Source organism: Strongylocentrotus purpuratus, unplaced genomic scaffold, assembly GCF_000002235.5.
Source record: "Strongylocentrotus purpuratus isolate Spur 01 unplaced genomic scaffold, Spur_5.0 spur5_scaffold_2, whole genome shotgun sequence".
Lineage (NCBI taxonomy): Eukaryota > Metazoa > Echinodermata > Echinoidea > Camarodonta > Strongylocentrotidae > Strongylocentrotus > Strongylocentrotus purpuratus.
In genome coordinates, this window is record NW_022145605.1 from 28654086 (window position 1) to 28726174 (window position 72089).

General features: G+C 36.1%; 3 protein-coding genes across 6 annotated transcripts in view; 1 reads left to right on the forward strand and 2 right to left on the reverse strand.

The window, feature by feature from the left end:
• Nucleotides 1-29754: 29754 nt before the first annotated feature.
• On the reverse strand, nucleotides 29755-36038 carry LOC100893346. Its single transcript, XM_003727932.3, has one exon. The coding sequence runs from the start codon at nucleotides 35814-35816 to the stop codon at nucleotides 34290-34292; it is 1527 nt and encodes a 508-aa protein (XP_003727980.2). The 5' UTR covers nucleotides 35817-36038; the 3' UTR covers nucleotides 29755-34289.
• Nucleotides 36039-42367: 6329 nt separating this feature from the next.
• On the forward strand, nucleotides 42368-52646 carry LOC592474 (SEC14-like protein 2). The gene is made up of 11 exons (XM_791994.4): nucleotides 42368-42567; nucleotides 43072-43153; nucleotides 43647-43690; nucleotides 44180-44242; nucleotides 44973-45161; nucleotides 46638-46794; nucleotides 47522-47605; nucleotides 49344-49447; nucleotides 50026-50168; nucleotides 50788-50951; nucleotides 51723-52646. Exons 1-11 carry the CDS (start codon nucleotides 42514-42516, stop codon nucleotides 51815-51817), a joined length of 1179 nt encoding a protein of 392 aa, XP_797087.2. The 5' UTR covers nucleotides 42368-42513; the 3' UTR covers nucleotides 51818-52646.
• A 6680-nt stretch (nucleotides 52647-59326) lies between these two features.
• Nucleotides 59327-72089, reverse strand: part of LOC100888436 (proline-rich protein 36) — a 26173-nt gene continuing 13410 nt past the window's right edge. The window contains exons 3-11 of one of the 4 annotated variants that reach the window (XM_030992163.1): nucleotides 71643-71834; nucleotides 70629-70697; nucleotides 68935-69261; nucleotides 67359-67545; nucleotides 66651-66995; nucleotides 66220-66283; nucleotides 65403-65490; nucleotides 63421-63523; nucleotides 59327-61172 (exon numbers count right to left, since the gene is read on the reverse strand). In XM_030992163.1, coding sequence (XP_030848023.1) covers nucleotides 63428-63523; nucleotides 65403-65490; nucleotides 66220-66283; nucleotides 66651-66995; nucleotides 67359-67545; nucleotides 68935-69261; nucleotides 70629-70697; nucleotides 71643-71834 — 1368 coding nt within the window. In that variant the 3' untranslated portion in view covers nucleotides 59327-61172; nucleotides 63421-63427. Of the gene's footprint in view, nucleotides 61173-63420; nucleotides 63524-64726; nucleotides 64791-65402; nucleotides 65491-66219; nucleotides 66284-66650; nucleotides 66996-67358; nucleotides 67552-68934; nucleotides 69262-70628; nucleotides 70698-71642; nucleotides 71835-72089 lie in introns of all 4 variants that reach the window. The other 3 variants (XM_030992162.1, XM_030992165.1, XM_030992164.1) reach the window with 3 other exon arrangements.

A 72089-nucleotide genomic window follows, 5' to 3' on the forward strand; every position in this document is an offset into this window, starting at 1 on the left:
AAATTTGTAGTTTTTTTAGTTAATTATTTGAAACTGTTGTTTTAGGAAAGGGGTACAGAATAAAGCAAATTTTTCTTTGGAAGAAATCGAAAGTGAGGTCTAGAAAAAGTGAAAATACTATTGAAAAAACAAAGAATAGATATTTCAAAATTATACTGCTCTTTCGTAACGACATTAGTCTAACTTCACAGTGGTGTAGCCTGGGTCAAGACCCTGGTAGAGGCACTGACATCGATGGTGTGGGGGGGGGGGGGGATGTAGGGACGATCTTACTAGGAGGATAAAATGCGAATTTACAAGGCCATCAATTAGAGGTTTGTATGCCAAAGGATCTTTTTCATGTTTACATTCCCTTTCCCCCTCTTCTTTAAAAATATCATATCCTCCCCTACCGCCATTCAATTTAAAGTCGGGGGCATACCCCGTGCCCATGGTAGCTACGCCACTGTGACTGGGCACGTCGTCATTTTCGATGAGGCCTATCCTGTTTTGATGGCAGGGAAAAGGGAGAGCTCGGAGAAGAGGGAGGATAGATGTCTCGAGACAGCCAGGAGGAAATGAAAAGAAGCGAACAAGATGCTAGATTGGAGGGCAGTATTTGATTAGGGACACGATCTGCCTGCTTTTCTTTCATGGTCTTAATGGGATAAATTATGGAGATCTTGGATGGGGTCGGACAGTAGCGAAGAGACGAACCCCCTAAAATTGGTGAGCGGTGGGTTTCATAAACGAGAAGAAACATATAGTATCAAGAGGGAGGAAGGGAGAGACGAAGAAAAATTTAATTGACATCGAGTGAGATGTGATGAGAGAAACAAAGAGCAGACTGGTACACTCCGGTTTTATACTACATGACATGCAACACGAAAATCGAGTTTCTTTTTTTGAGAAAAACAAATGTGACGTCAAATAAAGTGACAGACAAATTTAAACTGCAACATTTTAGTAAAGGCAGAAAATGGAAATGTGGAATGATAGATATGCTATAAAGGGAAAAGAAACAATATGAGAAAGGAAGAGAGGAAGAGAGAGAGAGAGAGAGACTGGGAGGGGAAACACCAGAGAGAACCAGGTAATGAGAGAGATAGAGAAGGAGAGAGAGGGAGAAAGAGGGAGAGAGAGGGAGAGAGAGAGAGAGAGAGACAAAAATAAAGAACACATATATAGACAGATATAGACAGAGAGAGGGAGGAATAAAGAAAAGGAAGAGGGGAAGAGAGAGTGTTTGTGTGTGTGTTTGAGTGTGTGGGAGAGATACAGAGAGAGAGAGAGAGAGAGATAAAGAGAAAGAGAGAGAGAGAGAGATAAAGAGAAAGAGAGAGAGGGGGGGGGTAAAGAAAGAGAGAGAGAGAGAGAGAGAGAGAGAGAGAGAGAGCGACAGAGAAAGAGAGGAAAGGAGGGGGAAGCAGAGATTGGGTTGTTATATACATTTTAAAAAACTAATCATGGTTTGGGCGTTTGGGATGTGATGGCGCTGTTGACAATGTTTATCTGGGTGGATTGGAAAATGCGTTGAAAATCAAAGCCATTTGACTTCAAACCTTGTCTAATCAAGTACTTTAAAATGACATTTAAAAGGACTCACATCGCAAATCGTCCTTTCGTCAAGTTTAATCGAGCGACGTTGTTGAACTAATTTCTGGAGGTTTTAAAAAAGACATTCGTAGAAGACTGTTGTTCCAATTTCGTTTGCGTGACAAAACGCGTCTGTCAGATGTTAGACCATATTCATAGAAAATAGAAACACTGATATGCATAAAGTTGGCGCCACCATAGATATTATAAACGTAAAGTGAATTATCGCTCAATATGTTCCAAATATTTCCCTATATCACAGTATTAAATAAAGGTCTATTATCCATAACCTTGATCCTGTCCTAATTCTGATAATCGTGGTTCATATCCCATTCAAAAATCAATGATAATATCACTCACCTCTCTCCCCCTCTCTCTCTCTCACACTCTCTCTCTCTCTTTCACTCTCTCTCTCTCTCTTTCTCTTCTCCTCGCTGTATGTTTCTCCCTATCTCTATATCTCTTTCTCAAATACATCATCGATTTAATTATCTGTTCTAGATTCCACTCAGCAAAACTAGGTCAATAATTGCTACCTCCTGCGGGACAGTTGTTTATCTTTTGCGTTTATTATCCTCAAAAGAATTTCTGTATCATTTCAACATGAAAGCTGTATATCAAATAATTAATGTTATTGTTCATCGGAGAGGATTATGAAATATATTCCTTTACATTTTGACTGACTACATTCTTTGCAAAAGTGATGACAACCAAACAATTTGTTTGCATCATTCGAACCAATGATAACGTCAGCAGATAAAAACTAGTTTGTTGTCAATAACATATACAAGATAATAAGATAATAACATTTTAAAAGAAAGGAAAAAAACTAGGCCTAGTACATAATTATGCACAGCTTCCTACACGTTTTCCAACTGCACGGGCTATGGGCAAAGTATTCGGCTACTTTTGTCTCAGGAGATTTGAACTTAATGAAAGTGTCTTTTATTGTTAACCTTTAACAAAATATTTGCATCCTTCTTCATAGTACATGGCCCCGCTGTCCACCCCCATCAGCTCACAGCGACCCTCCCCTGGCTGCCCCGGTGGCTGGATGAAGTTGAAGGAGTAGCACCCCGTCCGGAGGCTGCATGCCGCTCCGCACCGTATCCCACTCCTGCCGCTGAAAGGTTCATCCAGTGGTATACCCGAACTGCACCGGTCGAGCAGGACGAGACCGGTGGCTGCGTCGTGCTTGATGACGTAGTTTTGAGAGTAGGATGTTATGGCGTGCCCGGTTGCAGGTACTGTATCAAGAGATGGATAAGAGATGTCAGTGATTTTTGAAGTTGTTTTGTTATCAATTCATATAGAAACACTTCTGACTGTTGTTTTGTATACAAATATCCAGTGCACAATGAAAACTCGCTCTCTCTTTCAAACACACACACACACGCACGCACACCCACACAAACACTCTCTCTCTCCCTCTCTCTCTCCCTCTTTCTCTCTCTCTCTCTCTCTCTCTCTCTAATTTTTCTCGCTTCTTCTTTCTCTATGTCTCTTCATTTCTCTTTCTTGCTGTATCTATCTCTTTCTCTTAATTCTTACTGAATGAATTTAAATTTGATGCTATTCTAAACGTTTATTCGAAATTGCTAGATAGCCTAAATGTAGTCCCTCTACTGATTCAATACATTCTGCGCTCGCTTTTAAGAACATATTCTCATATATATTGTGTATAACATATTGGACAAAGTAGCTTTGCCATGCCATCATCTGCTTTTAGAATCATCATTAACACTTAAAGATAAAGTTGAGTTCTGGTCATGCGATTGCATTGTGAAAGAAAAGGTGTGGAATGGATCGGAACAAGTTGACCATGTATCATGTAAGTATTGGTGTGTACTGCAAGGTTCTGGAGTCAGCAAAATCATAATAGATTTGGCCCAGTTTTGGTAAAGTAACAAGCACTGTACACAAAAAGATGTTTTATATGGGACTACACAAAAAATGTCGGGGCTACTTACATTGATTTCCTTATCTTTCTATGCTCATTACTCAGCCAGTATACATTTTCTACCAGAATTGTTTGGCAAATGACATTTATTTGTAATCTTGAACATTCAGTGTAAGTTTCGTTTGATTCTGTGAGAATTCATTTTTTTTTTTTTTTACCAGAACTCAAGTTTATCTTTAATCGACTTACATTCGCAAACAGCGGATCTCTTCAATTTTGTCTTTTGCTGCACCCATCCGCTGATCGGATTCTCAATGTTCATTGTGGCGCCATTTTGTTTAGTAGTGGATATATTTTCATCCGGGTTTCCAGGGCTCCAATCTGAGAAAAAAGAGAGAAATGTATGACTAATATGTTTTTTTTTATAGATATTTGATAAGTTTTTATTGAAACCAATATCATTTTTACATTCAACCTAAACGTAATACAAATATACATACATTTATATCCATGTAACAACAATGAATAAAAGAAGAAATCAAATGGATCTATAGTAAGAAAACATCAGCGATCGTAAAAAATATCCCACCCCCCCCCCCAAAAAAAAGGATTTTAGTCATCATTCTATCATCTGCTAAAAGGGATAGTTGAGTTCTGTTTTCAGACCGCAAATGCCTTCAAAGTGCAAGGTTATTACTCTTATTCTTATCTAAAATTGCTATGAAGGTAATTTTAGACCCCAAAATGTGTGAAATTTAGCCTATCACGATCATTCCAATTCAGCTCCACTTTCAAAAAAAAAAAAAAAAGTGACCGTTAATTAATTATTTAATTAAAAATAACAATACATGGGCCGGCTGGTTGTGCGTATAAATATAACCAACACGAAAAAGCCAAAATAAAAGCCAACATCAGCATTGACTAAAATACGAAGTAAAAGGTCGTTAATATTCTTCTCACTCTTTAGAACGTAAATCAGGAGAAAAGTACTTGTTTAGATTTCCATTTCCAGCATAACTGCCCTTTCTACAAAAATTGGATCGTAGGTGGATCACGTGTGGTGCGCATGGCTTTCGGTTAAAGACCGTCAATACTACTGGACCATAAGGGATTCGACCACACAGCGAGGTCACTGACAGGTGGCTATCTCATTAACTCAGCTCTCAACTAACATAAGAAAAAGAGGATCATAGGGGATCAAAAGGCACCGATTGGGAAAGTTGTCTATATAGAGGGAGCAAGTAGCTACAAGTACATGTAGGACAATGGGGCTTTAAGTTTAGGGGCAGTGCTACGGTTTGACACTGACAGGTGGCTATCTCATTAACTCAGCTCTCAACTAACATAAGAAAAAGAGGATCATAGGGGATCAACAGGCACCGATTGGGAAATTTGTCTATATAGAGGGAGCAAGTAGCTACAAGTAGGACAGTGGGGCGATAAGTTTAGGGGCAGTGCTACGGTTCGATTTAATAGTATTTGATCCCGGGTCGAAGTAAAGAATTCGGATAGGGTAGGATATGAGCCGCGGAGTAATGGCAAGAGTAATAGCATCATGAAATCTTGTCTCCAGTAATTGGAAAGCTGAAATATTCATCCGACAGAATTACGTCACCGAAAACGTATTTCTTCTTAGTCGGGCTATGAACTTATTGAACGCCCTTCGTAGTTTAAAGGGCCACTTACTGTTATATGTTAAGACCTCGTTCTCCTTGTAACATGTGAACGTTGTGTCTGTTTCGAGATCCGCGCATCCAATCCACATTTCAGAATCAGATAGTGATGACTGGTAGAGGGATTGCATCACCATCTCCTCGTCCATTGATGATGGAACAAAGAGATAACTACCAACGGGTAATCCAGGATCTTCGCACGCTACCTGCGCCTCAGCCCACTTCATTTCAACCCCATCGTTCAGTAGCTTATAACAACGGGTAGAATCGGGCGAGTGGTGTGTCCACCCATCGGGGCAGGAATAAGTGACTGTATAGAAAATTAGGGAAAAAAATTATAATATATATGATTTTATCATTTTTTATTAAATCAATCCTAATATGAAATTGAGCTCATTTAAAGTTTACTCAAAGCAATATTTCGTGTTGAATGATGTAATTAGTTAGAAAAAGTTTCGTTAGCCATAAAAACATAATTACAAAACCGATATTGTACAAGGGTAATCTGCATCATCCATGCAGACATAATAATACACGGAGAAGCTGCACAAATTAATACAATATTTTGGTTATGATGGTACCTTTAGCAGTAAAAAAAAAATTACATATTACATAATTACATAATTCAATAATTATACAGATCGAGAAGAGAAATCCTGTTCTGTAAAACAAACGCAATGCAACAAATCGAAGCGCATCTATTTCTACCATTTTCTTTGTAAGTCGGTAAAACAGGAACAATAACGAAGACAAAACAAAACGAAACAAAGGGAATAAGCAAAACCGAACAGAGAGAAACAAAAACAAAAACAAAAACGAAACAAAAAGGGACGAGAGACACACACATAACAAAACAAGAAAAGACAAAACCGAAAAATGCTTCAACAAAACAAGAACAAGATTCATATTTTTTTTAAAGGACAAACTAGCCGCCTGTGAGGTGTGACTGAGGGCGAGTTTACACCCATAGTCCGCCCGAAGTGGGGCACCTCTCGGCCACAAATACCCGCTATGAGCAGCAAACGAACACTGAGCGCTGCGCATAAGGTCCTTTACGTGCGAGATTTGAAGAAGAACAAATATATAAAAATGTAGCAATTCAAATCATAATTATTAGCGTAATACTTAATTTTAAGTTATTAAATAAGCCTACAAATTTTGTAGATAAGTTATTATTATCAATTAATCCTCTTTTAATCAAAATTACATTTACTTGGGGGAAGGGGAGGGTCATATTCATAACGGCCATTTCTCTTCCTCGAAATAATGCCAAACTATTAATGATAATTACCGATTATGAATAATAATATGCAATGTAAAATAATGATGCTATTGGTTTAAAAAATAATAATAAGATAGGCAGTTAACAAAATTTAAACCAGGAAAAATTTAATACTTATCAATTTAGACATACTTAATCCATTATTAATCTAATGCTTGTCAATTCAAGATGCAATTATCAATCCTACTTAGTCATTTATATTTCAAAACATGAAACGACAAACAAAGTGAATATTGTGGAATAAAATTAATTACAAATCATTCAGGTTATTTTTACTGTTTTATGTACTTACATCGTGTTGGATAAGCGGCAGCATGAAACGAAGTTAAAATTAAGACGGTAATGAACGAATAAAGTTTTTGTACCCCTTTAAATCTCATGATCTCATTCCTTTAATCCAGCAGAACAGAATGTTTCAGCAATGGCACATCGCTCCACTAACACCCGCCTGGTTCTGATTTCAATATTTATAATCCCCGGCTTAAAGGTGGTGCGTCCCTTTTGCAGGCTGTGTGAGTTCTATGGTAAGCAAAAGAAAATTCCAACTAAAAACTCCCCTGAAAAGATTAGAACTGGTAATTAATTACCTCTATGCGGAATTATATCGACCGTTAGGAATTTTTGCAACGCGTTCTAAATTATGCTTAGAAAATAGTCTGATTTTCAGACCCTTGTACCGTGTGGTCGTACGTTTTGTGCTGCGCAAAGATTCGATCAGCATAACTTTGGCCATTTCAAAAAGTGGGTTATTTGATGTGTAGAAATGCTCATGTACCCTTTACTGCTCATTTCATACATGCTATTACCAAAGAAAACAAGGAGTCAGTCAGTTACTCAATAGTATCTAACAGTGAAGTCTAGAAAGTAAACGAGTTTCATTGCATAATTTGAATACCAGGACCAGTTGTATAACGTTTAAAGTAGTCACCCGAAGAATCAAAAGTGTTTTGAATTGATGCAACAACTCATATCATTGCGAATATTGCAAATATAACAACTACCCTCTTCAAAATATGTTTGGGGCCCGCAGTGATCATCTATCAAAAATGTTAAGTTTGTGATCCAGATTTTCAGCCTTCAGCGGTCCTCCGTAGACCGTTAAGATTCGTGACGTCACATGCGAGACACAGCTAGCCAAAACAAATTGCATGTTACGTCTTTTCATGATGATTTGTCATCAAATTATATGTGTATTTCAATAGAAATTCTTTTCATCCGCGTATAATAATAGGACATACATGACATAATCATGTTTCCTGCAAAGTTCTACAGAACTTGATGTTGGCTGCAACTAAGGGATACACTACCTTTAAAGTTGCAGGCTAAAATGGCAGCCACAAGCGAGTTATATAACCCATGGACTTTATGATGTCCCTCTTCCAATTCATCTCCTACTATAGTTTCCACTGCAGATTTTGAGGATACTATAGCTCTGGTCTGTCATTCATGAAAATAATGCATGTCCACAACAATGGGTATCCGAGTTTTCGTCATATAAAATTTTGCCATTCAAACATTAGATTTAATTGGACTAGTTATCATAATATCGTCTGGGGTCAGTTAAGCCAGACCACACTATGGAATGATGATCCTCATGAAATAGTTCTGGTGGGAATTAATGATTTCAGACGTCAAAAGAAATTGGAGTTTCCATTTTTTGTCCTATATATGGTAGTGCATTGTCTCACGAGAAAGGCGCTCAATGACGTTCATTGAAAGCATGGAATGGAAGTTAATTACTTGGAACTCAATACTCGTTGGGACAGAGCAAAAAGATAATAGGGTCATTCTCACTTGTAAAAAATCCCAACGAAAAAAAGTGAAATTGGTAAAATTTTGCTGGAATTAAATTTAATCTGCGTTCAATATCTAAATGAGCAAATCCGCTAGAAGACAACCAGAAAGTGGTATTGCTGTAGCTTGAGGAATCTTACTTTCCAAAAGGGGGCAACATCTATTGATAAGTTAAAAAAGTATCTACATTGCATAATTCAAAGTAGAATCATAGCCCTGTATTTTCTTCATTAAGCGGTTAACCATTCATTCCCAGGCAAGATCTGTATTGTTGAGATTAATACCATCATACAGCGGTTCACGTACAATCATTGTTTAACATGTGTGCAAAATACATGACCCATGATACAAATCGGATGTCCAATATCAAGATAAAGAAATAATCGACCGAAGAAAGACTACTGATGTATGTTTACATAATTGATAATCGTAAATACTTAATGAACTAAAATTGAAACTAAGTGAAACGCAGACAAGGATTCCAAGTCATTTAGGCGTAATGCCATTTGAAATAGACGGGCCCATGTCGCTGAAAGCAGAATTATTGTTATGTCAACTCTCAAAAATTCTGAATGAAAGATGATTATAAATTTGTTTTATCATAATAATTCAATTAATTACACAGGGACGTAAAGCGTGCGCGGCCTTGTCGCGTCTATCAAAATATCATCGGGGGAAAAAAAATCCTCTGAGAGAGACAACGAAATGTAAATAGGACGATCATAGCTCCATGATCGGTGTTTATTTAGAGCGCTTCCATGGTCGGAATGAAGAAAATTAAACCCTATCATAATGAGCACCTTTTCTGCTCAGTAGAACAATACAATAATGATGATAATGCTATTGACTTTCATAATGATCAAAACATAATAAAGTGCAACGAAACGCCATTTTGTATCCTTGCAATATTAGATTGATCATTAAAGTGCTCAAAATTTAGTACATTGAGTATATAAACCGAAAGATGAATTACACCAAAAGGTAATTGTGTATTAGCCCATAACCTGTATCATTTAACCGAATAACCTTGTCTTTCCTTGCCGGTGTTTCACTTTTCTTCCCTATACCCTCGTCTTTGCCTTATGTCAATCTCTCTCTCTCTCTCTCTCTTTCTCTCTCTCTATATCTTTTCTCTCTCTCTCTCTCTCTCTCTCTTTCTTTCTCGCTCTGTCTCTGACTAATTGCATAGCTAATTTAGATCAAATGCAACCATCAGCTGTACCAAAATAGATCAAGTAAACAAAAAATGAAAATGAAAAAAAAAATCATACAAAAACTGACAGTCCTTCTCTGTTGCAGCAGCATACTGTGGAAGGTGGGAATCATATTTATGACATGTTCTCCTGCGGTAAAAAAAAAACAAAATTGCTATTTCTTACTACTATACCATACGAGACAAATCAAATCACACACACTGGTATAGTTTCTTTCACAGGAATATTTAATTGACCGTACACGACACTAAATATCTACAGTTCTAAATTATTACACTTAAATAACGGAGGGAAAACCGTTCGTACATATTCACCAACATAAATTACACATAAATGATTGCCTTTTGGAATATACATCTGCTAGAAAGAAAGGCAAAACAATTAGTCGATCTTTGGAATATTCCGGAAATATGTTCGGTGATTTTAATGGTTAGAATTATGCTCATGATAAATAAAAAGGATTCGGTTTCTCCAAGACTCCTTATTTTAGATACTTATGTTCATAAACCATCAACGTTGGCAGTCATTGAAATTACATTGTTATTGTGATGTCATTTGCTGCCTCAGACTTACAGTTAATATTATTCTTATACACATGTACATTGTCGAAACTATGGGCAAGAGGTGACTCCAATAGTACTATTGGAGTCACCGAGGCCCAACGTTGTAACCAGAACTTCGAAAAAAGGGCAGGGTATATTTGTTTTATAACCTGCATCAACAACAACAAAATAAAAAAAAAATCATATATTTATTTAAAAGAAAATTATTTTATTTAAATTTAGAATTTGTAACATTTTACACATGTTCAATTTTAATGAAATTTATTAAATTAAAAAAACTTACAAAAAAATTACATACAAATTTTACAAAAATTATCATTTTGTTCTCAACTCCCAAATGGTACTCCCAATTTACTACTTTTTCGGAGCAACCTTGTTATGGTCGACATATTCTGGTCACGTGTAATGCTGTCAAGCAATCAAAAACCAATACATTTTTTATGCAGGATATAATATACAAAGAAACACTGTCTTTAAAGGTCCTGGTTGAAACTATGTGACTTTAATATTACTATTTGCCTGGGCAAATGGTAATATTGGAGTCACGGAGGCCCATAGCTTCAACCAGTACCTCGAAGGGTTTATTTTTTTTTGTATATATATCTTGAATAAAAAAAGTAAGAAGACAAAAATTGTATCAAAATTTTGAAAAAAATTTCAACATTTTCAACATTCAACATTTTCAACATTTTAAAATTAATTTGATTTAAAGGAATTATCAACAACAAAATTCAACTTAAATTTAACATTCAAACATTTTACAATTTTAATAAAATGCTAACAATTAATTTTTGTTTTCAACTCCTAAATAATACTCCCAAATAATAATTTTCAGAGCAATTTTAAAATGGTTGAAATATTTCTAGTCACATGATGAGCTCTCAACCAATTAAAAACCAATACATTTTTGACGCAAGATATAATACGCATCATCATCAGTAGAAGAAGTAGTAGTAATAGTAGTAGTAGTAGAAGTAGTAGTAGGAGTAGTACATTGTAGTAGTAGTAGTAATAGTAGTAATAGAAGCTTTAGTAGTATTAGTGGTATAAGTAGTGATAATAGTAGTAGTAGTAGCATTGATAGAAGTAGTAGTGGTAGTAGTAGTAATAGTGGTAGTAATAGTACTAACAGTGGTAGTGGTACTATTGGTAGTAGTAGTAGTAGTTGTTGGAGCATTATTAGTGGCTAGTAATAATAGAAGTAGTATACTACTACTACTACTACTACTATTACTATTATTATCACTAGCCACTACTAATGCTACAACAACTACTACTACTAACACTACTACTACTATTCCTACTACTCCTACTACTACTAATACTAGTAGTAGTATATTAGTAGTAGGAGTAGTAGTAGTAGTAGTAGTAGTAATATTAGTAGTAATAGTAGTAGTATTAGTAGTATAGTAGTATTACTAATACACGTGATAGTACAGTTGTAGTCGTAGTCAAGAGTCAAGAGGAGTGGTAGTATTATATTGTCGTCATCATCGATATCTCAATTACCACCTGCAGCCTTACCGCTATCGTTAAATAATCAACTTTCATTCAAGAGTATAATGCTGACAATTTGTCTTTGTTTCCATATACCCCTGTTCTACATCGAACAGTTCGCACCGTCCTCTCTCGTCCTGTTTGGAGTTCCTGATGAAGTTAAAGGAATAGCATCTCAGATCCTTCATACAGGCCGCTCCGCACCGCTTGACGTTCTTGAGTGAATCGATCTCCTGTAGCGCAGTACCAATCGTCATTTTCATGCATTTGTTGTTAGAGGGGTAGGCGACGTAAGTGCCAGAACGACAGGTTCGGGTGATGGGCTGCACTACTTTTGGTTTTGGTACTAATAAAATAAAATATTGAAATGTAATGTTATTAACCCGTTTCTGACTACCGAGTTATTTCTATTCTCATACTAGTCAATGGGAAATTGATGATGATGACGATGTTAAAAAAAAATGATAATAATAACAGCGATAAAAGTGATATTATTAAAGTAAATGAGAAACATAAAAATTATAATAATAACAATTATAATAAAAACAATGATAATAATAATAATAATCATAATAATAATAATAGTAATAATAATAGTTACAATACTTCTTCTACTACTACTACTACTACTACTACTTCTCCTACTAATGATGATAATAATAACATAATTATTATATTAATGTATGCCAAAATAATAGTACTACTACTGATAATAACTATACTTATAATAACAACAACAACAATAATAATAATAATAATAATGATGATAATAATAATGATAATAACAGAAAAGAAAAGTAATAATGATAATTTAAAAAAACATTTATATTGTGTATATATCCATCCCACAGAACACCCAAGGCTCATATACGGTACGACTCTTACTCTGGCTTAAGCCAAGGTGCCTCAGGTCGTTGAATACATTCTAAGATTCCCCCCCCCCTACCACGAACTCATTCCTACACCGCGGTTGAGAGTGGAAAATTAAGATCATTGTCTTGCCAAAGGTCATTATGATGCCGTAGATTGAAAAGCGAGCCACGCAGGCCACGTATCCACTAGGTGATTAGAACATGTCACCCTTGTTTCTACATCTGAACTCACTGTAATATGTAAAAATGATATTCTAAAATATGTGGGAGTTGGTTCTGCATCACAAAAACCGTGTAACGCTGTGATTTGTAAGATACTTTACGGGGGCGGAGTGTTTGATATTTTGCCTTTTGCTCTTACACACTGGGAAAACATGTAACGATTCTTCTAGGACATTCGGAATCACCATGATATTCCAGAGTGTGTTTTAAAGACATTTGTTCCCGCGACAACTGCTCCGTTCCGCTCCGTGATAGTTTCCTTCACCAATCAAATCCTTAAGATCAACCCTGGATCCAATACTATACCTAAACTTAAAGCGGGACTGCACTACTTGTAGGTATACTTGCGCCCTTTATATATGCCTAAGCGGTACCCGTTGGTCCCCAATGATCCCCGTTTTCTGATGTTAATTAAAAGCTGATTTGATGAGATAACCACCTGTTAGTGACCAATCAGGGAGGTATAATCCCTCCTGGCCAAACTAGTGGAGACAACCGAACCTAAAAACCCATTTAATTACAATCTTGACCTAAAGCCTGTTATGTTGACGAAATAAAGCCCGGGCCAATTGCCGCCAGAGCAAATGTCGGAACGCCCACAGGGTGGTGTTGTTGATTATGTTGATATGAGATCGTCAGGAGATAATGATAACTTACACTCGCACAAAGTGACTTTCCCTCCTGTAGTTTGCTCCCAACCATCACCATTTGCCTTCATAAACAATCCTTTATCTGCATTTCCTTTATCATCTTTCCGATCTAAAAAAATAAAAAATAAACAAATTAACAAACAAACAACAACGATTTGTATGTATGTTTATAACAATTTAAATATGTAACAGATGATGTTATGCCCAAATCATGCTACATTTACTAATTACTATGAATTTCATCATCTGATCATCAGGTCACTTCTATCTTTTGGTGAGGTTTAAATAATTATTCAAAGTGTTTAAATTGCCTGATAAGGTTTACTGAAAATCATCCGAGGATGACCGGATGTATATACAAAAATATTTGTTGGTGTTTATCATTGTTAACTCCCCCCCCCGTAGAGTTAACCCCCCCCCCCCCTCTTGGGCTGCCAAAAAAAGAAAGAAAGAACGCACACTGAAGAGAGACCTTTCAAGTGTAATTATTGTGAGAAGATATTCAACTCATCTGGTAACTTAACGGTCTTAACCAAACACATGATAACTCTGGATATAACTGTGTATTAAACTGTTACTTGATTTAAAAAAAGACGTTATCATGCACTGATTTTTATGGACTCCATTGTGTTAGTACATACCAGGAAAACATTACTTACCGGCCTGGTGGGTTCAAAATAGCAACAACAAAAAATCGCCTCGCCGCTACGCGTCTCGTGGACGATGCTCGGCATCGTCATTGGGTCAAACTGTTTAAAATGTTACTTGATTTAAATTTATCATGCACTGCTTTTCATGGTCTCCATTGTGTTAGTAGATGCCAGGAAAACATCATTTACGGGGGTTAAAAAAAGCACCAAGTCATTCAGCTAGCCGCTTTGCGGCTCGTGGACGATGCTCCGCATCGTCATCTGGTCAAAACCCCTTAGCAAAAAGCTAGATTCGCCCCTGCTATTTAATATTCACAAAGATCAATCACTCAGACGAACATATTACAAACAAACGGGGAAATGCACCTTGACATAATAATAACTTAGAAAAAGAAAGAAAGAAGGAGAAGAAAAAGAGGAAGAAGAAGAATATATATACGTATATATATCTCAGAAAAAATCGTTCCCAGTGCCCTGCACACACCCTTCCGTCCCCCACACCACTCTCACACGCACACCACATACTTCCATACATGTGAACAAGCACTTACTGTTGTGGTGGAAATTCTCGTTCTCGTGGTAGCATTCAAATTCGGTCTCACTCACTGCCTTACAACCGATGTACAAGTCTTTGGGGTATAATTCATTAATTAGTGCTTCCTCCTCGTCGGATGAAGGTACAAATAGGTAAGATTCATCAGGGAGATCTTCACAAGCTTGCTTTGCCTCTAACCATGTCTTTCCGTCAGGCAGTAGCCGCTCGTAACAACTGGAATGGCCTATCGGACATACGATGGTTGCTTGAGAAAAAAGAAGAAAGAACAGAAAGCGGGATCGCAAAAATCTTCAAGAAGTCAAAGTGCAGTTTCAATTCCCTACTGTTTTGTTAATAGGTGTCTCGTTTGGATTAAGCAATATCTTATTCTGATGTTCGCATATTATTAAAAAGGTGATGTACAAGGCTATTGAATTGCCTCTAAGTTGATTTTGCGATTGTGTTAAAAATCAGATTTCGTAATTTCGTATCATCGGACCTTATCAATATTATGATCGGTTGTCCCCTGTATATTGTTATGATAAATTTTGTTGTACTTCTTGTCAGTTGCGATTTCACTTTTGTTAAAGTAGATATTCATTGATTTTAAAAAATAACTTTAGTTTCATTATTGCAAAGTTGAAACTTTGATTCGACAAGGTTATCAAAATTCAATGCATGGAAACATTCTAAGTAATGATTATTATAAATTACAAAACGCTTAAATACAGCCCCGGCATAGCACCTGAAGAGCTCTCCGAACGCTGCTGAGATGTGTGAGATCACAGTATGGACATGACTTGCACAAGAAGACGATGTCCCATGACATCTCACACATTTTCAGTACATGTGTTTTCATCTTCTCTTGAGTTTTTTCTCTTACTTCACTACCGTCAAGCTAAATGTATTGCCTCACTCTAAACCCCGCGCATGGTTTTATTTTGATGACAAATGCAGCGATACAAAAATAAAGGAATCTGTCGCTTGAAAACAAAATAAGACGCCATTGTTTATTCAGCTGCACACACCGGGGTATGTTCGGCGTTTCAAGAGGGAACAAATGCCGTCCTTAATATCATTCCGGTGGTTTTTCAATTTGAAAGTCTGGTTTTTTTAATTGTTAATTAACCTCTATCCTGTGTATTACAAGCAAACGATTTTTGTTATCAGAATCGGGTCATATTCCCTTTTGAATGGTTTGACATGCCATTACATTTATATACACTAAACTCATTATAATTTGAGAAATAATAGCTTTGCAGTAATGTTCATTCTCTATGGGTTGTCGTCTGCTTGGGCAGTGTTGGTCCATATAGTGACGTCATTAAAACACCGTTATTTTTCCGGCGAATCTCTCGTATATCCCAGCTGCTATGGAGGTGATTGTACTTGTATTTTTATAAATCCCCCGATATGTAGTTGACCTTAAACTTGTACGATGGCCATCTGTTAGCTTACCAGTTTCTAGTGATACATTAGTTGACATATTTGTGATCTTCTTTGAATTTCACCTTTAAAGAATCGGTATTAAACAAGACAACCGTTCACCCGGCATAAATATAAATAGGTGCTCTCTCTCTCTCTCTCTCTCTATTTCTCTCTCTCTCTCTCTCTCTCTCTCTCTCTCTCTCTCAAAACAGCGTTAGCTGTATTATGAAAGGTTAATGTTTTGCATGAAATAGCCCTATATGTCATCAAATCTGACAAACGAAACATTTTTCAACTCGAATTCCCAACAGAGGGTTCCCCAAAGGTCGTCATTTATTTTGATAAATATACTCGAAAGGGATATAAAATTATGCTGACGTAAAACGAATTAATAGGGCGGGGTGTCACTACGTCCTCTAACGACGTCTTGTAGGAAGAGTTGGGGTGTTTCCATTTTTTATGGAGAGTTACCGACTAACAAAATGGTAGAGAGTGGGAAAAGCCATTGGAAGCAAAATTTAAATGTAATGTTCGCATGCATGGACCAATAAAATAATCTTGAATCTTGAATCTTGAATCTTGAATATCAAACGCCCCTCATTCCTAGGTCTAGCCATGCCCTTGACGTAATTTGCATTCACTAGGAGCTTTCATGGGCTTGAAATAAACTCATTGCATGGTTGAAATAAAACTGGTTCTATTTGCACTTACCCATGGTTCCACGATTGTTAGCTGATAAAATAAAATACAACATGACAACAGCTACAATCAAGGCGCTTCTTGTAGAATGTTTCATGTTAATATTCAGGAATGGGCAATGATCGTTGGTTGATTCAGTATTATGGCGGTACTCTTTAAATGTACTAATGTCGTATCTTTCAAAGCTCAGAATAACTCAACTTAGCCAACAAGAGCGACGAGAGATACTGTAGATCTGCTTACGATTTCAGTAAAAATGGAAGAAACACAATCATACCAAGCATCGTCGGCATCAAAAGAGACAAACAAACATTCCGTCCAATATGAATGGCGGATGGGGCTGGCATCCTTTCAGGAAATTGCCTTCCTTTGATAAATGTCTTTAAGATTTAGTGGACATAACAAAAGAAAATTTAAGCGTTTCTTTGGTTACAAATATTTGATGAAGCATAGAGATATTAATCAAAACTCGTGTGACTCAAACAATAAGACGCAATAAAAACTCGATTTCTATTATGACGGCAAGATCATGAGAATTATCTCATTAAGCCAGGTGTCTTTTATTTGGTTTATGTCAGTAGCATGGAACTATAATTAATTCTCTACTGAAGAAACTTTACGGATACAGAAACGGATAATGGAGTAATGGGGAGTAATGGGAGTAACCAGTGAACTATCCCCCTCCCCCCTCCTTTAACATTCCATTTTGTAGCTTATTTTCTACCTCATCCCTTTTTTCCATTTAACTACATTAAAACGAATACTCTTTTCAAATTACATGTACTCCATATCCCTCTTTTCCTTTCCCCATTTTACTCTCTCTATCTTTACCCATATAGCATCATTCTTCCCACTATCATTACCTACCTCTCATTTTCTTGCTCATCCCCCTTCTCTCGACCCCCCCCCCCCCCCTCCCGCGTTTTGGAATATACATCTACTAGAAAGGCAAAACATTTAGTCGATCTTTGGAATATTCCGGAAATATGTTCTGTGATTTTAATAGTTAGAAATTTGCTCATGATAAATAAAAAGGATTCGGTTTCTCCAAGACTCCTTATTTTAGATACTTATGTTCATAAACCATCAACGTTGGCAGTCATTGAAATGACATTGTAGTTGTGATTTCGTTTTGAAAAAAATTGTCATTTCGTTCTCAACTCCCAAATACTACATTTTCGGAGCAACCTTGAAATGGTTGACATATTTCTGGTCACGTGTAATGCTGTCAACCAATTAAAAACCAATACATTTTGGATGCAGGATATAATATACAAAGAAACTGTCTTGAGGACCTGGTGACTTTATTAGACTATTTGCTGGAGAAAATGGTACTATTGGAGTCACCGAGGTCCATAGTTTCAACCAGTACCTCGAAGGGTTTATTTGTTTTATATCTTGTATCAAAACACAGTATTTGTCCACCAAAAAAAAATGTATCGAAATTTTGAAAAAATGTAAATTAAAATGCAATTTTGTCAACATTTAAAAGTTTATTTAATTAAAAAGAATTATCAACAAAAAAATTAACCTGAAATTTATCATTTAACATTTTACAATTTTAATAAAATGTTAACAAATTATTTTTGTTTTCAACTCTTAAATATAGTACTCCCAAATAATAATTTTCAGAGCAATTTAAAATGGTTGAAATGTTTTTATATCCTGCATCAAAAATTTGTTGGCTTTTGATTGGTTGAGAGCTCGTCACATGACCAGAAATATTTGACCTACTTTTAGAAAGTACTATATGAGAGTACTATTTTGGTTTACTATTTGGGAGTTGAAAAAAAATGTGATTTTTTTTTTTTTAATTGAATCAATTTTTTTTCAAATCTTAATTTAATGAAAACAAAATATTTTAAATCTTTTTAGATAAAAATTTACATTATTTTTGTTCCAAATTTTGTTTCTCCCAAAAAAATTTTTTTTAAAATAAATTTTTGATGCAGGATATAAAAAAAAAATATACCATGCCTTCTATTCGAGATACTGGTTAAACTATTGGCCTCGGTGACTCCAAAAGTACCATTTGCTTCGGGGGTACTATTGCCTTGGAGTCACCTGTTGCCCATAGTTTTAACCAGAACCTCTCAAGGCAGTGTATATTTGTATACTAGTCACATGATGAACTCTCAACGAATCAATAACCAATAAATTTTGTATGCAAAATATAATACGTCATCACATCATCACCAGTAGTGGTAGTAGTGATAATAATAATAATAATAATAGCTAGTTCTTACATAGCGCTTTTCAGGACCGAAGGCCCTCTCAAAGCGCTTTACAGATACTATTACCCCGGTCATCGGATTCAGGCTTACCTGCACATAATGTAGGCACATTCTCCACTCCCTGGGGTGCATTCCAGCCAGGCGTATATAGTAGTAGGAGTATACATTACAGTAGTAGTAATAGTAGTAATAGTACTAATAGAAATAGTAGTAATAGAAGCTGTAGTGGTATAAGTAGTGATAATAGAATTAGTAGTAGCAGTGGTAGTACTAGTAATAGTAGTAGTAATAGTAATAGTAGTTCAAGTATTATCAGTGGCCGTAGTGATAATAGTACTAGCAGTGATAGTGGTAGAAGTAGTAGTAGTGGTAGTAGTAGAAGTAGTTGTTGTAGCATTATTAGTGGCTAGTGATAATAGTAGTAGTAGTAGTAGTAATAGTAGTAGTATTACTACTTCTAGTGATAGTACAGTTGAAGTCGTAGTCAAGAGTCAATAGAATTGGTAGTATCATATCGTCATCATCATCATTATTATCATCGATATCTCAATTACCAACTGCAGCCGTACCGCTATCATAATTATTTCATAATCAACTTTCATTCAAGAGTATAATGCTGACAATTTGCCTTTGCTATCATAAACCCCTGTTCTCCTTCGAACAGTTCGCACCGCCCTCTCTCGTCCTGTTCGGAGTTCCTGATGAAGTTAAAGGAATAGCATCTCAGATCCTTCATACAGGCCGCTCCACACCGCTTGACGTTCTTGAGTGAATCGATCTCCTGTAGCGCAGCAGTACCCATGTTCATGCATTGGTTGGTAGAGGGGTAGGCGACGTAGGTGCCAGAACGACAGGTTCGGGGGATGGAATTCACCTCTACTGGTTTTGGTACTGATAAAATAAAATAGTGAAATGTAATGTTATTAACCCATTTCTGACTACCGAGTTATTTCTGTTCTCACTAGACTTTGTACAGAAGCCACCCCATTCCCAGAGTCAATGGGAAATTGATGATGATGATGATGTTCACAATGATGATAATAATAACAGCGATAAAAGTGATAATATTAAAGTAAATGAGAAAAAATAACAATGATAATAATAATTGTAATAAATAATAGTAATGATAATCATAATAATAATAATAATAATAATAATAATAATAATAGTAATATTAATAATATTAGTTACAATACTTCTTCTACTACTAAACTGTAAAAACCAGGGTGTGGAAATTCTTACAAGAGTATGTTGTTGAATTTTTGACACCATTGGTGTTATTTTTAACACCGGTCAGATTTAAGCATGCATTAATAATTACTGGGTGTTAAGTATGGTGTAGTTTTATGCTCGGTGTTGAAAGTATCATCACGTGATTTCGTTTAAGGCGGTTGATTGGTTGAATAAGTTTCCACAAAGTGTACGCGCGCTTAATGATAACTTTACACGTGTTCACAGAAAAATACATTTATCATGATTTGTTAAGCAAATTATGACAATGCACTTCAATTTTGTGATTTGTATTTTCCTTTGGCAATTATTGACCAATAAATTATTTGTCCGATCTTGTTACAATTACATTAACGTTTTAGCAATAGATATATTGATTATACGATTACTAACCAAGAAACAACATGCATGTTTATTATATATTTGTGTACCAGCCTGTATCCCTTAAATCCCTTGTTAATCTTGAATTTTCTTCAAATTATATATGTGATGGAGTTAATGCAATGGAGATTAGAATACACCTATTGGTGGACAGTTGCCAACATCGATTATGAATGATCAGTTTACCTTTGGTTCTTCTACCCTGGACGATAATGGTCGATAATAGGGAATATGGAATGTGGGACCATTAAAAACCCATAGAAAAATCCCTAATGGATCAACAAGAATATAAACACTAAAAGTGGAATTGAATTGTTTATGATTCCAGATATTGGTGTTAATCTACACCAGTAGGAGTTGTCAAATATTAACACCAAGAGTGGAATTGAATTGTTTAATTCCAAACCCTGGTGTTAAATAACACCAGCTGGTTTTTTCCGATATAGATACCGGGAAAGTGTTAAAATTAACACCAATGGTGTTGAATTTAAATTTGAAATTGTTTTTGAAGTGTAGTTCTACTATAACTAATACTATTACTACTACTACTACTACTACTAATAATAATAATAATAATAATAGTGATATCAATAATACATTATAATTATAATAATAATATAAACAAAAATAATAGTAGTACTACTAATAACAACAATACTTATAATAACAATAATAATAATAATAATGATGATAACAATAATGATAATAATAACAAATAATAAAAAATAATGATAATGATAATAAAAATTTAAAAAAATTATATTGTGTATGTATATAGGCTAAGCCAAGGTGCCCGAGGTCGCTGAATACATTATATGATTTTTACCCTACCAAGAACTCATTACTAGAACGCGGTTGAGAATGGCAAATGTAGATCATTGTCTTGCCAAAGGTAATTAGTGTCGTAGATTGATAGGCGGACCACGCAGGCCACGTATCAGCTAGACCATGCCACCCTTGTGTTGACATCTGAACTCACTGTAAACTGTCAAATGGACATATTACGCCGTTTCAACTAGGCGATATTATAGAAATAATGAATGGTTATGAGTTCAATAGTGCGAATATTTTCATGAGTTGAAAGATTAACATTCTATTGAACGAGGCGTCAGTCGAGTTGAATAGAATTAACGTTAATCTTTCAAAGAATGAAAATATTCGCACTATTGAACGAATGAAAAACATTCATTATTTGTTATATACAGCATCGAAGAAGATCGAATAGAACGCTAATCAACAAATTATGGTTTACTCTTTATATTAAAGATCAATTAAAGTTGGAGTCAAGCCTTCTCGATTACATTCAGATTGCCTTCGCGTCAGATACACGCAGGGTTACGCGCACGGTAAAGAGGGACGCAGTCTGCATATAACCAAAAATGCACGCCCGTGCAATAAAACATATATTGAATATCATGTGACCAACAATCCTCCAATCAAATGACAAGGATCCACGTAGGTGTTGTATAGTCTAAAATATGTGGGAGTAGATTCTCTATCAAAAAAATAGTGCGATGCTATGATTTGTAAAATACTCTACGAGGGAAGAGTGTTCGTTATGTTGTCTTCTCCACGATTCTTCCCCACATTCGAAATTTTCTTATGTTAATTGAGGGCTGATTTGATGAGATAACCACCTGTCAGTGACCACGCAGGGAGGTCTAATCCCTCCTGGCCAAACTAGTGGAGACAGGCGTCAACGCTTACCATAAACCGAACCTAAAATCCTACTACAAACTTGACCCTAACCCTCTTATGTTGACGAAATAAAGCCCGTAGTAATTGCCGCCAGAGCAAATGTCGGAGCGCCCACAGGGTGGTGTTGTTGACATGATATCGTCAGGAGATAATGATAACTTACACTCGCACAAAACACCTTGCTTGTCTTTCTTTTGATTCCAAACACCACCCTTAATAACAATTCCATGATCTGTCTTTCCCACTGGCTTACCATTTAGCCAATCTGAAGCTAAAGAAAAAAAAATTAAACAAACAAACAAACAAACAAACAACACAACAATTTATATGCATGTTTATAAACATTTAAAGGGATCACAAATATTTAAGCCCAAATAAGGCTACATTTCCTAATTACTGTGATTTTCATCATCGTCTGATCATCAGGTCAGTACTATATATCGTTTAGCTTTTATCGTACATTTTACTGAAATTCATCGTTTGTAAGAACAATTTACTATTGTCCTTACAAAGCTGTCATAAAAGAAAACAAAAGTTAATGAAATCTTACGATCACAAACATATTAATAAATCAAATAGTTCATTCATATTCACTTTAAATAACATTTTAGGAAAAACATAGTTGTAATGTCACATTGAAGATTATTCGGAATTGCTATCAGCTTAATTTCCTTTTTTTAAATTGATTGATTGATTGATTGATTTTTATTCGACAAGCTTCCAACATACAACTATATACAATAATAACAGATCAAAAAAAGTCAGCTTGAACAGGATAACCCACGAAAGCTCGAGAGCTTATTTCCAGTGGGGTCCCTTACAGACATGTATAAAATTAATAAGTTAAAATAGTAATATTTACAGGCAGATAAGAAAATTAAAAGAACTACTTATTAAAGATAATAATAATAATAACAACATTAAACTGATGATAGAAATGATATTAAGTACAAGAAGAAAAAGAAGAAGGAGAAGAAGAAAAAGAGGAGAAGGAAGAAGAGGAAAATAATGATGAATTTGTAGAATTTCTATAACGTAAATTTCTATAAAGTATATACAACATGAAAAAGTATGAACCGACAGAAGAATAAAAATTTCAATCATATAACATGTCATTCACTTCTCTTCTCTGACTGTCAAGAATTAGGTATTCCTTTAATTTCCTCTTAAAATGATCATAGTTTCCTATTTCTTTTACACCATTGGGAAGGGAATTCCAATGTTTTATGGCATTGTAATAAAACGAATTTCCAATACTACCTACTCTTTCAGGTAAGTTAAAGTTGAATCGTCTATTTCTCGTATTATAATCATGTACGTCAGTAACAAGATCGAAGTTGGATCGAATATAATGATTCGACCTAGTATGATATATTTTATGCACATGATGCAATACGAGTTGTTTTGATCTTTGGTCGACTTCAAGAAAACCAGCTTTAGAAAGTTCGCTGTAGCCAACATGAGTTCTTGGACCAGAACAGTTGATAAATCTCACCATTTTGTTCTGTATAATCTTCAACTTCTTTTGATCTGACTTGTTTATGTTACTATACCATGCAGGGTTAGCATAGTCAAATAAACATTGAATAAGAGCAAAACAGAGTGTACGTCTTGCTTTTAAATCCATACAATTTTGATATCTGTACAAAAATTTCAGACGAGAATTTGCTTTTTTTACAACTGATTCTACTAAAGATGAAAATGAAATTGCGCTAGCCAACTCAATGCCTAAATACTTCACAGACTCTTTTCTCTTGATTGCTTGATTATTGTGTGTCACTTTGAATTCAAATGACTTTTTAGAACTACTTTTAGAACAAAATAAAATGCTTTCTGTTTTTCCCAAGTGTAAAGAAAGCTTATTATCAGTCATCCAATCGACACACGTAGACAGCTGTTCACTGAGCTTTTCCTCAATATATTTAGGATCAGGATTTGAATAGAGTAGTACGCTGTCATCTGCGTACAATAATAGTTTGAAGTCTTTTATACAAATACACATATCATTTATATAACTTGAAAATAGAATTGGGCCTAAAATGCTTCCCTGAGGAACACCGCAAGTTATAGGCATTAGTTTGGAACGAATATCATGAATGGCCACTACTTGGTGCCGATTAGATAAGTAGGATCTAAACCAATCTAAACTTGCCTTATCAAAACCCAAAACCCAAATACTTCATTGCCAGCGTAAAGATGAATTGCGACATCTCTGGAACATTTTTGTTTTTGTGGTTTAAATGCAGCTTATTATTTCCATCCTTCATGCACAATCCACACACACCATTCCATTCTCTCATAACTCCCACATACGCACATCACATACCGGTACTTCTAAACGCGTAAATAAGTACTTACTATAATAGTCCATTTGCTCGTTCTCGTTGAAGCATTTGAATGCAGTCTCATTCACTGCTTCACAGCCGATGTAATATTCGTCGATTGAACTAAGTGACATTAAGCCATCGATCAAATCCTCCTCCTCAGAAGATGAAGGTACATAGAGGTAAGCTCCAACAGGGTAAATGCTGGTGTCTTCACAAGCGGTTTTTGCATATAACCATTCAGTTTTATCAGGTAGCAGCTTGTAACAACTGCTATGGTCAATCGGACATACGAAGGTTGCTTGAAGAGAAAGAAGAAAGAACAGAAAGCGGGATTGCAAAAATCTTCACGAAGTCAACTTAAAGGCAGTTTCAATTCTCTACTGTATTGTTAATAGATGTCTCGTTCGGATTAAGCAATATGCTATTTTAATGTTCGCACATTATTAAAAGGTGATGTACAAGGCTATTGAATTGCCTCTAGGTTAATTTTGTGATCGTGTTAAAAATCATATTTCGTAATTTCGTATCATATTGGGTATTTACATTCATCGGACCTTATCAATATTATGATCGGTTGTCCCCTGTAAATTGTTATGTAAAATTTTGTTGTACTTCTCGTCAGTTGCGATTCCACTTTTTTATGAGTCGAAATAAAACAAGACAACTGTTCATCCGCAAATATAAATAAATGCTCTCTCTCTCTCTCTCTCAAAACAGCGTTAGCTGTATTATGAAAGGTTAATGTTTTAAATGACATAGCCCTATATGTCATCATATCTGACAAACGAAACATTTTTCAACTCGAATTCCCAACAGAGGTTTCCCCAAAGATCGTCATTTATTTTGATTAAAATACTCAAAAGGGGTTATAAAATTATGCTGACATAAAATGTATTAATAGGGAGGGGTGTCACAACCTCCTCTAACGACGTCTCGTAAGAAAAGTTGAGGGTGTTTCCATTTTTTATGCAGAGTTACCAAATAACAAAATGGTAGAGAATGGAAAATATCAAATGCTCCTCATTCCCAGCTCTAGCCATGCCCCTGATGTAGTTTTCTTTCACTAGGAACTTTCATGGGCTTGAAATAAACTCATTGCATGGTTGAAATAAAACTGGTTCTATTTGCACTTACCCGTGGTTCCACGATTGTTAGCTGATAAAATAAAATTCAAGATGACAACAGCTGCAATGAAGGCGCTTCTTGTAGAATGTTTCATGTTCATATCCAAGAATGGGCAACGATGGTTGGTTGATTTAGTATTTATGACTTTACTCTTTAAATGTACTAATGTCGTATCTTTCAAAGCTCAGAATAACTCAACTTAGCCAACAAGAGCGACGAGAGATACTGTGACCTGCTAACGATCTCAGTAAAAATGGAAGAAACACAATCATACCAAGCATCGTCGGCATCAAAAGAGACAGACATGATATTCCGTCCAGTTTCAATGGCGGATGGGGCTGGCATCCTTTCAGGAAATTGCCTTTCTTTGATAAATGTAATTAAGATTTAGCGGACAAGGCGAAAGAAAATTTAGGCGTTTCTTTGGTTACAAATATTTGATGATGCATAGCAATATTGATTAAAACTAATGTGACTTAAACAGGCGCAATAAAAATTCGATTTCTAATATGACGGCAAGATCATGAGAATTAATTGTGAAAAAACCCAGGTGTCTTTTAGTTGGTTTATGTCAGTAACATGGAACTATAATTAATTCTCTACTGAAGACATGTTACGGATAAAGAAACGGATAATGGAGTAATGGGGGTAACCAGTGAACTACCCCCCCCCCTCCTTTAAATTTTCAAACAACATTCCATTTTCCAAATTACATGTACTTCATGTCCCTCTTTTCATTTCCCTATTACTCTCTCTATCTCTACTTCTAATTATCATCATTCTTCCTACTGTCTTCACCAACCTCTCATTTTCTTGCTCATCCCCCTTCTCTCGATCCCCCCCCCTCCCCTCTGCCTTCTCTTTCCCTTTCTGCCTGCCTGTCTTACAAACAAAAAGTGAGTGAAATTATTGCAACCAGAGTCTCCGATTTAATTAATATTCACAATTCTATTTACACAATTTTATTACAATTATGAAGTTTTAAGGCCACCTGTTTACATTTTACCGAAACAATAGAATAGTTCTTCCACCGTACCTGCCTCCTTCTAGAAATATTTCCGTCAGTTTTAACGCACACCTCCTCCTCCTCCTTCTGCTCATTTTCTGCCTCTTCCTGCTTCTTCTCTTCATCGTTATCCTGTTGCTGCTCCCCGTCCTCTACCTCATTCTGATCCTCTACTTCCTGCTGTTTCCCATCATCTCCCTCCCCCTCCTGTTCCTCATCTGCTCCTGCCCTGCTCCATTTCATCTTCATGTTGCTCCTCCGCCTCTACCTCCAGCTGTTCCAGCTCCTCATCATACCTCATCCTGCCATCCTTCCTCCTCTACCTCTTCCTGTTGCTGCTCCTCCCCTACCTCTTCCTGCTCCACCCTATCTCCTCCTCCTCCTGCTCGTCCTCCTTTACATCATTCTGCTCCTCTAGCTTCTCCTCCTCCTGCTCCTCCTCTATCTCGTCCTGTTCGTCCCCTTCGTATTCCTTTTCCTGCTCCTCCTCCTCTACCTCTTGCTTCTCCTCCTGTACATTCGCCTCCTGATCCTCCACTCCTACCTCCTCCTGCTCCTGCCCATCTACATCATTATGCTCCTTCTCCTTCTGCTCCTTTACATCTGGCGCATGTTGCTCCTCCTCTACCTCTTCCTGCTCTTCCTCCGGTACCTCCTCCTCCTCTTGTTTCTCCTCTATCTCTTCTTGCTGCTTCTCCTCTACCTTCCGCTGCTTTGTCCCTCTACCTCCTCCTGCTCCTGCCCATCTACATCATTATGCTCCTTCTCCTTCTCCTTTACATCTGGCGCATGTTGCTCCTCCTCTACCTCTTCCTGCTCTTCCTCCGATACCTCATCTTCTTGTTTCTCCTCTATCTCTTCTTGCTGCTTTCTCCCTCTACCTCTTCCTGCTTCTTCTCCTCTACTTCCTCATCCTGTTCATCTTCGTCTACATCCTCCTCCAGCTCCTGCTCCTCTACCTCCTCTTCTTAATTGTTCCTCCTCCTATACCTTTTACTTTCTCCTCTATTTCTTCCTGCTGCTCCTCCTCTACCTCCTGCTGCTTTCTCCCTCTACCTCTTCCTGCTGCCCCTCCTCTACCTCCTCATCCTGTTCCTCCTCGTCTACATCCTCCTCCAGCTCCTGCTCCTCTACCTCCTCCTCTTAATTGTTCCTCCTCCTATACCTTCTGCTTTCTCCCTCTACCTCTCCCTGCTGCCCCTCCTCTACCTCCTCATCCTGTTCCTCCTCGTCTACATCCTCCTCCAGCTCCTGCTCCTCTACCTCCTCCTCTTAATCGTTCCTCCTCCTATACCTTTTACTTTCTCCTCTATTTCTTCCTGCTGCTCCTCCTCTACCTTTTGCTTTCTCCCTCTACCTCCTCATCCTGTTCCTCCTCGTCTACATCCTCCTCCAGCTCCTGCTCCTCTACCCCCTCCTCTTAATTGTTCCTCCTCCTATACCTTCTGCTTTCTCCCTCTACCTCTTCCTGCTGCCCCTCCTCTACCTCCTCCTCCCCCTCCTGCTCTTCTACCTCCTCCTGCTGCTCATCCTCCTCTATTTACCTCCTCGTATGGAAACGTTTGCTTGGATTTGTCTCATAAAAGAAGTCTAAATCAAAACTGGTCTTAAACACAGCGCCATCTACCGTTAATATAATTTTCGAATCAAATAAAGAGAGCGAGGGAGAAAGAGAGAGAGAGAGAGAGAGAGAGCGAAAAGAGAGGGGGAGGGTCCAAGGGATCCAATGAGAAAAGGTGATAGAGAGAAAAGGAGATAGGGGAGATCAATAGAGAGAGAGAGAAAGAGAGAGAGAGGGAGAGAGGGGGAGAGAAGGGGGAAGGGGGATAAGCAAGATATATCAGAATACATTAATGTAGAATTTTGTATGACAATGATTGATATCGCGGATCATTTATTTCATATGAAACTTCAACCACTAGGAACCAAACATTCAACTTTAAAATCAAACAAACAATTTTTTTTTTTACCAACGAAGCATCTGCCAGTGAATACAAAGAACGCAAATTCTCGTTCTGATCTAGATTTCTATTCGCAATTAAGATTAAGGTCATAGTTCAACTCTTTTTGTATTCCATCATTGTCATTCTTATTTGGGACCAGGTACTAACAATAAGATTTACTTTGCTTACTCACGGGGTATGCACTGTGGTACGATTGTGTTTGCACAAAAGCTTTCTAAACTCACGTTCTATATGGACCAACGATCCCGTAAATATGTGTGTGGATTCGTTTCGACTATATTATACTGATGTCCTCACCATTTCTGCAATGCCTGACACGGGAAAATATTGCAAGACTTGTGATAGCTAAATGATTATTGTCTTTAATATACTAATATGATGGGGCGAATATAGGCGAACTGTTTTTTTTTTTGTGGGGGGGGGGGGGGGGGGCCTCCATGTATACCATATAATTGTGAACTACACATTATTCGGGCAACCGTCACCTGCTAAAATTCACTGGCAACGAGATAGTCATAACTTTCTAATCACAATTCAACGACGGCATCACATGAAAGCACCTTAAATTCATGCAAAATTCCCGAAGATTGGAGAGTCAGGACTCAAAGTAAAGACAGGGAAATTGATATAAAATCATCGCTAAGACTTGTAACAAATCAAAACAAAAGTCAGTCAATACACCAGTACTGTCTTGCATCTAGATATCATGTTTTGATTACAGGATTAAACAGAGCTTCTGAAATCGCCTTATATGTTGTTTTAGAAAAGAAAAAAAAAACGTCCTTGTGACCGTAATATCCCCGGGAAGGAGCAATAGCCTCCCCATAACCCCTCCCCCTATTTTAAGACAATGTTGTGCCCTTAATTGCGCCAATTATGAGGGCGAGGGCTTGACAGTAATGAGTACATCAGGATTGTGGCAACTGAGATTAAGTCAAACTATTAAAAAATGGGAAAGAAGTAAATCATGGTAAATCGGGTTTATATAAATTTGTTGTCAATTGCTACATTATGGCCCGAATTCACAAAGGAGGTTTGTCGACAAACCAGGGTTTTCGTACGTCCTACAACGCGTTTTACGCGTTTTTTACAAACCTGGTTTGTAAAGAACAAAAGGAGGTTTGGCGAAACAAAAGGAGGTTTGAGCTCAAACCTTGCTTTGTGAATTCGGGCCTATGTGTTGTAATAAAACAGTCGCAAGTCATGGTATCAGTAATGAATAAAATGATCTTTGCTTTTTTTCTTTCTGGCGCACTGTAACGTGCCTTTTAATATGCATCATATCATTTCAACAAACATCACTTTCTACATGCAGTATAACATTATAATATCATCATAATAACTGGTGTGATTTTTTTTCTTTCTCGCAAATCACAAATAATGATCAATATTTTGACACCCTGGAGGCATCGAGTAGGAAGAAATTAATTAGAACGTCTGTCAATTGTTTTGATACACGAAGCGTGGTGAAAACCATTGGTGGAAACAAGCTGCATGTACTTGTATTGATTCCAAAGTTCTGCGAACACGATGAAGGGCTTGGAAATAGGCCCATTTTCAAATACGAATATCACTGAACAGAAAATGTTGCATTGAACAGGGATTTTGAAAAATCAATCAGTATGAATACAAATCAAATTGTGGTTTTAAAATCTATACGTATTTATGCTCAACTTTATGGTATATAGGCTTAAAATTTCTTGGAAAATTTTGATGGGTATCCGGCAAAATGAATTCCTAATTCGTTCAAACATTCTTTTATTATGCTGAATAAATGCTACAGTAAGCTAACCAGACTTTTAAAAGAGTCGATTTCCGATACTTTTCATTTCGATAGGAGATAGTTGACGGATAACTCATAATTCCATGAATTACTCAATTTCTTTTAAAGAAATAATTATGGCACCACTTGCAATATACCCCTATAAAGTAACTGCGTGGGAAAGAAACGCAAACCACAATTTCATTTCCCCTCGCTCGACAATGAGAATACCTCCACATAAAAAGCAAACACAATAATAGAAGAAAAAAAATCTATTATTCATGGAGTTATGCATGCAAACAAATAATAAATCACGGGATGCATGCACTGACGCAAAATGGAAAGCAAATAGAAAATATCGGGACGGAGCGAACCCGCACCTATATACCACTCGTTGTTATTCTGTGCACAGGCAAATCAACAAGATATGCATGACCCGGTTTGTATCTATTTACTCAGAATCAACACCGCAGTGAAATCTATTCGGTTTTAATTAACGAGGATCTTATTTCAATCAATTGCTTATGATTTTAATTTTGATGTATCAATATTGTGGTAATCAATCTTCTTTCAACATCTTCTAAAAAGTCTACATTTCAGGCTCTATATTACTGACTGTGTTCATTGAACCGAAGGTGAATAACAGGCCTTCTTATCAAAACCACATGGCGGAAATGAGCTTTCTCGATACAGTTCTTGCTAATTAAAAAAAAAAAAATCATAAACTGCAAAGCTACAGTTCTATAGGTAGTGTAAATAAAGCCTATTTGTATATGGCATGTATGAAATCATTAAGATTCTCTCCTGGTAATCAAATGACAGAAACATTTGGTGTTTTGCCATTCAACCTTTTACGACTGAATCAAGCTGTCTAGAATATCACAAAATCTTTATGGAAAGTGTGTTCTATTTAGTTCATAGTGATCTAATGCTTTATTTAACACACACTCTCTGTATAGAATTCCACCTTGTGGCTTAATTTCACCATGCCGTTCCTCCTCATGCATGTGAAAATCGACCGTGACCCGATAGTCAACCTAATTTGTACTGCTTTATACACATTTGAATGACAGCGAAATATAACTGACTTTTATTTGCAAAATCGAAATTATAAGTCATTGTAATTATCTTGTATCAAGTTGTTTCAGCTTTATTTATGCCATGCATGCAATTACAACAAAAAAAAGCTCTATACCAGTGGCACAGTGTTGGTGCAGCCATTTAGGGGACACTGGCACCATGGAGGGGGGGGGGGGGGCTACCTTTGTTGTCGATTAGGGGAGGGTGTTGGAAGGGGCTCGTATCATATTCTTTTTCAGGTTTATTTTATTCAGTTGCCTCTCTATCTTTTTCTCCCTTTTCCTTTTCTTTTTGTCATCACTGTATGGAGGAGGGGGTAGTTATTCCGTGTCCCCTGTATCTTTGACTCTGCTCTACAAAATGTAAAGGGAAATTATTGCATTATTTCGCAATCAGTAAGCTTAATTTGACTTTGACCGGAGCATGAAGCATGAATACCACCCACTCACGATAACAATGTCCAAGTAGAATAACGATTGAATTATAAACTCATTGAATATATTTTGAAAACAAAATTTGACGTAGACGTCACGTACAGAAGGTTCAAGGTATTTATTACCCTATACATATGGTAATTATAGCGACACCAGCAACGAGTTTGCAAGTCATGTAGTATAGACGATGGCTGTAATGAGGTGTCAGCTCTATACAACTGTAGGGATCAAACAAAATATCAAGAAAAAATAATAGTTTCAATATTTCCTCTTTTCTTAAAACCATGAAACTTGCTAGCGTGTATAGGAAACAGAAGGTCTATATATTGGGCTTGCCCATAAACAAATTATGACGTTCCATTAAATGTATATCTCATCACATGTGGGTAGGAAGACATTTTCTAACAAACTTGATTGAAATACTGTTGTCATATAGTTGGTTTAGTCTCTGTAGATGCCTCCGAAGAAAGACTTTTGGTATTGCATACTTCATCGAAAGATATACATAAAATATACATGCGTTGCTTTTAACAATAACACAGAGAACAATTGCAATATATTCTGCTAATAATACAAAAGAGATACTAAATCATATCATAGATATCTACGTTTATAATTGATATAGTTTTGAGCAAATTACAGTCACTACCAATGCACTTAAAAGTACTTAATGTAAGCAGCATATGTATTTGTTCCGATTTGAAAGACTTGAATATTGAAATACCTTGCGAATATGCGAAAGTCATAAAGTTCGAAAGCACTAAAGTCTAAAAACGAATTACCATGTACATACAGTTTAAACCTCGAATCTATACAGATAAATGACAAGATATCCATTATTATTGATATAGCAAATTAATGTCTCTTTGTCAACATACGGGTTAAAATGTTGACATTCATATCATTTATGGTTTGAATAACATCACTATTCATGAGAACTCTACAAAACAATTTAGAAACAAAATTAACATAATATCACGAATAAAAAATATACAAAATATGGAAGCCTGTAGAATATGATCACATAGACTTTCGGGAAAATTCTACATATTGCAATTTCAAGCCTTGTGCGTTATCTTTTGAATGAGTGAACAGTTCGATGACATATATTTCATAAGCCGAGTATGATTTCTAGAGGCAATGGCGCAATGAAAGTCCCTCTATTTAGGTGATTTTTCAAAAGTCCCTGGAGTCATATTTTAAAGTAAATTCAAAAGTAACATTTTACTAGTAAACAACTTATGGAAGCCTGTAGAAACACAATCATTCAGACTTTCGAAAAATGGACCTAATTCTCAGTATTTCGAGAGCCCTCTCATGCGTTTGCGTCACCTTTTAAGTTTACAAAAGTGTATCATATAACTAAAAGAAGATTCCTCGAAAGTCCTTGTTGTCGTCTTCAAATAATAGGGACTTTTAGATTTGCGTGGACTGATACGTGTGACGTCCATTCAAGGCAGTGCATTAAAATGACGTCGACCGTAGCAATCCACATTGTGTTCGTGCGAATCTAAAAGTCCCTAATATCAGCATAGATATACATACTTTCTCCCCCAGAAAGTTGGAATAATTTATCTTTACCTCTTTTCATGAAATGATTGTGACAATGATGTTTTTATATTCCCAGAGCTTTATTGATCAATCTCTATGAATCGTGAGATATTTCTGGGAAGATATAAACTTATCTATCATCGTATCATCACAATCAATTCCTGAAGAGAGGTAAAGACAAATTATTCCCACTTTATGGGGCTACCGTGTATGTCGTGATAATTCTGTCATAATAAACATTTACCTTGTAATTTGTACATTTTGTCAACATACATGTACATTGCTATTACATTTATTGTACAATTACAATTGTAATTTTACAATAATGTCCATACACTAAGTCATAATATAAGTATTTTGGAAGTCATATATAGTAGATCATGAATCATATCCATTTGATAATCAGTACATGAGGGAATTCAAGTTGATCTCAATTCTGTTTTGGCTTCTTACACAATTTAATATTCAAAACACCACACATTGATTATTGCAAGATAAGAGACATTATAATTGTGATCAGGTCTGAAGAAAAAGAAGTTTTACCATAGGTGTCCCAAGTTATAATTTTTGTTGTGAATCTGTACATTTAAAATTTCTTTCATATGTAACGTTTAGTCGCATGTAATTCTGTAATAGAACTGTATAAAATAATGATATCGGGCCGCATTCATACCATTACGAGTTATGGCCTTCATAAACGAGAACTTCACTCTCACTTAAATCTGCATTTCTTATGATTACTTTTCCTGAGGTTAGTTTGAAGCTCTCAGGCATTACTGCGTGATGAATAAAATACTATTCTCGTAACTAGAAAGTGTACATTGAGTATGATCCATCGGATCCGATTTTTGTGAAATACACAATTTAAAGAATCCCTCGAAGACGCCATTACTCCAAGTCTCATGTTCACATAAAAGAATTACAGGTATACCAAAAGGTTCGCCTAGAAGTAATCCTTATCGGATGCTACACTGGACTGGCTAGCATGGGTCCTTGGTCCAGGCCGACTACCCCTAGGATCACCCCTATAACCACCACTCTGGTAGCTGTACCCTGGGTGGTATCCAGCAGGACTCCTCATCGTCGAAGGCGACACTGGACTCGCATGCGGTGACATCGGGCTAAACACAGCCACATCCCCTTCCTCGTACTCCAACCAATCACGAACTCGTTTCTCAATGTCCTCGCTTCGTAATTTCTGATCGGGTGGCTCGTTTCTTGATTTCTTCGAGTTGAGTCGCCCGCTGGCGCCTGGTTTCCCTTGGGTTGGTGAGAGATCTAGACCACCGAATTCTTCCTGGAGCATTTCGATGAAGATGAAGTCGGACCCGTCCCGGCTTACCCCGCTGAAAGAATCGCTAAAGAGAGTTGAATTGCTCTCGTCGGTCGAGGAGGTATTACCGGTTGAAGAACGAGATCGCGGCAGAGCCGGGTTTTTGTAGTATCGAGCACCGTTTTGTTTTTGGAAGGCATCCGGATGCTGATGAGCATCACCAGGTGTGTTTGTAGGTTTGGGTGCCCTCTGAGGATACTGAGACATTTCCGTCGTTGGCATAGATACTCGAGGGTCATAATGACGTGAAATGGGTTGCTGGATTGGCCTGCCTTGGACATCCATTTGGTTTTCAGCCATCATCCTGGGACCAGGTGGAGCTGCGTAGAGCATTCCTGGAGCAGTTCCATTGTAGCCTTCCCGTGGTGTAGGATGTCCAGCATGAGGTTGTGGTGGTGCCACAGCAGGATCCAGGGCAGACTGTCCTGGTGGTAAACCGACCGGTCTGCTCTGACCATGATTCCTGGCCAATCGCACAGCCGCACCCTTATTCTTCGCGCCATCGAGGATGACAGAGTACATGGTCAAATCAGCAGCGGTCAATGATTCGTTAGGCGATGTCGGAGGAGAGAGATCGAACGAAGGACCACTCATCACGCTCTGCTGTCGGATCAACTTGCGCTCCTGTCGCATCCGTCTTCGCTTCTGCAAGTCTTCAAACACTTCAAGGAAAGTACGAAGCAACCAATAGGTTATCTCACTTGCCTCCTTCTTTCTTTCACAATGAAAAGCATGGCATTCGAATAAACTGTTCTCAGGGTTTGAATCTGTTCTGGTAATGATGGCAAATACTTTAGGATGCTGTTCGTCTGCTACACCATAGCAGATGTGATGAATAGGGATCAAAACGTGTTTCTCCTTACCAAAGGCTCCGTTCAAGTCCAGGAAATGGAAACCCTTTTCCGTAATCTGTAGAGCCGATTTCTTCGGCGATTTCTGTCGATCCTTCAGCTTCATGAGAGCCTCAACAGGTTCGGAAATATATTCCCTTCCATACTCGCCCCTGGCCGGCATCTTACCCAGATATTGTACGGGAAATACGGGACACTTCTGATCGACGGAACCTCTTCCGCTTCGGGGCAACCCGCCCCGATCCTTCTCCAAACTTTTCCGCATAATCAGATTCTTCGATGCCATTCTGCTTTAGTTTAGATTCCAAAGAAATCAGAGTCCAGTTTCATCAAATCACTGTCATTATTCCATGTGAATATGCTCCAACAAGTGTTTTCCGGAGCCGCGCTATACCATCACTTAGCTTTGGTGGTATATCCTGTCTATGCAAAGCTATCACTCCTCAATAACATGATAGAATAGTGTGTCCTTCTAAAGCGGGAAGCCTATCGACCCCGAAAGGTTCGCTCGGTCGATGGGTGAACTAAATTGTCACGAAACACAATGGCAAACAATTCTTTGACGTAGGCTTTATTCTTTTCTCTCACGATCCCCGGCAAGTATAGTCTGGTAGAGCTAGAGGGAAAAAGAGCTGGGACGAGAAGAGCGATTTAGTCCTTTTGTAAAGATTCACTGACTCGTGGCATGGTTGAAGTCGTTTCGAGTCGTGCCAGACCAACATCATTAGCATATTCCAGGGGGTGGGAGAGTTAAAGAATGCTTAAGTTATCCAACCATCAGCCAGACAGGAAATAAAGTAGCTAAAATGAAGAAAAAAAATACCGCTATGTTCAGCTAATTGGGGATCCAAAAATGGCGTCACATTGTTTTGCTTTTTGGCAGTATTATCAATGTCTGTAACGAAAACAGTTTATGCATCGAATCGCGAGATATCGAACTAAAAGTATTATAAATCAAAGCCGGTGTTATGTAGATCTACTTTATCTTCCGCATGGTGTTGTTTTAGTTCTATGAAGTTTCAAAATGTTGATATTTCCCCCTTATTTTTCTCCAAAATTCCTCCAAGCAGACAACAAACGGATGTCTTATCTGTCCAAAAAACACACGGGAACGACATAAGCTTTGTTGATTATATCCCATATATACAAGTACTTCGACCCCAACAAGATTGGTCTTATGTGTATCGTAAAAGGCTCTTACAACATATGGAATGTAGGAATATAGTTATACAGGTGGACTTCGTCCTCAATAAATCTCCAAAGCTTCCTTGAATTTATCAACGGCTAGAGTATAATAATCATCAATCTTTGAATTATGAAAAATGATCATATTTCATCAAAAATAATATTACTGTGATGAACCCATTCCATCTTAATTTCTATATGATATTCGACAGGACAGGCTATTATCACTGTGTAAACTTCAAAGTTATGTGGTATATGCACTATATGCAATGAGCCGATTAGTCTGTAATATTGCACAAGAACAAGGTCTTTTATTCTACATCCATCGTGATTGAACTTTGGTCTGTATCTTTTCGTGATGATGTTGACTCTGTCGCGGTTACACGGTGGTACAGAAAGCAACGCATGTTAGAGACTGATGTCCTGGTTACTGTAATAATAATATTAAATTTTTTTCTTCAGGTTTTTGGACCCTCCGACAGGCCATTTTATTTAAAATCAATCTCTGAATAACATATTTGAATACAATCATTTACAAATGAATACCATCCATAATCGATGACTGAAAGCGTAGCATATTGTTAATAATTATGATAATAATAATAAATCTGTATATACAGAACATGGATTTAAAAAAGATTAAAAAAACAATGCAACATCATGACTGAAAATAATTTGGGAAATTCAATGAAGTAATACTAAATGATCAAAATCCTCTCAAAATTGGCAATTTTTTTATCAAATTTGTCAGTTTTGTTAGCAAGCATCCTAACCTGCCTTTCATTTATGTAACTATTCCTGATATATTGTTTTATTATCTGGAAGACGGTATAGACTTTTGTATTGTAATAATAATATTACAATATTTATAAAAACGAAGAAGATATATGCAATTTATATTCTACTGCGGTGCAAGAGCTCCTGGTTGGTGTGTTGGTTTTATTAACGATCATAAAATATAAAATACAAACATCATAACAGACAAAGAAACAAAATAATTTACATGAACTATTTTAGAAAATAAAATATTAAAATCATGATTTTTTTCTTCTTCACTTTACCTCTTCAGAGGGACTTTATTGTTCCATTTCAAAATACATATATTATTTACAAAACAAGTAAAATGAAACATATGAATTATATACAAGATCAACATAATTTCTTAAAATTATCATTTTAACATTTCTAATACTTTCTTAACTTTTTCATTATCGAAGTATCTTATATTTTCTTTGTATTTCAAATAAAATGTTAATGATGAAATAAAATTATTTATTAACCTCTTTGGGTTGGTTAGTACTTCCCCAAAGTTCCGCTTTACGTAGTCTTTGTATATAACCAGTTGAGCATAATTTATCAAAAAATTAAGTAAAGTAAATTTTCTATTATCTATTTTATATCCAATCAATAAAATTTTCATATCAATTTCAATGTATTTAAAAATGAAGAAAATAACTCTTGAGATAATTTTCCAGAAATCTCTTAATTTCTTGCAACGAAATATAAAATGTTCAATAGTTTCTTTTTCACGACAAATTTCACATTCGTTAGACTGTACGATTTTCCGTATGAAGAGATTGTATTTAGATGGCAATATTATATGAATTAATTTGAAATGATATTGTTTGATATTATTGTCTCTTATGTTATTAAATTTGAACTGAAATACATCTTTCCAAACAAATGTTTCTGGTAGGCCTAAAATATTTTGCCAGAAATGTAAACCAATTTTCTCTTTTTTCTTTTTTATCATTAAATTATAGTAACTTTTCGCTGTCGTAAATTCAACGTTTATAACATCTGAAGTGGTCTCAATGTACATTGTTCATTAAGACTTGAAGCTTTGTTTAAACGTAAATTTTGTGACCACTATTTTGGGAATGCTTTTTTTAATTTTGACATTTTGAATAAAAACAGCAGATTCTTTACATCAAAATGGTTATTGAATAGAGAGTTATCTATCCATGTACCTCATGTAAACAGAAGAGGAAGCAGAGAGCTGTGAAGGTCTGTTAAAAGAGACGGAATGCTGGAAAGCATTGTCTACTATAAATTTAAATAAATCACCTGGGAGTGACGGTCTATAAGTGTTGAATTGTATAAATGTTTTGGGAACAGATAAAGGACATGGTGATAAATAGTTTAAACGAAGGGTATAAGAGGCAAGGGCTCTCGTTCACACAAGGTCAATCTATTCTTACTATTTTGTATAAAAAGGGCAAGAAGGGTTCTCTTGATAATTGGCGACCGATTTATCTCCTTAATATAGACTATACAATTGCAGCACGTGTTTTTTCAATACGGCTACAACGAAATAAATAACTTCTGCCGATCAGAGGGGTTTTGTAAAGGGTAGAATGGCAAATGAAAATATAAGACTTGTACAAGATGTTATTGGTTATTGTAATTTAGCAAATATTGAGGGTATCATTTTATGTTTAGATTTCAAAAAGGCGTTTGATAATGTAAATCACTCATTTCTTATTGAGACATTAAAACGTATGCATTTCAAGATTTCCTTTATAGGATGGATTAAAGCTTTATACACATTTTATATTCAAAAGGGCGTTCGTCAGGGCTGCCCAGTATCAGCTTCGTTATTTATATTAGTGGCAGAAATATTAGCAAATAAAATTCGAGAAAACAATAAAATAAGAGGGATAAATATTACAACTAAAGATATAGAAGTTCAGAGGGTTAGCGAAGAAAAGATACAAAATTCGCAGATGATACCACATTATTTGTTAATTCAATGGAATCAGTAGATAATGTTTTGAAGGAGTTAGACGATTTTGAATATTTTGCAGGTCCAAAGATTAATTGGAATAAAACAAAAGTAATGAAAATGAAAGAATTAGATACGACAAAATATGATATTTAATTTACAGAAGAACCAATTAAACATTTAGGTGTTTACGTTGGTAAAAATGATAAATATGTTAGCAGTATGAATTGGGAGGGGAAAGTTGAAAAAATCAATAATGTTCTTAAGACGTGGAACATGAGACGACTGACCTGTTATGGAAAAAATAATAATTATAAAATGTTTGATAATTCCTCAGCTCGTCTATTTAGGCACAGCTAACTCAATGCCTATTCATAATAATTATGCAAGGCTTTACATAGGACTATAATTATATACATCTATATGAAATTCTAAACGTGAAAAAGTAAAACGGAATGCTTGTATCAAGTTAGAAAGAGAAGGGGGGGGGGGGCTTGGTATGATTGATTTGATTTTGAAAGCTAATTCACTTATATTATCTTGGATATATAAGTTTTTTAATGCAGATGATGGAATGTGGAAAACATTTTTTTCATTTTGGACTGAAAGAGCTGGCGGGATGCCGTTTTGTTTACAGTATAATTATTGTCATATTAAACACATGAAAATGATATGTAAAAAAAAAAAATTACCAACGTTTTATATGGATTTGCTTTGCACATGGTCAGAAATTCGATATGTAAATAAATTTGAAGTAAAAGATATTCCCAATGAAATACTTTGGAATAATAGTAATATTGTAATTGATAATAAACCTCTGTATTTCCCGTCGTGGATTAAAAAAGGAATTTGTCAAATCAAACATGTTATCAATCAAGGTACACAAACTGAGCATAGCCAATTTTTGACCCATAATAATGAAATTTTCTCGTCCCAATTAATGCTGTATCGTCTTGTTACCAACTTGCAAGGCCATCTCAACAACGCCATCCATCAAATATCAACCATTATTCTCGGTTGGGTAGTTCTACTTGGAGGTTCATGGCTTAATTGTCCCGACAGTATTTAGGTATTCCTTTATAGAATTTTCTTGTAAAATAAAATCATTCGACGATAGGTCAAATCGTTAGTACCTTTCAATTAATCTTTAAAAAAATACTTCAAAAATTACTGTAAAACTATCTAGATTCTCATACGAGTTTAATTTACCATTAAGCTGTAGGCCTTCTAGAGAAGTTGCCCTGGAATTGAATGGTGTAATGATATAAAATGGGTTTTCCTACCTTGCATGTTTGGGATAGCTGGTAGGGCCTATGTATCTCTTTTGCTTCATTCTCTAGCTGCTCTTCTGTTATCCATTTCTAATACATCTACTGTGGTACCCCTTCGCGCACACACCGATCGACCCCCCCCCCTCTTCGGCCCTCCGTTCCCCCTCCCCCTTTCACACTTTCCCCCAAAATGTAATGTGCCAAAGGACAGTAATTTAAAAGTAACAGCAAAGATTTTAGCGGCATGTCTACTAAAGCTGGAGCAAACTATACACAAATTAAAAAAAAATTATCAAATTAAAATCACCGAAACAAAAAGATTAGCATCTGAGGAACTAACACTTCAACAAGCTCTGCTTCAAGTTAGTTCCTCTTTTCTCGTGCTTTTACCATTATATTTGTCATTTGTTTGCATATTTTTTGTGATATAATAATTCTTGTATTAATGTATGTTTTGCATGAGAAATAAAACCATTTGAATCATTGAATCATGTAATGATCAGCAGTGGCTTAGCTTTACGTTCCGTATCGTATTGCGAAAGAAGAACTTTACGAAGGAAAGGGGAGAAGAAGATAGGGCATGCAGAAGGAGGATGACCCCCCCCCCCCCTCCTCACATTATGCTTCCACACTCGCTACGCCATGATGACTGCATGGGCTATTAATCACAGCAAAATACTGGCGCCTATACATTTCCGCCACCGCCACCAATACGGTGTAAGGTGGTACGATACGTACGCGGCACCGCGGTGCCATCTTAATTCCTGACCCCCCCCCCCCCTCCGACTCCTAGAACGGAGGGACCATATTAATTCATGTTCCCAAAATCTTCGGTAAAAGGGTACTTTTCACGCAACAAAGTCCGGCTAGTATTAATACACACACACACGCACACACTCACAAAAAAAATCGGCTCGTATTGACTTTACACAGTGTACCGGACTTAAGGGATCGAACATACGCGTACCCTAAATAACACTGAGTGGGGGGGGGGGGGGGGGGGGGGGGGGGGACCGTGATTTTTGTTTCTTACCTCCGGCTTTCATGAATATAAGTGACTATATGATTTTTTATTTAACAGATAGAGTTCATACTTTCTCAGAACTTTATAAAGAAGAATAATATCACAATCATTTCCTGAAAAGAGGAAAGAAAATTAATCCAACTTTATTATATCTGCAACTTTGGGCGAATAATATATAGGTTGAATTATACTAAAAGAATAGAGAAATAGACCTGGCAGGAAAGTTATCACGCTGTACGTCAATGAACTTTAAGAAATATATATATATATATATTTTTTTTGGTTAAAATTCAGTTTGTTTCTTTCCTTTGTCTTTATTTATCTTTTTCTTGATTTTTCTTTGTCTTTATTTGATTTTGTATTGATTGTTTTTTGTAAAATAATTCTAGCAAATCATTTGCAGAAACTATGTGCTACCTAATTTCAACAGAAATAGTACAGAAGAAGCGATTGCAGAATGACTCCATATATAGTTCCGTACTTCAAAATTTAAACAAGTAACAATTTTAAGAGTGTACTCTTTTTCTAACTATATAGCACAAAGCTTTTTATACCAGGCCTATTATATTTGGCATGCTAATTGGCTCACATGTTCATGTGTCAAGCTTGGGTACGGGTCATTGCATAATTATATGAGGTGATTCTCGCGATTTACATCACAAAGGTGGAGGGGAACACTACCGAAAGCAGGGACTAGACTTCTAGATCTATTTATGAATTGTGAATAGATTTTCACAAAATAAGCGTTTCATAAACTGAAAACTGTTACTCATTGAAAATGAGTGGTTTTGTCGGAGATTTAAGTGAGAAGCAATCGAAAGCACTGAATGAGGTAAGTGATCAGACGACAAATTGTCTATCTTCAGTCCCACACAATATTGTTTGTGTAGGGCATAGAGCCTAACCGCTCTCAATTCAATTTCAATCCCATCTGATTCCGAACTTCCTAATCCTAGAGTTAGATAAAAAGGACTGTAGCTCATTTTGTTTCCCCCCCCCCTCTTAAAAAAAAATTCTCTCTGAATATGACCTCGTAATGAGGTATCAAGAGATAAGGATAGCTTAACTAAAGTTTGAATACAAATATTATCGTTATACTTCACAGATGAAATTAGCACATTTAGCAGACCTTTTTTGTGCATTTTTCCCCCAGTGTTTTGAACGTTGTTTTCTATGTCTTATTTGTTGAAGGGGTCTAATCATCCTCATGTCACCCTGTATTCTGTTTCGTCTTTTACTCCCTTTATTTGGTTGATTAGTTTATTATGTATGATTTTATAATGTAAACACAAAGCAAACAAACAAAAATCTTGCAATTTTTGTGTCTTCATTACAGCTAAAATCTAGATTAGATGGAGTTGATCTTCCCGAACCAGATGATGTTAATATTGATTCCTACCTCTTAAAATGGCTCAGGGGTAAGTCTTGATTATTAATCCCATTCCTTTTTTGTTAATACTCACATTTAATGATGATTATGTTGCTAAATGTCAAAATGTATTTGTTTCCATGTTGCTTTTACGTTGTTTTTCATTTGTGAATTTTAGTCAGTTCATGTAGATGTTTTGTTTTGGAGAAATTCTTGACATAAGAAAGTGATCAACATATTTTTTTGAGGCACACGTGCTGGAATATATTATATAGGTATAATGTATGGTCACAAATAACATACTTTAATATTTAGTAGCACACAGTTAACAAGTATCCTATATTTTAGATGAGCTGCATGCTTATTAGCAAGAGAGATGATCAGAAAATATCATCATCATCATCATCATCTATACGGGAGTGTAGGATATCCTGTAGGTCTCCCGGTCAGATCACTTGGTACATTAGTAAAGGTCTGACCAAAAAGAATCCAAGCTGTTACTAAACCGTAACAATTTCTTTTTGTTACTTATTACCCTACAGCTCGTCAATTTAATGTTGAACAAGCAGAACATATGCTAAGAAATGTAAGTACTACATGTTAGTATAGCCTTTAAAAGTTGATGGTATTTTGATACCAAGGTACAATATACACATATTAGGGAAAACACAATTTATCTTCAAGAATAATGCATTGAGCGAAAACTTATGAAAACAAGTGTGTTGAAATTACAGATAGCATATAAATACCATACAGGAATATATATTGAAGCTGAGCATTGAAATTGAAATAAGACAAATTACATGTGGCCATCCACCGATAATTTTGTGCAAAAATAAATTCCATTTTGGTTTGGCATTGACCTTTTCAATTCAAATACATTGCACGTCAGATTTCACTTCCAAATATAATTCAGCTACTGCTATCTGTTCATTGTTTTTCTAAACCTAAGCAGATTTTATATGATACTTTTGATCACATGAGTCATGATCTTTTTTCTTGTCGGTTGTCACACCGTTTATATCACGTTTACAGCTCAACATTTTTCAGATTGTTTCTTTCTCTTTACTTTCAGCATTTATCATTCAGGGAAAAGTGGAACGTGCAATCGCTGCTAGACAATTGGCATCCACCCGAGGTAAACAAAAAATCTTGTCTGCCATTGTTTTAAATTGCTATCCTTTTAAGAAGATATTTGTAATAGATGCCATTTAACACTGAAAATCGTCTGTTTTGGAACCAGAAGGGCAGGAACTGATTTCATTTAACCCGCTGCCTACTGAATTAACTAATTCCCATAGGCTTAACACAGGGACCACGCGGTTCCAGTAAGCAATGGATTAAACAAAGTTGATGACCTTCAAGCTCCAAACAGACAAAATTACATGGTACCCCCATACAAGTCTAAACAAACTAGAAAAAGCACTAATTAATGAATTATTTCCTTAGAAATTTGAGATTGGAGATAATTGCATGTAGTAAGGCAATACATTGTATATAGCTTTGCCATCACAATTGTTTCATGAAAGGTTGACCTTTGTTTGAAACATTGAAAAAATTGTTCAGTATTTGTTCACAATTATAGTTAGATGTTGCTAATCAAAAGTGAAAGTAAGTGGACCAAATATAAATAGCTCCATGAAAGTTTAATGGTATAGGTTAATGATTTGTTTCAGGATTAAAATTTGTAGAAGAAAAAGAGTTTGGCCCAAGATTTAAATGAATAATTTGAATTGCTAAATTGATGATTAAGCCATATTGTCCCAGAGCAAGTTAACAATCGCTTAAAAATTGAGATATAATGAGCTAGCTATACAATGTAGAAAAGTATTAATTTTGAATATAATTTTATCATTACCGTTGTACAGGTGCTGGACAAATACATGGTCGGAGGCTTGTGCGGGTTCGACAAAGGAGGCTCACCTGTTTGGTACGAGCCGTTTGGTTACTTTGACCCGAGGGGTGTGGTTCTGTCGAGTACGGGAAATGACCTGACGAAAATGAAGATCCAGATATGTGAAGAAATCCTCTCTCAGCTCAGGTCACAGACAAAGAAGGTGAGAGATCATTTGAATCATTTGAAATTGCAAATATCCCAAAAGGAGCAACAGATATCTTGCAAATGATTACACAAACTCTAAAACCAGAACTATATTGCAATGTTGTTATTGTCAGCGATTTTGATGGCAAGAAACTTCCCAAATTCATTAAAACTCACTGTTGTGTCAGTTTGTGATTCAGTCTTTTTGCAGCATGAAAGTTTGGCTAATCTTGACTACTCATGAACTTTGCAAAACATTACATACACGCACCTGTAAATTTCTGGTTGCACAGTAAAGGCTTTTTCAGATACCGGTAAGCTGCAGTAAACCACCACAATTAACAGAAAAATACACCTTTTTTGGGGGGGGGGGGGAGGGGGGGGGGAGGGGGGAGGAGGCATAAATGGATGAAAAGTGTCGCAACAAAGGTCGTACACATATTCACTGAACTCTGTGTCATAAGACACAGAAATGTGAAGCGAATTACACTTTACGTCGTAATTTTTTTTTGCTGTTTTCCCGCTTATATCTGATCGAGGCCTAATAGTCATTACCGGTATATCAAGATTTCTCAAGGTATTAACAAAATTTGTGAGTTGCAGGCTGTGGAATGGTCATTTTCTTTGCATCATTTTCTTGATCTATAGTTGTTGCCCTTAAGATTCATGGTTTTCATCTATACAGAGTGAGTCAAAAAAATGTTTACACCTAGAAAAATGCTAATTATTTTAAAAATCTTCTATGAACAGTAAATTGTTATACATCTTATGAAAGACTTTTTTATCCCAAATAATTTGGTATCATTTTTGTGTGGTATGTGTTCATGCTTGGATGAAAAGGAGGCATTGTTTGCGAGAGTGCAAAAATCGACTTGCGCCAAAGTTGCTTATGTGATGTTTGAATAAAAAAATTGGGATTTGGGTTTTAATTGGTCTTTGCAGATCAAAAAAACATCCCTAACAAAATTAATCATGCCACACATATCAAATATCTAATATCAAATATCAACGAACATATGTGCGTGCGTGTGTGTGTGTGTGTCTTTGCTTCTGCATAAAAGCATACATGAAATGCATTTCATTTGATACATTCAATTCATTCCCTCACTCCGCTCATCCCAACACAATACATACTGTACTGTACGCATCACTTTGACGCAAGTCAATTTTTGCACTCTTGCAAACAATGCCTCCTGTTCATCAAGCGCGAATACATACCACACAAAAATGATACCAAATGATTTGGGATAAACACTCTTTCATGAGATGTATAATAATTTACTGTTCAAAAATGATTTTAAAAATAGTTAGCAATTTTCTAGGTGTAATTTTTTTTTGACTCACACGGTATAACATGCATGTAGATGTTCTGAATCATTTCTTTAATTGTTGATCTGTTACATATAGCAACATAATGCATACTTAATAAATAGTTGTGATGCAGTAATTCTAAGTGATTTTTTTAACATGTTGATAAATACTCCTTCTATAGCTAGGGAAGCCGATAGACAGGATGGTCATTGTGTTTGACTTGGAGAAAGCGGGTCTCTCTCACATCTGGAAGCCATTCATCGATCGATACAACCTCATCCTGCAAATATTCGAAGCCCACTACCCAGAAATGCTCAAAAAGTGCTTTGTGATTAATGGTAAATAAGTTCTATTGCTATCAGCAGATGGAAATTTTTATTTTTTAACATACCGGTAGTACAATATAATATTCTACTGCTGACAGTACATTTTAGTTTTTAATCTTCAAGCTAACAAAAAGGAGCAAATAGAGAGAGACAGGGTAGTGCAAAAAGACAAGTAATGGCTAAAATTGTGGGAGTTGACATTTCCTGTTTTCTGTGAACTTAGTGTGTTGCTCATGGGGACTATTTTTTATATGATTGCTGTCAAATGGAATGCTCCCCAGGGAGTGGAGATTGTGCACACAGTGTGTACGGGCAAGCACTGAATCCAATGACCGTGGTAATAGTATATTTGTAAAGCGCTCAGAGACATTGCATTGAGCACTATATAAAAGCTAAATATTATTATTATTATTATTATTATTATTATTTATATGGAATTCTCTAAAAATGTACTCCGGGTGCTGCCATGTTCAAGGGAAAGCAATTTGAGATACACATTATACAAAAAGAATGGATGACATGTTAGAAAGTATTGTAAAACCAGAAACTCGCATCTATGAAAATGTCGTGAATTTTATATGGGGAAACTTTTTGCTGTGAACCATAAGTGACACAAGTTTCTTGCCACCATGACGCAAATGGCTGTCATATACATGCATAATCTACTGAAGTTTCTGGTTTTACAAGCATAGATTGAAGAAATGCTTTTATTTTTGTCTCGGTTATTATGTACATCTAGCTCCAGCTTTCTTCTCGATCGGTTTCAACTTGATCAAGAAATTCCTGAGTGAGGCTACCAAGAATAAAGTCGTTGTTCTTGGAGGTAAGATACATCAACAAACATTTTAGATGGAAACAGTGATAGTAGTGGTAGTGGTAGTGGTATTGGTAGTGGTGGGGGTAGTGGTAGTAGTAGTTGTAGTTGTAGTAGTGATGATGGTGGTGGTGGTGGTGGAGGGTAACCTCGCTAGTCATAAGGACCGCTATTCATCACGTGTAACTTCCTATACCTGATGGTCAGCTTTTCATAAAACGTAAAGGGGGTTACTATTCATAAAGTTATAAGGACCGTTATTCATAAGGGCTGCTATTCATGAACATGAAGAAGGGGCGCTATTCTTAATTTATATTGGGGGTCACTACTCGTAAAAACCACTATTCATAATACGAAATGAGGGTCGCTATTCATAATACGAGAAGAGAGTGAATCGCGACCCTCTACTCGTATTATGAATAGGGACCCCCATGAATAACAACCCAAATTTTGTATTATGAATAGCGACTCTCTTCTTCGATTATGAATAGTGGTCCTTATGAATAAGTACCTTATGAATGATGACACTTTTCTCAAATTATGAAAAGCGGTACTGATGAATAGCATGTGGACCTTAGTGGTGGTGGTGAAATAATAGATTTTTTAAAGAATATGCATAATGATCATGTGGCTGGAAACGTGGTCAGGGGTTGGTGAACAGATGCTCAAAGACTTTTCGACAAATGACTTGTTCTTTACCAGTATGTGTTGAATTTATACATGCACCTTATCCTGTAGAATCATAGGTAGAAATTAAAGTAAATTTCAGTGTGGTAAATATACAATAGTATTGTTATAAGAATGTGAAACTGAAGTGATGGAACTATTTTTACTGCCTCCATATTTAACCCATGCAAGGTGGACTTGCTTTGTATGCAAAACCGTAGTGATCAAAGAGAACTTAAAGATATTGACATAAATACTTTTAGGAGCATAGTATGTTTAACATTGTCATTAGTGTTATCATGTGTGTACACATCCTGGATGTAGTGTAACCAGTGGCCTCTAGAAGGTTGATTGAAGCCTTGTTCAGTATGTTCACACACAATGGGGGAAAAAACGGGAAAAACCCCACATCTGCAAATAAAATTATGTACGCATGGTGCACTTCACATTTCTTAATCTTATATTATTATGAAACATGCAGATAAGTGTATATTCTAAGGGGCTGTTGTTGCATGCAGCTAAACTTTCTTGCTCCTAACAGTGAAATACAAAGCACATACGATGATACATACATGCATGTACATTAAATGTGTAGGAAAATTGAGATTGTGATTCTGGGATAGTATTACTTTGATATCGACAGGGAGTTCATTTTTAGGGGTGGCGATTCTGGCAAGTTTGCACCCTTCCTAGTGTAATGTTACTTTGTAAGTGCTATTTGTAAATGTGATGTCAAAGTTCATTAACGAGACAAGTGCCTCTTTAATATTATATACAATACCATGAGGGTCATTTGTTGGAACAACTGTCTGCATGCCATACTAGTATCAAGTATTTGTTTAGCGATAGCTTGTTTGCAAAGCACTCAGCGTAGATATGTTTCTTTCTACGTATTCAGCCTAGTGGATGTTCAACAATGCATGTACAGGTACATGTAAGTGCTCTATTTTACCCTGAATACTTGAAGAAAAAAATGTTATAGTTATTATGAATAAACTAAAAACGTTTAAATGGGATATCTGTTTATGGTTATGATGGGTGTAGTTCTGTTAAAATATTTTTTTTCCTTTTTTTTTTCCAGGGAATTACCAGGATGTATTAAAAGAAGCGATAGGTGAAGACTTGCCTGCTCATTTTGGTGGTACAGTATGTGACCCAGATGGTGACCCCCGCTGCGTGTCAAAGGTGAGAGGTCATACAGCTTGCAAATATCTTCACCCCTTCATGACTTCAATAGCCAGAGAATACTTGTGTACAAATCCAATGGCTATGTTTGTTTTTAAGTTTGAAAAGTAACATTGTATCCAATGGGATAATCTTGGAACAATACTGTATCATCACCTTTCATAGCCCGACATTGAGCATGTACATAGCCACAATCAGAACTCGAAATCTTGGGATATTACACAGCTACAAACAATCTACCTACCTGGTAGATACATCACATAATTTATTGTGTCAGCATAAGTCACAATTTTACCCGATACACTCTTTTGTCAGTTAATTGTAAAAATTATCAGTTATTTTGAGCCAGCAGGCCTGGCAAGACTAAAAAAAAGTACATTTATATCAAGTTAATAGTCAACAAGATATTGTTTACCGATGAAACCGATAATTAATGATAAAAATGATGAAGATAATATTGACTTTATTGTGTTGTACACATTGCCATTGCTTCTATGCCTCTAAGCAGTTGCATTTATTTCAATTGTTGTGAATGAAGTGAGTGAATTTGTCTGTTTGATAATTTATTCACATTCTAGATCCGATTTGGTGGAAAGGTGCCTGAGTCATTCTACCTGAAGGATAATTTCATGCATGAAGGCAGACTGACTGAGGTCAATATAGGTCATGGGTCAAACTTAGAGCTTACGTACGAGGTCAAGGAGGAAGGCCATGTACTCAAGTAAGAGCATCATATTCATCTATCTCCTCTTCTACAAGCTTTACATTCTCACTTTAAATGTTCATTAAATTTTGGAAAAGATTTTAATGGAGAAATAAACAATTTTTTACTTAATGTGCAGTATCATTTTTTAAAGCTTGCAAATAAATAACTAAACAGCATGAAAGTAAGCAGTGTCATCTAGTCTATATGTTTGTATGAATACTTGCATCTATCTGATGAAAATCATGATTCAGTGTGTACTTATTAACAGCCTTTTTTTAAGATACAGTATCCTAGCCTATATCCTGTTGTTCCATTGTGCATAAATATTTTCTTAGTCGCATATTTCAGTTATTTTATGCTAAAATGATTTATGATTATATAAGGGATTTCTGTCTTCTGTCTTTCTTTTCTATATGTATGGCAAATCATTGCATCAAATATCCATAGCTACTGGCTCATATAGTGAAAATTAATTCTCTAAAGCAATAGTTTGCTCAATGCTTGTTGTCTGGGTTATACTGTTAATCTTAATATTCTATATATTAATAATGCATCATGGCATTTTAGATAATGATCAAAATTCATTTGCATGTACCTTTTCAATACATGTATTTGTTTTGGTTTAATTCTGTAGGTGGGAGTTTATGACAAGACATAACAACATTGGTTTTGGAGTGTTCTACCAGCCATCCCCAGATACCAAGAGAGCACAGTGGGAGGAGGTGGTGGAGAGAACAAGATGCTCATGTCATCTGGTACCGGAGATTGGAGGATATTCTTGTGAGAAGCTGGGAACGTGTAAGAATTAATATTCAAATTAATACTGTATTTGTCTGGTTATGCCTACATGTACAGTACATGTCATGCTGCCTCTATGTCGCTTGCTCCATTTCTCTCTGTCTCTATCTCTTTATTGGTGGTCTCTTCTTCTCTGTCTCTCTTGGTTTGACTTTACCTCAGCTTTTGACACTCCTGCCTATTCTCTCTCTGTCTATATCTCTGTCTGTTTGTCTGTCTGTCTGTCTGTATCTGCCTCTGTATCTGTCTCTATCTCTCTGTTTCTGTCTGTATCTCTCTGTATCTGTCTCTATCCCTCTGTCTGTCTTTCTCTCTCTGTCTCTGTCTCTTTATCTCTCTTTCTGTCTTTCTCTATCTGTTGTGCGTACCCATCTTTCTACATGTCTCTAGCTATCTTCTCTCTTCATCTTTCTGGTTTTTTTTATTTTTCTATTTTTCTTTCTGTCATTCTATCTTTAAACTTCCGACATGTAATTATTTTTTCCTATCTTTCTTTCTTACTAGATCTTTGTCTTCTGTCTTTCTGTGTACTCGCTATTAAAGTTCTTCTATTTGATGATTGTCTCACACTCATGTTTCTTATTTCATAACATTTGTGTTAATTGATTTAATATTCATTTTTATCTTCAATAATAAAACTAAGCAGTTCACACAATTGTACTAGGAAATGCATTTTCTATTAGCTTGGAATCAAATTATCTGAAACCATAATTGTCTTGTGAAGGTATCTTGTTTATGATCACACCTATTGGTTGTTTGTTTATTTTTCAGACATTGTCCAGTTTGACAATAGCTTCAGCTGGATGAGAGGTAAGAAGGTTCTGTACCTCATCGAGATACAGAAGGAAGGGGACCATGAAAGCTAGAAGGTCTCAACTCCATCATTGCCGTCATGGGATGGAAGTATTACCCATGTACCTCAAATAGCACAAGATAGAGCTGGAAGAAAATGAACTCCTGAATGCTAGAAGGTCTCTAGTCCATCATGTTTAATATACAAATACTGCTAGAATATACCTCAAGCAACATAAAGATACCCAGTTCTGCTGACAATCAGAAAGGCATTAACCCATGATAGCTAGAGGGTCTCAACTCCATCATTGCCATCATGGGATGGAACTATCACTCATGTACCTCAAATAGCACAAGATACAAGATTCGGTTTAGAGCTGGAAGAACATATGAGAACTAGAAGGTATCAAGTCCATCATTGCCGTCATGGTTGACAAATACTGCTAGAATATACCTCTAGCAACATAAAGATATAAAATTCTGCTGACAATCAGAAGGGCATTCACCCATGAGAGCTAGAAGGTCTCACATCCATGTACATGTATGCCAGCATATACCTCAAGCAATATACAGTGCATATACAATACAGTACAAGATTCTGCTAAAAGCCAGAAGGTTATAAACCAACGAGAGCTAGAGAGGCCCTCAAGTCCATCATTGCCAACTTGGGTTAGAAGTACCACTAGCAAATAAATTTTAAGTACCGGTAACAAATACTAGATTAATTCTGCTAAGAGTCACATGGGCATTAACTGATGAGTGCTAGAAGGTCTCAAGTCCATCATTGCCAATGTGGAATATAAGTGCCACCACAGCATGTACCTCAAGTAAAGATAAAAGATATTTTATGATAAGAGGTAGATGGGCATTGACTTGATTCCTTTCTTACAGATTAAATGCCTGTCTATCTTTCAACAAACTACATATATGTATGAAATACATGTAAAACATCCTTTATACAACATGTATTACATATTGCCATTCCCTTTTCGCACAAAATTTTTGTTGTTCGTAGAAAGAGAAACTGACATTATTTTTTTTAAGTATACATATAAAAACACTTGTTATTGAAATGTCTGTGTAATATACACTGCCAAATATATTCCAATAAATGATTATCAGATATAGCCAAACAATAACAACTCTACATTTGGATACAGACTGAGTGCACATTGCATATTGATTGGTTTTACTCATTGTTGAATACCAACAGATGTTAGTCCACCGTAAGTTGTAGCCAGATTTGTCTGAATGAAAAGTTTTGTTTTATGTAGCCTGATCAACATACTAGTAGTATATTACATACAGTCTAATGTACTTTATTGACCACATGTGTTGATAGAGCACCCTTGAGAGAGATGCTAAAGGAACCTGTTCATAAAGACCACCTGGCTATATTGACTACATCTTGTCACTGCTGAGCAGTCTTTATGCACAGGTTTCACTGTATCACAAGTAATCAAAAGGACCCTGAACACGACAAATATCTGCCTATAAAGACCACTTTCCTTGTCTCTCTTTGAATGGCCTTTATGTTCAGGTTCCACAGTACTAGCTATCTCTCAATTCCGATTTGTTTTGCCCCTATAAATTTGAACAAATTTCTCTTATGTCGAAGTGCCACTGTTCGAAATCACTAAGCTACCGGTACTTTATAGTCTTATTTCTATATAAAACTTGAAGGGTGTGTATGTGTGTAACTGAGTTTTTATAGACGTGTATCAATCAGATATGATTATTTATGTCTGGGGACCGACTTTTAACGTCACCATTCAAAAGACGTGACTCACTTTCAAACCTGCGTCCTCGGCTGAATCAGTTTGTAACTTCCATTTTTAGCTGGATTACAGGCGCATGCCACAACGCCCCGTCAATATGATTTCGGTAAGGGTTTCTTCTAATCTCCTTTTATACACCAGATTGAATTGGTAGAAAGAAAGAAAGAAGTTGAAAGGCTACTAAATTCTAATCTATTAAGACTTGGATACTTCCCAGGTAAACTCTTTACTTGAGATGTTAAAGGTATAATACAAAGTTTTGGTAAATGTTGAAAATTGGGAGGAAAGTGATTCTTTACAATTTCGATATATTTGGATGCCCCTGTTGATGAATTATAAGCACAAGAAATTTTAGCATCTAAAACACTTCCGCTTTTGAGAAAAATTGAATCTAAAAATTTACTGGTGCTCCCGGTAAATTTTGATGAATTTCAAATAGCGCCTATATGGCCGTACAATGGTACCTGCGACCATGAAAATATCAGGATATCTAGTTGTGATATATAATTTCCAAATGGGAAAAGGTAATCAGTCGATTTTAGTTAAGAAACATTGTTTTACAGCTTAACGAATATCTTGACCTTGAGAGGGAGCTATACAACATAAAGAGTTTATTATTTACAATTTCATAACTCTAGACTCGATTTCAACCGCGACAACGATCACTGAATATTGTAGGATGGCATATGCTTCCAATATGTTCATTTGAACCAAATTCATGACCGCATACCAAAACTTTGTATTACCTTTAACTAACCCCTTCTGTATCATGGGGGACAAATTCCCCCAAGAATTTTTACGATGTGTAATAAAATCTGTTGTAGTCAAGTGTGATATTTGATCCATCATAATTTCTCATTTTCTGTAATAAAAATGTATTTGTCAACAAACTTTCTATTTTTAGAAAAAAAATGCAAACATAACCAAAATAATTATCTTCATCAAAATGATAATTCTTTCCCAAGTTCCAAAGGGAAATTTGTCACAAAGAAGTTTGAGCTCATCTTCCAAAAAATGGTGCCAGACTTGTGACATCTTTTCCCACTTTTGTGAGATATTGATCGACATATCGCCGTTCCTTGTGTTACTTACAGACATGTACATATAGTGTTAAACTTTGTGTGACCAAATATTTTTTCCATAGTACTTTTATTAAATATTGATGTGTACATAATTACTGTTTTTTATGTGGATATAATCTTGCCCAAAGTGAGTTTTTGATGCCTTTCCTGATGGTTTTGGTTGTTTATGGTGCAGACATTCTTTCTTTTATATGGCATTATATAGTGTGATATGATATGCAAATATAAATATTTTATTCCATTGTATTTTATTTTCACAGCTAAAATCTTGCTCATATAATCACTTTTAATACACATAAATACTATGAGAAAAAATGTGTATATCTTATGTAAAATTTCTTTGAAAGACAATCACATCTTTTTTATGTGTACATGTCTTAACATTTATATGTAAAGAAAGGTGCTTTTCAATTTATTGCATATTTCACAATTACACATAAATTCTTTTGAACCATAGTTCACTCTGTCATTTACCCCCCCCCCCCCCCCCCCTTAAAAAAACCTGGATCCACCATCACCATCGATTTACAGTGGGTGGGCTGTCTGTTTTTTGTTCTTTCAGCTCTTGGGGTTGTACGGTTGTGTATACATTTTTTGAACTGCATGTGGCCGATTTAAATTGTGCTAAGTATTGAGAATAGAACTTGTATATGGAACAGAACCTCTACTTTTCTTGATACTTGTTGCGTTCAAACTTTATGTACCGTTCCTACACCGCAACACCCCTTTACCTCTTTGGATATTAAAAATGGATATGTCTCTCTTCTGTTTTATATATTCATATTGATATAATATATTAATACCTATACAAGGTAATTTGACCATGCAATTAAAGTGCATATTTTGCACAGTCTACAAACTAGCAGTTCCAAACAGGCAATGTTCCCTCAGCTGATATTTTCCTCCAGGTTTTTGCCATTGACTTTGTGTATAAAAATTGTGTTCCATATTGAGCCCATAAGGCCTTTAAAAAAAGATGTTGTATTGCCCTTAAGGTGCCAAAACATGGGTCGGTCGGTTGAAATATTTTTTTTTAAAAACCTTTTTTTTCTTTTTTTCTCCCTCTTTGGGCTGATATTTCCCAGTTTAGTGAATGCTTAAATATTTTTTTCTCTAAAAAATAGTAACAAAATAGTAACAAATTTTTAAATTGTTTTAAAAAGATTTTTTGGGTCGGTCGCAAAGGGCAATACATCTTTTTTGTTGAGGCCTTACGTAGTGGCCCCATTTACTACCTGGCGTGGAACTTCCGGCCAGGCAGCTGAATTGCTGCAAAATTGAGCAGACTATCGTGCAGCGCTGTAGCAGTGTGTATAAACCCTACAGTACCCTTTTGTGATTCCTAAAGAGATGGGTAATAATTATGATATTGACTAGCTTATGTTTCGGGAGATACAAGGATATATTGCCGTTGCTGAAACCATATTGACCTTGTCTTCGACTCTGGTCAATATGATTTCAGTAAGGGCAATATTTCCTGGTAAATATATAAATATCAAGAGTATTACTACATGTATTTTGATAACATTTGCTGCAGCTATAATGAATATTCTATATATTTAAGTGGTATATGAATTGTGCAATACACAAATTTTTATACCTCGGTTTCTTTTGAATGCCAAAGAAGGTTGTATCTTTGTGTCTGTGAAGAAATATATCTAACTTTTAATGTTCAGGAAAGATTTGTGTATACTGGTAGTAGTATTGTTAGATGGGAACAATAATAAATGTCTGTCAACAAATGTCTGGTTGTGTTCATTGAATATTAAAGAAAACTGTTAGAATTGAAAAAGAGTATTCATTCAAGAGAAAGAGAAAATAGGAACATGGATTGATGTGGAATAGAAAGATTGTGGTAAATTGAGTGGAGAAGAAAGAGAGAGAGAGGGGGAGGGAGGGGGGGGGGGGTGGGCAAGACATTGAAGAAATTGCTCTTGTATGTTAGCTCTGATTCCCAATAATATCAGTACCCTTTGACCCTAAATATCATGTAAAACAACTTACAAAGCTGTGATATCTTGAACTCTGTTGACACAGAAAACGTCACCCTAATTTCATCAGATAGTTGTAAATACATAAATACATAAACAAAAAAAACACTGCTAATAAGCACTCTAACTTTCGTTTTATTGTAGATATATATATTTTTTCTGTCAAACAATAATATAAAGTACTTTTAAACAGTTTGTACAAAAATTCTCCAGAATACACAAACATGATTTGGTCAGTGAATACAAATATCACAGATACATTATGTTAAGAAATACTAGTTTTCTGCATACACTTACAAAAAATATTCTTTGACTACTCGTGTATATGAAGTAAATGTACTTTATTTTTTTCTTCTTGTACTGTTGGTACTTTCCCAGCCCCTGCTTGACCAAGCATTAATTGTACAGCCCCATCCAACCATACACTAACTTTCTCACTTTCTTGTTAGACATACATCCACTACACTTTGCATAAGTCCAACGAGAAAGTGAGAGAGACAATGGAGTTAATTATATAGAGAAACATGATCACCTGATCACACTTGTGAAAAGAAGACAGCTACAGTGGTTTGGGCATGTAACTAGATGGAAGAATAGCTTGGCAAACATCATCTTCTAGAACTGATGGGAGAAGAAAAAGAGGAAGACCAACTAGGACATGGGCTGATCACATCAAGCAGTGAACGGGAATGTCATTTCAGCAACTAAATAGGACAGCTGAAGACAGAAAGTTATAGAGAACCTTTGACACTAAGTCCATATCACTGTCGCCCTAACGGCCTCCAAGCTATGGGATATAGATAGATGGATAAATACCGTAGATAGATCCACTAACCTTTATTTATAAAGGTTGCATGTATCGTCGTCAAATGGAAAAAAGTTGATAAGTGCGCCTTGACATACATATAATTGAATGATTAATCATAAGTACGTTCTGCATATCCTTGAGAGCCAGAAAAGTATTTACTCACAGTATGTTGCATTGAGTTTAACACACTTCTGACTCAACAGTCATGGTCACTAATTGATATCCTATCTTTAAATAAAACTTTGGTCGTGATCAAACATTGCTATAATATAGAAATATATGTAAAGAAAATATTGTGCAAGGAATAACTCACATGTTTTGCTGTGCCTGGAGGTAACTTTAGGTGTGGAATAGATTTTCCATGAATTATTCTTTTTTGGAAAAAATCTATAACAATGAATTTAGAACCAGTGACAGTTACAATTGTCTAACAATGATTGACATCCATTTGTACCAGCATGATCATATACCCACAAAGTATTCAATATGATTTTTAAAATGTGTAAATATATAACACTGTACTGTGGCAATTGGGTTGAAAACTAAGCTATGATGAATTTACTGCATTTGTCTATAAATTACAAATTTCAGTTACCTATACAAAAAAGAATGTGTGTAAAAAGAAATGGATATGCCATGCTGGCTACTCTGTAATGCTATGGTCACATTACCCAAAAGTACCCTGCTCGGCGGCCGAGCGGCGAGTTTTTAACCAATTCTGCCCCCCGGCTGGCCGGCCACCGAGCGGCGGCCGCCCAGGCACCGCTCGTCATTAGGGCATCGCTCGGTCGCCGCTGAAGTTTTAGCGCGGAGTCAAAATTTGGGCGGCGCCTGCTCACTTTTCACTCACCGCCAAAATACGCTCGGTGCCTGGGCGGTCGCCGCCCGGGCACCGACCTAATCGCTGGGCGATGCCTAATTCCAGCAGCGACCGAGCAGGCTACTGATCGGTCGGTCGCTGCTCTGAATAGTGACCATAGCTTTATTATGCCTCAACACAAGATATAAGTATCAGCTGATAACTTTAAGAACAGTTACAACAACTTTAAATTTAAAATTAATGAGATTTTTCTATATCGCATATTGCCTCAAGCAACTGCCAAAACCTGGTAGCATCACAGACTTCATCAAACAACAAAAGGCAGCATGTTTTAAACAGAGATAATAAGAAGATAATAACTTTCAATTTTAATGCACAAACAGGCATCATTAAATTTACTTTTTTTAAATTTCAGTCATTAGAATGTGGCAGATATTTTGGAAAGTGATCTTTGGATCTTCGATCTGCGATGAATATATAATAGGAAGAATTGTAAGAAGGAAGAGAAGGAAAGAGAGAAGAAAAAAAGAAGGAAGTACAATATATCATCAAGGTATAAAAATAATTTGAATTCATGAGTGAATACATACTTTCACAGAAATTTTTCATTGCAAAATTAATTAAACCTTCCATATTCTCAAATTTCAGTAGGTATGTATATTCTGTACTATTTGGTAACTCATGATGTCTTCAGAAAACATCTCGTCCACCTTACTATAGATATCAATCACCTTTAACATGTATGTGAACTTTGGCAAATCACTGTTTCAAATCTCCTTATGGTAAAATACTACAAAAATGACAACCTTATTCATCAAGTTTGAATTAGCATAATTTTTTTTTCTCGGCAAGGCAGTAAGATCCAAAGTTAAGCCCTGCTCACACACGATGCCGTAAACTCGCTTTAAAAGAAAGAAATCTGCAGCAAAAATACAACCACTTTACTTGGAAATGAATAGTAATCTGGGTAATTTTTTTTTAAAGCTACATCATCCTTAATGCAACAAAGGCCTCTACACAAACTTACTTTATTCCAAGTAAATGTATCTTTATATTTTTAAGATACAGATATATGACGCAAACTATCCTTTTTAAAATATTTTACTGCAGTTTTTTTTTTTTTTTGTGGCAGTTTACTAGTCATATGTGAATGAGGCTATAGAATATACAATTTATATTGCTAACAATTAAAGCAAGGTGACAATCATTCATTTCAATTATATAAAGAAGTACTAGGATTTGAATACGATTCAAGGCACAATATTAGATTAAATGCCCCAATTAATTACTATTCAACATCTTTAATATAATGCAGAATATTCATGAAAATAGTCCTAATCTGAGTTGTAAAAGGAAGTGTAACAGAAAAACTGGAATGAATGAATTTTAGAATACAATAGAACAAAGAGTACTGACTCAAGAAATACTAAGTACAGATTTGAATATAATAAATATACACTGTAGTGTGAAGACATATATAATTGGGGCAGAGAAGAAATTATATGCTACGTTTCGGTTTATTAGAAGCCATCTTTAAGAACTTAATGCTTCATGTCCACAATTATTCCTTCTTGCTTCCAAAGCAATGTGCATGTGCTTTAAATAATATAAGTAAGTTTATAAACTGGATCATGCACAGTACTGTCAAAATGTTTGAAACTTTGGTCATCTCTGGATCTCTTCTCTGTTACAAAACAACATAGAAACTAGAAACAACTTATCTTGACTTACAAATTTGTGAATTGCAAACTGCAGCCATCTTGTTCGATTGCAAATATTCAGTGTTGTGTCAGTTGCGATTAAAACATTATGAAGAAGGAAACTTTTTTGAATCTCAACAACTGGTAAAATTGGGTGAAATTTTCATGATTGTAAAAATGTTGTGGTTTTACAGCGCACTATTAGATCATTTTTTGACAGTTTGAGTTAAACAGTATTCAGTGAGAGAGAGCAGAATATCCTATTGAAGGTCATGTTGTAAACAAAATTTGCACAATCTTTATTCTATTTTTAAAGACTTCCTTGAATTAAAACCGATAACTAACATAGCTCCAGCACATATATCCCAATGTATCATGCATCATGATTGCTTTCCAATGGATAGGATGTAAACAAATTATAGCTAATCTTACAATAAACAAAAGTTCTAAAAGCTTTATTTGTGCAATAAAGTACGATGGGAGTCTTAGATGGAATTTGTCAAAGAGCATATTACAAAATGTCATAAACCAAAGTTTTCTAATTCTACATCTACACAAACTTGAATTTGGTTGCATGTTTACAAAAATATACTGTGTACAAAGTCGAAAGCTTGGTGCTGTGAAGAAAAGGCCCTATAATATATCTCTACCGTTGTGATTCAACCTCTCGGAATACTTGAGACATTGTTCCTAGCTCGCCTCTTTACTCTATAGACGACATAGATTTGTAGCATCCCATAACGAGCATGTGAGTTCCTTGCAGCAACAGATCACCAACAAACAAGTCTTAGCAAAGTTTAGATGCTTTTCAATTTTTGCTGGGGTTGCGAGGGTTAATCCAGTCCAGGATTCTCGCCGGTACAAATTACCCTTGGTGCCAATGCCACGTGTAAGGGATTTGTAAAAGAAATACCAAGGGCAAAGTTTCCCCGGCAAGGGTAATATATATGTCATGATTGGCAATGCATACACCATGTACATACTTTTTAACCCGCTGACTGCAGGATTCTCTTTTCCCCATAGGCTCTCTACAGGGTCCGGCTGATTCACGCAGACAATGGGTGAACCAGTATAATATTGCTCCAATCATCCTGAAGCAATCCCCTGGTACTCTGCAAGACCACTGTCACTCAATCAGGACCGAGGCTAAACACAGTCCTGCGGAGAAGCCTTAGAGCACCTACTAGTAGAATGTTGCTGCTATAAGGTCACAAACTTTGATATCCCCCTGTGAATTTTTTGACTGTTTTCTGAGGACAAAAGGAAGAAAAAATATGTATTTAAGCAAATGAATTAAGAATACTTATACATTCATTAACAAACAAAGCACAGCTATTTCTTGTGAGGTATCTGAGATTTATTTATATATAAAAAGGGCCAGTGCTATTTGACCAATAATGATACCTATATAATGAAAAAGATAACGATAACTTTAACTTTAATGATAACTTTAACCTTAACTTTAATGATAATTTTAACTTTAATGATAACTTTAACTTTAATGATAACTTTAACTTTAATGATAACTTTAACTTTATCTAAATGTATAGTGTATGTCTTAACTATGACTAAAAGTATGAATCGTTGCCAAAACTGGTCTCCTTGAATTGATGATCGAGACACAGGCATAGCAGGTTTCATCTTATTGATTCTTTGCAAATGAGCCTTCAGCATAAATATTCTCATCTCAACATCATTTTTATATCTTTACTACAAAAACTTTTGAAGACTGATCTTGGGAACACTTAAGATATTTGTAATCCTTATTAGGCAAATTTGACCAGCCCTTAGCTTTGCAAGTATTAATGCGTTAGTGTACTTGTTAAAACTACGGTATCTGACATCGACAGTGTGCTTTTAGTGTAAAATGTAAAAGGATTATGTTGCGAACTGAAAGACAACAAATTGACAGCTAAACTTTACATCCCCTATTTTGGAATAACAATAAGAAATTGTAAACAAAGTTTTCATTTTGGTTGCAAATCTAGGAACCTACATTACCATGTGTGTGATTATGCCATTTAACTCTGTTAAAGCCAAGTACATCTTGTTTGGGGCAATATACACTTGCATTTTTTTGCAATTATCAAAAGAAAAAAAATCAGCAACACATATCATATTTATCGTTCATGCTAGAAGGGCACTCACGGCTAGAAATCTACATATCAAATGTGGCATCCAATTATTCCATGTTGTGATTAAATTATATCACTGTACCTTACACAATTTTCTAGACCACTCACAACCATTTCTTGCTAACTTTAGAGAAATTTCTACAGTAAAGGCTTGTTCAAATTTGGTGCAGTAAACCGCCACAAAAAAGTTGCTGCATTTTATTTGACATAAAAATGAATGGCAACTGAGCCCAACAAAGGAATTACGAATATTCACTGAGCTCTGTGTTATATGATACAGAAATCTGAAACATATTACACTTGACTTCATAAAAAAATGCTGCGGTTTAGCCACCTCATATCTGAACGAGCCTTAAAGAGTACAATCTTTTGCAGGGTGTGACAGACATTGAAAATACAAATTTTAAAAACATTGAGCAGAGTCTGTAAGCTAATTGAGGTGAATATAAAAGGAAAGCCACAGGGAAACCAAAGGACAGTGCATTGGAAAAAAATGTTAAGGTGAATTAAACATCAGATGAATAAATGAATAGTAACCCACACACACTAAAGAATAAGGAAATAACAAAGCTATGTTTTTCACATACCGGTATACTCTATGGTAAAGAAATGGGTACATGGTCCATAATTAACATTTTACAACAATTTTACAACAATTTTTGAATTATTTTGTATATATATGCCAGGAGTTATATAGCAGTTTTTCTACTTGAACTTTAAAGCGTAACGTGTCCCTTGTTTCAAAATTTGAACAAAAAAGGCATATCTACACAAAAGCGAATGTTACATAAAGCAGAATGATTAATAATTCTATGCAAATGAAATATGTGTTATTTGAGCTCAAGATATAACCAGTAATTTTATTGTGAGGGATGATGTTTGTAAAGCTGAGTTCCCATTTGACATAAAACAGTATAGCAATAATAATAATAGTCTCATTTGTATACCAGTAGTGCTTTATACTATGTTTTTAAGCGCTTTATTTTTCCATTATTATTACCCGGTCATTGGATTCAATTGCTAATCTACACAATAGTGCACACCTTCTGCTCCCTGGTTTAAAAAGCGCGCCAATCCAACCACACTAGCATTCGCATCCTACCGGGTACCCATTTAACACCTGGGTGGAGAGTGGCAAATGTAGATTAATGTCTTCCCCCATATGCTAGTCACTACAAGATCTCATGCTCTTTTCACAGGTATGGGATTAACTTTAGTAAACCAATTTAGAACAATAAATAGTTACTGTTATCTTTCTTTATCTTAATTGTTAATGTTATAGGACAACGGGAACTAGCTTTTAACACAGATTATTTGTTGTTATTAATGGACATGACCACACAACTCTACAACAATGGTTTACCCATTTTTTATCTTGAGAAGAAGTTGGGATCACACTCTTCATAAGTTAACAAGGAACGCTGTCGCCCAAAGGAATGTCTTTTCTTAGATGATCGCTTCTTTACCTTGAGTGGATGCAGACAGGATGAGAGCAAGAATACACCGGCGTATGACTCAAAGCATGAAAGATGAAAGCAGTGAAATACGTAGCCAAACCCAATCTCTACGAACTGACTAAAACACAACTTGGAAGATATTGCAACTAGTTTTGCTGTAATATTCAAGTAAATAACATTACCAGTACTTAAAGTGGTAAAGTGTGACGTCATCAATTTTTTTTTTTAGTTTCCAAATTTGAACTTCATTTGCCGAAAGCACATCAAAAATAATGTCCAAATGTTGAAAACCAATTGAATATGTTAAGTATTGGCTGAGATACGAATATCCGAATAAAGATTTCAATGGGAAATCACTGTTATTTTGCTCTGGATTGTAATGTTATGAACCAGAGATAAATAACAGTGATTTCCTATTGAACTCTATTTATTTGGATGGTCATATCTCTGCCAATACTTGGACTTTATTCTTTATGCTCTTTCGGAAAATGAAGTTCAACTTGAGAAATTCTGAAAGTAGATTTGTATGATGTCACAGCTTTAGGTACTCTATACACCATTTGCTAGTTGCTGTATCTCCCCAAATCTTGTAATAGTCAAGTCTTAGAAGGTGGTGGGTTTAAAAGTGAAGCATGTAGTGTATGCACATGTATATGTAATGAAAGCAGAGGGGAAGATATTTGATATCTAGCTGAAAATAAAGATACATAAAGATACATAAAGATACATAAAGATACATAAAGAAACATTGGAAATGAAAGCCAGCAAACAATTTCACTGTCTTTGTAGTTAATGAGCAGCACTCACTGTTTGTATCAAACTTTGCTCAGCATACCATTTCATTGAATTTCTAAATTACTTTCACCTGTTGAATTCGAAGCCAGAAATAACTTTGCCATAGATCTAGGCATTTTGAGATGCCTAAATTGGACTATTATTTCAAAATAGAATAAATTGCTTTTCTCATCAAAATTCAACTGGGGTCTTGAAAAGTGAAGTTAAGCCTGGTACCATTGTAAAGAACATGTGTAGATGAAACTGAAGCTTTTCCCCCAACACATTTAGCATGTTTCTGCTACATATAGGTATTCATGAATGAGTATGCCTGGTTAAGTTTGATGCAAACATGTGCTACACATACATGTAACAAGACTCATCATGGGTGAAAGCTAGATCACTAGGCACATATATAGAAATTATTCTTATTTTTACCATTTTCTTTTTTTCTTGGTGCCGTCAATCATGTTAAACGTTGTATCTCCATCCTTGTCATGTACTAAAAAATGTGATCGGGTTTATTTCAGGTTAATTTTTTTCAATAATGAATCCAAATGGTTGAAAGGTTTAGTTTCTGTAGCAGATTTAAAGAAAATCATGAATTGTAGGTGTATTTCAATCCTCAAGAATTGCATGGAAGAAAAATGATAAGATTTACTTTAGAAAAAAATGTTAATTATATAGAAATTTGGCTAAACATACATGTCCACTTGAGTGTTCAAATGAATGATAGAATTCATATCAAAGACAAATATAAAATAATTTTGATTAAAATATCAGCAGAAAATAATGGATTTCACTCATGTAAATTAATTTGAACTGAGAAGAAATAACTGAAGGAAAATGAGACCATGATCGTAAGAAATTTTAAATCCTTTAAATGATGCAATCAGGGCCAAAAATACATTAAAAAATTGATTCAGTGGTATTTAGAAAACTGATGTTTGAGCACAATCCTTTTTTGTTGTTCCTCGTTTAAGATGCAGATGCTTTTATGTGATCTCTCTTTTTTGTTTCACAAGTGCACCTTGAGAATACGAGGTTCAAGTGGAGTAGGCACGTTACAAATCTCATACATGTATATTGTTGTTATAATTAATCATACACTTACTTCATGAGAGAGATCATTATCCTTAAGTTCTTCATAGAGGCTTTCACCGCCCAGTAAAGCATCACTAGCACCACCTTCTGTCTCGTATCTGATGATACTAGGTCAAGGATAAACCTCCACTGATGTCGAGAGTTTTACTCAAATTAAACAAATGAAATTTTATCATTGTCATTTTTAAAGGGTTTTGGGTGGGGTTGGGGGGAGGGATTATTGGCCAACCATGATTTTCGACTTCTTTGTGCATGGCTGATAGTCACCAAAACGGAGTAAAGTCTTTTGTCAACTCTGTTGTTGCTAGGGCAGGCAGCCAGTGAAAACAAATTTGTGTAATCAAATTATGAAATGCAAGCATTTCTTTAAACAAACAGAACTTTGTTATTTTTTGGCTCATTTTTCCTGATCGAGGTGTCATATGAAAGGGCAAAAAATGAACTTTCTAGAAATGTGATTTTCTCTTTGAAATTTAGATACCGCCCGCCAAATGACTTTTTGGTACCCTCTCTTCAAATTGTTTTCAATCACTCATGCATAAAATATACATCATATGAGTTGCATCAAATGAAAGAGGAGGATGTAAGCTTTACAAATATGTGTCATTTGTTAATTATAATTGTGATTAAGTTATGATAAAACATCAATAATTCTCGGTTTCGTTTTTTCTGGGACGCACTGTATAGCTCTGAAGAGCTTATGTTCCAAATTACACAAAACGCACCACAGCAAAATACATACATGCATGTATTCAGTATGAGACATTTGATAGATGTTGTAATAATTGCTACAGTATGCAAGTTCACAAAAATAACATGAAGGATACTTCTTGGAGGCTTTCTTCTTCTTCTGAAATCTTCCCGCCTGCTGAAATAATTTTGTCTTAGAAGCTGAAAAAAAAAGCATGAAGATGAAATACTTTAACAACTTCCAAATCAAACAGGCGATGAAAAAGACATCCTTCTGTTTCCTAGCTAATCCCTTTTTTTAAATCCTGAAGTACGCTTTCTAGTAGCATTATCATCTTTTTTTCAACAAAATAAATTCATGTTTGATAACATTTGATGAATGAGGTTTTTCTATTGGCAATTATAGGTGATATGATAATTCTACTGCACATCAAGAATAAATGCAATTCAAGGATAGTTTTGCTTCTACAAAAAAATATAGATGGGTACCTTGTAAAACTGGTTAAAGACTTGTACAGTGCATCATATAATTGGATGGTACTTGTAGATGTATCTGAGGGGGACTTACATTTTCCCATATGATTGAGTTTATTCCTAAAGTCAATGTCTTCCACAGATAATCCTCCAGAGGCACTTGTCGCTCCATTCGTCATCCCTCTGCTACCTCCTGCACTGGAGGACGGCGGCAATGAGGAACCACTGCTTTCTCTCTTCATCCTGGAGGGTCTAGCAGGGAGTTCTGGACCCGGGGTTGCAGGGAGGGGGCGATTGGCCATGTCTGGTGGGGGCTGCCGGTGAACGGGGGCTAGCGAGGGGCGTGGGGGAGGAGAAATGGGTGATGGCGTAGGTGTGGCAGCGGTAGTTGGTGCTGTATTGCTTGTGGTCCTTCCCTCACGTAAAGCATCATGGTAATCTGCAACATGTAAAATAGACATATTCATTTGATTGTATGTTGATATCTTAAATCATAGGATGGATTTGACCCTGTCTGTAGAGGTTTAAACATGTACTAAAGCTGATACGTTTTAATGAATATTACCAAAGAGGAACAGAAAAATTTTAAAAAAGAAAAAAAATAGGAGCAGTGAGCATTTTCCTCTTAAATGTTACAAAAGAGCCCTAGAAACTAAAAGAGAGCTCTGGTTAAAAAAAAACACCCCAAAACAGTGAAGAACCTATAAATCAATGTGACGCAATCTTGCTTGTACAATAGAAAATCCACAGACCTATCATAAAAGTATTTTTTCCATCAATCCCAAATATATCAAATTGTTACCTCTCTCGAGTGCTGACAAGAATTCTGGGTCCTGCTGGAGCTGACGAAGGAACTCCTCATTCTGCATCATCAGTGCAAGCTTCTCATCTTCCAGCATCCGGTGGGACTCTGCATTGTTCTGACCTAGTGATCTCCGTCTGTTGGTGTTTTCATCTAATTTCTGCTTGATACCTGGAGCCATCCCAAGCTGCGACTGTATGACAAACATAAAATCATGTTATATTCACACGCCCAATTACATAATGAATAATTTGCTCCACATGTTTTGTAATGTTTCGTAATACTGTATTAAAAGCACCGGCTAAGGGCGCATAGGGACGCAGTGTCGCTTGACGCCGTGTCCATGTGCGCTCATGGCTGGTGCTTTGCTGTAAATGTTTTATGCTCATATATAGGTCTTCATAAGCTTTTTATTGTATGTATTTGTTTTCCTGTTTATGTTGTTTTTGTTGATTTGTCTAATTTCTCAATGTATACATTTTGTATGTCATGGTTGGTGCCCAAACCACAAGTTTGTATTTAAACTTCTTAAGGGGCTCCTAACCCCATGTTTCCATGAAATATTGTATAATAATGTCTTTTTATGGTTGAAATAAATTGAATTGAATTGAAATTAAAATATTGAATTGAAACTGTGTACATCTCTATATTTAGTCTAAGAAGCACATCTGGGATAGAAATATATCCAAATGTACAAATAATTTGAAAATGCACAACATAAAAAATACATAGAGGCCTATGCCAAACAGATTGTCTTTTTTCCTTCTTCAATTAATTGGGTTTAGGCTCAAAATCGGTCTTCCAAGCAACAACACCCCATATCCCTATGTAACACAAACAATAATGAATCCTTTTGACCCCCCCCCCCCCCTCCCCTACAAAATAAATATCCAGTGATGACAATTTCTTTATATACATGTAGTTCAGTCGGTAGAGCAGTGGTCTCGTAATCTGGCGACCCGGGTTCGAAGCCAAGGCGATGCGCTAGTGCCCTTTGGTAAGGCATTAATCCTCATTACCAGGTCCCTAAGAGAGGACCTAAAGCCGTCGGTCCTCTGGTTGCTTATGCAGGTGTCATTTGTAAGACGCACCTTTTGACCCCCGGGGATGGTGCGTCATGGTTGCGTCATGTTCCCCAAAATCGCGACACACAGTACCGTCATGGCCGCAAAATGTCCGTCACAATACTGACCCATATGTGCGTCATAGTAAGTCACTTTACCACGTTGCGTCATTTGGTGTGTCAATGGGACCGTCACTTTCTCCAAGCAGAAGTGTTTCTCAAATGTGCGTCATTGGCTAGTCATTTTCATGAAATGGTGTGTCATATGTTTGACTCAAATGTGTGTCGATGGAATGTAATGGTGTGTCACTTTCTGTGACGGAAGGTGCATCATGGTATCAAAATGTACGACTCACATCGGTACAATGACGCACCATTCCCGGGGGTCAAGAGGTGCGTCTTACAAATGACAAGTGCATTATTAACAAGCATATATGCTTTCTTGGCAGTCAGGTAAAATAACCACCACCACCTCATGGACATAAAATAAATGCAAAGGCAAAGAAAACTCACTGTTTCAGTGGAGGGTGAAGGCGTACTTGAGGGCGAGTCTCCTCCTCCTGAAACGGACAACCTCAAGAAATCGGTAGGAAGGTTGCCCACCATAGGAGGGTTCCATTCCCTAGAGGTCTGTAGGTCCCCCATTCGCTGCATGACGTTCCTGTAGTTCTCCCTTGTGGCACTGCTGACGCTCTCCTCTCCCCCCAAGCTCTGCGTCCTCCGAGGGGGCGGGCCCTGAGGAGGGGTACGTTGAACGGTGGTAGCGTCACGACTGCGAGCTACAGGTACGGGTGGTGCTGGTGTGGCGGTATTGGATTGAGGAGGGGTGTTGCTGTTGAACTGTCAGGAGAAAAACAAGATTATGATTCCTTATGATTAACAATCACATTGAATTAAATTGTATAATGGCTCTATATATCAACATCATGAAATTAAATTTTGTAACATTGCTAATCGTATCATTCATATGTCTTTGCCACATCCTCTACAGAGAGTGAAAATCCAAAACACAAGCTCAAGTATAAAACATTCTACTAACTAAGACAACATACATGTACCTCCTTGAATCAGTTATTCATAATAATTTTTATTTCAGGCATCTACCCATTTTTAGGGATCCTCAAAATGCTTAGAGCGACTAGAATTACCCTGGTCTTAGCCAATCTGCCATTAAAGGTAATACAAAGTTTTGGGAAATTTTGAAAACTGGGTGGACAGTGATTCTTTACAATTTTGATATATATGGATGCCCCTGCGGATGTATTATAAGCACTAAAAAATGTAGCCCCTTAAACACTTCTGCTTTCGAGAAAAATTGAATATAAAAATTTACCGGTGCTCCCGGTAAATTTTGATAAAAATAAAATAGCGCCTACGGCCGTTTAATGGTAACTGCCACCGTGAATATGTAGTTGGGTTAAATAATTTCCAAATGGGAATTGCTTATCGGTCGATTTTAGTCAAGAAACTTTTTTTTATAGCTTAATTAATATCTTGACCTTGAGAGGGGGCTAAACAACATAAAGAGTTATTATTTTCAATTTCATACCTTTAGACTCGATTTCAACCGCGACGACGATCAATGAATATTGTCGGATCGTATAATGCTTTCCAATATGTTCAATTGAACCAAATTCATGACTCCATACCAAAACTTTGATTACCTTTAATAAAGTGCTGAAATCATTCAAGGAATTGCTTATTACCATGTATCCATGAACTTGACCTGGGTTGAGAGCAACAAATGTAACTATATACCTTGTCAAAAGTACACCTTTACCGGATAGAGTTCTTTGTAGAACATACCCTGCTTTCACACAGGAGAAAAATTCCTTAAAGCTTATTAGTTTAAATAGCTTTAAACTAATCAGCTTAACATACAACATCATTCACACACAGAAAATTTGTTGCATTCGTTTAGAGATTCACTGCTCTTAAATTCACAGTAAGACCTTTGTGAGGTTACTATCAGGCAGATTGGTGTATAACCGTTCACACACAAAATTTCTTGCCTCTCAGAAACGGACATCGTATCTGCAGCCTGCTCGGACCGGCGTATAGATCGCAAGTTCAAATCTGTCCAAACATCGTATAAACAACGTTCAAACAGGGAAAATTTACTTTAAAGCTGTTTAGTTAAAGAGCTTTAAACTAAACAGCTTTAGATACGATGAATTTTATCCTTGTGTGAAAAGGCTGATACTCACCCTAGAGAATGGACTATCTGCTTCTGGGGGCGAGTAAGGAGGGGGCTCATCTAGGAAACCACCTAACATCTGCGAGGAAAAGGAAAGGGTTATATTCACATTCAAAGTATGTGTCACATAACTACATTGTACACAGGTAAATAGCAAGTGGCAATCGATTGCCTTTAGTATTCATTAACCCATCATCTATGAGAACTGGGTGGTCCCTGTATTAAGGCTATTAGAATGAAAAAATCCAGTAGACATTGCATTAATAAAAAGAGAAAATATTTCCCTCAAGAATAATTTAAACAAGGGAAACGCTCTCAGCGGTCTCGTCTGCGTCACGCAATTCAATGTGATGACAAATTGAGGTTGGGACATTATTTCTGGGCAGGATGGCCCATTAACAGGCCCCCAAAAATGAAATCCTCTGAATATAATCAGCATTTTGAAGTGAATATTGACTAAGAATCATTAGAAGAATGTTTTACTATTATTTGGACCAAGATTGATAACTTTAATGAAATATGAACAAATAACAAAAATGGATTTATTAATTCTCATATTAAGTTGTGAAAACATAATCCAAATCTACTGACCTAAAATGGCCTTTGACCTTGACTTTGTGACCTGGAATTGGAGTCATATGATATGTAATACTTGATAACCCTTGGGTACAAGTTTCATGGAATTTGAACAAACACTTGGGAAATTATGCTAAAAATTCCAAATATTGATGTTGATGCCAAAACATAGTCTAAGTTTGTTGACCTGAAATGACCTTTGACCTTGACTTTGTGACCTGAAAATCTAATCACATGATTGGGGATACTTGATAACCCTTTACCGGTAGTTTAAGTTTCACTGAATAAGAACTTGTACTCTCAAAATTATACTAAAAATTCAAAAACTTAACCTAAGGTTTATAGGTTTTTGATGTTGACTCCACCGCCCCTGGTAAAGCGGCGCCTACGTCTTGCTTCTTGCTAGGCAGGCGAGACAAAAATGGGGTGATAACAGATCTTCGCTTACCTCTGGTGGAAGCTGTGAAGGGGGTACAGGGAAACCGGTTGAGGGCTGCATAACAGGTGGTGGTGGTGCTGGAGCAGTCTCAGGTATATCAGCATTCAGCTTCAACAGCTGATCGATCGTCTCATCTACCTTGCCGCTGTTAGACCTCAGGACGGTCTCAATCACAGCTAGATCCATGTTTGGAAACATGCCCTGTAGGGAGAGACAAAGGGAGAGATAAACTACTTGAGTAATCACACTGACTTTTTACCATTAGAGTGGGACTGCACTACTTGTAGCTACTTGCGCCCTCTTAAGAGCAAACAATGCCTAAGCAGTACCTGTTGGTCCCCCATAATCCCCTTTTTTTATGTTAATTGAGAGCTGATTTGATGAGATAACCAGCTGGCAGTGACCATGCAGGCAGGTATAATCCCTCCTGGCCAAACTGGTGCAGACAGGCTTTAA

Bases quoted from the DNA above. Each gene is read 5' to 3' on its own strand.
- LOC100893346 (XM_003727932.3), bottom strand. From the start codon at position 35,816: ATGGCATCGAAGAATCTGATTATGCGGAAAAGTTTGGAGAAGGATCGG.
- LOC592474 (XM_791994.4), top strand. From the start codon at position 42,514: ATGAGTGGTTTTGTCGGAGATTTAAGTGAGAAGCAATCGAAAGCACTG. The intron at 50,169-50,787 runs GTAAGAGCATCA...TTAATTCTGTAG, and splicing joins GAGGAAGGCCATGTACTCAA to GTGGGAGTTTATGACAAGAC. The intron at 50,952-51,722 runs GTAAGAATTAAT...TTTATTTTTCAG, and splicing joins TTGTGAGAAGCTGGGAACGT to ACATTGTCCAGTTTGACAAT.